This window comes from Pinus tabuliformis, chromosome J (assembly GCF_031772625.1).
Source record: "Pinus tabuliformis cultivar Carrire ecotype Pingquan chromosome J, CPIR1, whole genome shotgun sequence".
In the NCBI taxonomy this organism is placed as follows: Eukaryota; Viridiplantae; Streptophyta; class Pinopsida; order Pinales; family Pinaceae; genus Pinus; species Pinus tabuliformis.
In genome coordinates, this window is record NC_142295.1 from 1,291,391,327 (window position 1) to 1,291,463,415 (window position 72,089).

Consider the following 72,089-nt stretch of genomic DNA (forward strand, 5'->3'; position numbering starts at 1 on the left):
GGGGATATAATCGTCTATCTCCAAACCCAATCCTTTCGGCCTGAAGCTTCAAAGTCGAAACGTCGGAAAATTCGATTCCAGTCCCAACAATACAAAATTATTGGAGATACTCTTTATCGCCGTGGGGCAGACTTGGTTTTCCGACGTTTCTTAACTCACGAAGAGGCAGAAAGGGTTTTGAGTGACTGTCATTCTGGAGCGTGTGGCGGTCATATGTCTGGGTATGCCACAGCCCAGAAGGTGTTGCATGCTGGCTACTTCTGGCCGTCCATGTTTAAAGATTGTATCATTGCGGTCCAAAAATGCCACAACTGTCAAGTGTTTGATCGCAAGATGCGCGCACCACCTTCTCCTCTCCACCCTATAATTGCCGTTGGTCCTTTTTCCAAATGGGGTATCGATTTTATTACATGTAACCCTAACTCGGCCTGGGGGCATGCGTATATCATCCTTGCGGTTGACTATTTTACTAAGTGGGCCGAGGCGATGCCTACATTCGAGGCAGACGGCAAGACAGCTGCGATTTTCGTATTCAATCACATTATTGCTAGGTTTGGTGTCCCACAAGCGATAATCACTGACCATGGGCGCCATTTTCGAAACATTATGATGACAGAACTTACAGGCCAGCTTGGTTTGCGTCACGATAGCTCAACTCCTTATTATCCATAAGCCAATGGCCTGGTTGAGTCTATCAACAAAGTTTTAGTTATCATGATCTGACGAATCATTGGTATTCATCGGTCAAATTGGCACAACATGTTATTTTCCGCGCTTTGGGCGTACTGAACCTCAGTGAAAACATCAATAGGGTTCACTCTTTTTCAACTAGTTTATGGTTTGGAAGCAGTGCTGCCCATTGAATGCGAAATCCTGTCACTTCAAATGGCTGTCGAATTACTTCCAGCTACTTCCGAAGAGGAGAAGCATTTATTATACTTAGCTCAATTAGATGAGACTCGACGTGACGTTGCATTGGCAATCGAGACTCACACAAAACGGATGAAAGCTCAGTATGACCGTAACGTGACCCCTCGAATTTTTTTGGAAGGAGACCTAGTGCTATTATATGATCAAGCTAACGATAAATTAGGTGCTGGAAAATTCGTTCCTATGTGGCATGGACCCTACATTGTCAAGCGAAAGCTAGCAAAAGGGGACTATGAGCTGGTAGATTTTGATGGGGACTCTTTGGGTAAGCCCAGAAATGGACTTTACCTAAAGAGGTATTATGCTTAAATGATGGGTATGGAGATTTAGTTAGGTTATTTTTTCTTTCTAGCTGGTGTGTTTGTTAGTATAGACAGTGTGCTTAGCTTAGAGAGTGTGTTTTTCGTCGTTATTCTGGCTTATCTTGGTTTTACTCTTGATATTGCAGATGTCGACGCCTCTCCAAACGTACATTGGATTCGCTGATGGTGCTTGTCGTAGTACACGGAATATCTCTTCCGCAGCTTGGGTTATCTATTCGCCCTCTGACGAGTTAGTTTCTATGCATGGGGTGAGCCTCGGTCAAACAACAAACAACATTGTAGAATACAGTGCAGTGATTGAGTTATTGTCTGAATCTATTTCGTTTGGGATTCGGAGTTTGATAGTGAGGTTAGATTATGAACTCGTTGTATTACAGCTTAATAGAGTTTATGCCATTAGAAATCCAGTGTTATTAAGGTTATTTTTTAGAGTGCGCCTCTTAGAACGTGAATTTGATTACATTGAATATCAACATATTCCAAGGTCATTAAATATATTGGCAGATGCAATTGCTTCTCGAATGTTAGACAGACATTTGCGATAATCATGCATGTAAATTTAAAAACATTTCATCATACATGTTTAACAAGATAAGCCGGTAATAATGATATATATATAGATAGGAGTGTGTCAAAATATACATCGTCTTCGATCATAGGTTGAAAAACACCTTATGATCGGCAAAAATGATAAGTACAAAAAACCAAAATGTCACATGTGTCTACAAAAGTGATTAGCCAATCACTGGTGGTGCTCTCTATACGACACCACTGCACGCACTACCCTACACAAGAACCTCCTAAAAGGTCCTGGGACTGCGACCACATAGCGCTGAAGTCGGATAGGAATATCGTCTATAGTCGTCTCTGGTATGTCCGCCGTAAGACGCTCTAGGTCCTATTCCAACTCGGCTAAGGTCTCTGCGGCCACATCCTGTGGGGCCGGTGCTGGTGCAACTAGTACTCTTCTCTCAAAAGGCTGGAGATTGGCCAGACGCTGTGGACCTACATCTGCATTTTGAAAATTGTCACTGTCAGTTTTGAGATGATATAAAAAACAAAAAAAAGTAAATAATTTAAAAACTTGTGAAAAATGAAGTACCTCTGTTGTCCCATTGTTCTCCCTGTGGAAGAACCATGTCCGAATCACCACGAAAATCCACTCCGGCATAAGGAAAATCCTGGATCGCAAAGACCTGGTCCTCCAACCAATGAAAGTAACCCGCAGGAAATCGGACAACTCCCGCTCCCTCATCAGGATGTCGGGTCATCACCACAACCCATCGCATCAACTTTGGCTCCCGAGGAGGCCCAACCTCAACAGTGAGATGCTGCGGGATCAGCATCGGAACTCTCTCTAGGGCAAAGCTCACAACTAAAGGCCCATACCCAAAGGTCTTTAATTGCCCGTTCTTTGCCCTAGTCAGTTGGCCCTTCATATTGGCCAACACAGCGTCGCACCAGTTGAAAATGGTGCCTCGGAAGCAATCAATCGCCATCTACATTTGGGACCCGGTGGCAATGTGCAAAGCGGCTGCACCGCAGAGTCTGGTAACTGTAAAGGCAATTACCATAAGTTCAGGTCAGGATATGTATTTGATTTCTATCCCCTTATCCTGGTTCTGATTATTGCACCACTCTAGCCGGAGACTAGCAAGGGATTGGCCACCCGGCCTAGTCCCGAACAGAGACAGTTGCTCGAGCCTATTAGGCAAACCAGTGAGAAAGTATATGTCTGAGGGCTCTATCTCGAGCTGGTGCCCTCCGATGTAAAAGAATTGATCCTGAACGTTCCACCTTGCAACCAGCCACTCTAAGAATCGCACCTGGGCCCTCATGCCAGGTATGGCGCAGTATTTGTAGAGACCGCATGCCTTCAAAGCATCAATGGAAGGTTGATGATCTATTGCGGCCAAATCGACATCTTCGTGTTCTCTTTCGCGCCAATCAAGCATGGTGGGCAATCTACACACCAGAAGACATCCATTAGAATTCACTAAATCAAAAATTAATGGTTCAAATTTGAGATTTGGGGGTTTAAAAATGCTTTGCGCGGAGTATGCACCCCGCGTTCAGAAACAGAGCGTGGGTACGCAGCTGCTCTGAAGGTAGGTTGCGTACACCTACCATTTTTCCAATGGAGAAAATGTCAGGGTACGCAGGTCACCCATGGGGCACCTGCGTACCCCGAAAAGCGGATCTTGAAACCCCAAAGCCCCCAAAAAATCAAACTAGGGCCTAAAATGAAATTCTAAATGGATAAAAACAAAGAGGAGGATGTTGTGAAATACCTAAAAGAGACGGCGCTCGATTCCGACGGTCGGATTCTCCGCAAAGTCCACGGGAAGTTTCTTGCCAAAAGCCCTTTTCTCTCCCTCAACAGTAAAATAGTAAAAATGACATGGTAAAAGGTCTTTTTATAGGTTTTTTGGATAAATGAATGCTAAGTTTATTTATTTTTCACCATGGAAGGATATTTTTCAATGTATTTTTGCCAATCTTAAACAGGTATGAGTAATGTGTCGTTTTTGTGCAGGACAAAAGGACTTTCAGGGAAAATTATCATTTTTCACGAACCAAAACATCAGAGTCATCTTTTAAGCCCTTTTCTAACTCCTAAAACATGAAAAGATTGTCGAGCGTTTCTTTTACACTCGTTAAAATGGAATTAAAATACGGTCCCCTTATAGCCCTTTTCTGACTGTAAAAACAGGAAAAGATTGCCAGGTTTTTGTCGTTTCAAACTCGATACTGGAAATAAAACGACGTGTCCTTGATCGCTTTTTACTTTTCAGGTCAGAGGCACTAATCATGAAATTACTCCTTGGTCGCAAGATCAAGCGGTTCTCTCAAGTATTATTTTATACTTTTTCGGGCTTGGGAGACACAACTTTACAAAAAATTTCAACCTGGAGTCTTCTTAAGTTTTTTCAGACTCTCTAAAAATGAAAAAACACCAAGTTTCTCCTATACTGGACTCGTTAAAATTTCACAGTAAAGGACCTGTTCGATTACAAACAGGAACGAACCACTCCTTCTTAGGGTTCGAATCAAAACTAAGTTGGACTCATCCGAAGGATGAGCTTATAATCAAGCATATGTTATCCTCCTCAAGCTTGTAAAAAATAAAGAGGTACTTGCCAGAAATGGTGGGGGAAAAGAGAGAAAAATGAGCCTATTTGTTATCCTTTGTCTCAGAAGAAGCCTTATTACCACTCTTGAACACGACACTTTGCATTCACCTGGGTTGGGAAATCCTTTGCCTCACAGTTGATCAAACCACATTGAGAGTTTTCAGCCGGGTATTAACTTTGGGTCAAGTGTCACCAAACCATCTATTGTGTCGTTATGTGTTCAAGAGGTCTTTGCATATAAACCATTCATCTGCAAAATACCCGTCATCCATCTTTACCATCCCTGAGTCAGTCCTTACAGCTACATTTCTTCAACTTGATCTATGATTTCGTGTTGTGAGCTTGCCTGCAACGGGTCACTTTCTATCGACATCAGCACATAATCTAGAAAGATGACCTAGGAATCGTCAGTACCTTGAAATCTGCATGCATTAATGGCAGATTTCTCGCCTTTGACGACGGTTTACATCATTGACTTTCGATCGAAGGATTCCGTGAAATGTTCGACATCAACTCATTCATTCACATCTCATGTATTGTACTGGGTACTTTGAGAACCATTGACATCACTGGTGGTCTCTCTCACACTTGTTAACAGTTTACATCACTGACTGGTAATCAAGTGGTTTCTACCATGTTCGACATCAACTCATTTATTCGCATGGATAGAATCGTACATGTTCGGGAAGTAGAAATGAAGACCTTGGATCTAGTTTCCACCATCCAGGCTGTGAGGAGTTTTGTATTCATTGTATAAGTAGACCAACTATAAACAGATGGCTGCGTCCATACTGTGTCTACACAAGTCTATGATTATGATGTACTGCAAAATCATTCCTGTATCAGAGCAGTAGTTAGTTTTTTAGTTAAAGTTTTCAATCTGAGTATGGGAATGCCTACCTCAGCGATGATATGATCTTATATATGTATTTTGTGTTGAATACTTGCAGGTTCCGACTGGGCTCTCCACAAGATAATCCTTGAAATGATAAAGTACTTCACCCTTCCTAGATGATATGAAACCCTAATCTACTACAGGCTTTGCACTTTAGGGGGCAATCTGTTACACTAAAATTTTTCACCATGACTATTTGCAGTTAGTATGGCTCCATCAACTGTCATACTATCCTCCTTGGCAAGTCTTATACCTCTGCTCTTCATGTCAAACTCCAAGAAAGAGAGAAAGTCCTTAAAAATTCAAATAACTCTGGGTACGCAGTTTCTCTTAGCCTTACCTGCGTGTACGCACCTCAAGTTCACATTCCATGCGTACTTGTACGCTCTGTCTGTAAAGGGGTGGGTGCGTACTCCTGTAAAGGTCAAAAGGCGCAAGTTTCACTTCAAAAAAGTTACTTGTGGTCGATTCTAGAGCATTCTAGAAGTTTGTTTGACGTGTATTGAGCGCCTCCAGATGGTTCATGTATCAATATGAAAGAGGAACTTATCCCATCAAGAGGGGAGCTATCCCATTCAAAGAGGGGCTTATCCCATTGATGGTGGACCTAATTAACTTCCTCTAGAGCACTATAAATACAGGCATTGGGCCAGAGGGAGGGGAGGTTGAAAGCTGAACATTCCTAAGGGTAGATGCTGCTGGAATTAGGACTCCCTTGTAAAGCTTGAGAGGAGAGATTCCCATCCTTTCCTAGCCTTATTTGAGAGTGGGTGAGCTGATCAAAGTAAAGGAAAACTCTTGTTGGACCCTAGGAGGGACCTGCACAACACCAAGGCTCAGGTTGTAATGGTTTCTTTTGTTTCCACTTAATACAAATGAACTCATTTTTCTCAACAGATTGTTATTCATGATTTGTTTCATATACTCCTTGGTCTGTATGATGGATATGTATTGTTTTATGAGTTTATCAGGTGCTATTTAATCTTTTGGCTTGTTAGTGAATGCAGGTTTCGAAGAGAAGGAGGAGCTCATCCGGATCGGCAAGGCTGGACTACTACAAAGAGTTGGACTAAAGGTATGTTAAAATCACCTGATTACTTGTATTCTCAATGCATGTTTAGAGAAAGGTAGTGTTTATTTGTCTTGTTTGTCACTAGAAAGCATTTGCTTCTAGGGAGGTCGGTTTTGTCCGCATTATCGACTCTTTCCGCATGACACTGGCCCCACCCCGGTGGCCCGCTCGCCCGGTGGCTGGGCAATTCCGAGAATCACCCAGCCACCAGTCGGGCGGGTTGCTGGTGGCTAGGTGATTCTAGCTGCCTGGGTGATTCCCGGAATCACCCAGCCGCCAGTCGGGCAGGCGGGGGCGACTGGTGCCTGGGAGATTCCCGAAATCGCCCAGCCACCAACCAGCTAGGCAGGCAGGGTGGGGGGAATCACCAAGCCACCAGCCGGGCAGGCGGGCCACCCCAGCGGCTCGCCTGCCCGCCCGGCTAGTTGTTAAGCGATTCCGGGAATCACCCAACCACCAGCTAAGCGGGCGGCCCACCCCAGCGGCCCGCCTGCCCGCCCGGCTAGTTGCTTAGCGATTCCAGGAATCACCCAACCACCAGCTAAGTGGGCGGCCATGCCGCTGTGGTGGCACAACTTTGGTGGGCGGCCATGCCGCTGGGGTGGCACAGCTTTGGCTGGCGCCACCCCGACGGCCCGCCCGCCCACCCGACTGGTGGCTGAGCGATTCCGGGAATTGTCCAGCCACCAGCCGCCCACCCGGCTAGCGGATGGGCGATTCCAGAAATCACACAACCACCGGGCGAGCGGGCCGCCGGGGTGGCGCCACACCAGCTGCCCGCCCGCCTGCCCGGCTGGTCGCTGGCCGATTTCGGGAATCACCCAGTCACCAGTCGTGCCACCCCGGTGGCTTGCCTGCCCACCCAGCTAGTGGCTGATCGATTCCCAGAATTGCCCAGCTAGCACCCAAGTGGACAGGCTGGCCACCAGGGTGACGCGGCTTGGGCTGGCGCCACCCTGATGGCCTACCCGTCCACCCGGATTGTGGCGGGACAATTCCTGGAATCATTTTTCTTTTTTTTCTAGCATGTTATGGTTGAAAACATGTTGAATTTATACTTAGGAAAGAAAAATGATATCCTACCAAAAACATTAATGTGTTTTTTTCCTCATAAACAACTTTGTTTGGCACATAAAAATTTGGTTTTACTACCATTTTTTAAAAAGTTTGAAAATTGACCCTAAAAAAAAAATCATTGTTCCAGTATCATCACTTTCGTTTTGAAGCTATATTTTGCACGAAAATTTCGTAGTAAATTTCGTAGTCACTGCCATTTTTAAAACTTGTTCAAAATTGACCCCTAAAAAATAAAATCATCGTTCCAATATACACACTTTTCATTTTTAGCACTGTTTTTGATATTTTTTCGGGGTTTTTTGGCCAGAGTTCCCGTTTTGAGTTTATAGTTCCCGTTTCAAAGTTTACATTGTTGAATGCTGAAGTCTTGAAGAGGCATTCTTTTTTGCAACAGTTTCAGGATGTATTTCCAGCAAATATTTTTAAGTTACTGCGTCATAGGGAAGTGGACCTCTCTAATGATTTGGTACTAGGAGCAACAACAACATCAAAGGCTCCTTACAAAATGAGCACTCCAAAGTTGGTGTGATTGAAGTTGCAACTAAAAGAAGTGTTCGATAAAGGATACATAAGGCCAAGTGTGTCACCTTAGGGTGAACCATTGTTGTTCATGAAGAAGAAGATGGTACTCTCAGGTTGTGTATTGACTACAAGTAGTTTAACAAGATGACTATCAAGAATAGGGAACCTTTGCCATGGATTGATGACTTGTTTGATTAGTTGAAGGGAACAACAGTGCTCTCAAATATTGACTAGAGATCAGGATATCATTAGGTATGCATCAAAGAAGAAGATATTTACAAGACTATATTTTGTACCATGAAATCGGAATTATGAGTTTGTGGTGGTTCCTTTTGGTATTACTAATGTTCCATTTACTTTCATGTGTTTGATGAACAATGTGTTGCATCCTTATCTGGACAAGTTTGTGATAGTATTTATTTATGATATATTGATATATTCTAAGAATGTGGAAGATCATGTTAAGAACTTAGAAATAGTATTAAGATTGATGAGAGGCATTAATTGTATGCCAAGCTTAGCAAGTGTAGTTTCTTTCAGACTAAATGTAATTACTTGGGACACATTGTTTCCAAGGAAGGTATAGAAGTGGAGCCATAAAAGATTAGGGCTATCATGGAGTGGCCAACCCCTAGGAATGTAGATGAGGTTCAATTCACTCATGGGACTAGTAGGTTATTACAAGTGGTCCATCAAGAATTTCTCATAGATCACTTATCATATTACATCATTGCAAAGAAAAGGAAATAAGTTTGAATGGAATAAGGAGTGTGCAATTATTTTCAATCAGTTGAAGCATTTTCTTACAAATGCTCCAATCTTGAAGATTCTAGATCCCGATAAGGAGTTTGTGGTATGTACAAATTCTTGCAAAGGAGGACTTGGTGGAGTCTTGATGTAAGAAGGACAGATAGTATGCTATGAGTCAAGGAAGTTGAATGAGCACGATCAGGTATATGTGACTAATGATCTTGAGTTGGCAGCTATCATTTATGCCTTGAATATGTGAAGGTATTACCTTCTTGGCAAGAGGTTTATTCTGATGAGTGATCATAGTGAACTGAGGTACTTGTTTGACCAACCCAATCTGAATGTCAAGAAATCTATATGGTTGGCTACTCTCAATGAATTTGATTTCGAGATCAAGTATATCAAGGGTAAGGAGAACAAGGTTGCAAATTCTCTTATTAGGAGAGTACAGTTGAATCATATTGTAACAATGAGTTCTTATGGGATATATTTGCAGTGGCGGATCTTGTAGGTAGGACAACATGACGACAGGTACCAGCAATTGAGGCATAGGTTATAGCAGCGGGGTGAAGATGATAGGGATCAGGAGTATCATCTCACAGTAGATGGCTTGGTCAAATTTAGGAACAAGATTTATGTGCCTAATAATAGTGAACTCAAGAAGCTTATCTTGAGGGAGTTCCATGTTGAGCCATATTTAGGTCACCTGGGATATCATAAAAATTTGAAAACATTTAATAAGTTCTACCATTGGACAACATTGAAGAAGGAGGTAGTTGAGTTTGTCGCTAGATATTTGGACTATCAGTAGGTAAAATCATAGTGTAAGAATCCAGCTAGTTTGTTACAACTGATTTTGATTCCACAACAGAAATGGGAGGTCATTTCAATGGACTTCACTATAGGTTTTATGAGACATTGAAGCAGCATGATCCTGTTATGCTCCTATACCAATAGGTGTCATATTTCATGATTGACTGGTTAAAATCCCTAATATGTTCATCCTTTCCCTGCTGCAAAGGTTTTCCATATTTTGGAAAGATCAAAAAATTAAAAAATGAAAAGAGCGTATACCCTAAAAGAAAGATCAAAGGGTAAAAATAAGGAAATGGTCAAAAGAAAAAATGAAAGAAATGAACCCCAAATAAAAAAGACCAGGAAAGTGTGCAAGTCCAAATGCCACTACTATTTCATGTTTTGTAAATAAAAGTTTCATCTACAGTTTGTTGAACTTTATGCTGTGGCCAAACAGCTTAATCCTGGCCAGTTCATCTTTGAATTTCCTATTTTAGAGATAGAGAATAAAATCTGTCCAAACTGTTCAATCTTGGCAGATAAATAGATAGGTAGAGAAGCAAAGGAGCTCAACAACCAAATCTGAGCCCTTCGAAGAAATAAGGGCAGACTTAGATAGGATTCCCATGAAAAGAAAAGAAAATTTGTAAGGGTTTGCTAGTCCAAGTGCACCCATGGAAGAAAAAATGTTAGGTATAATAGGTTGGGTAGGCAGTTTTGGTGTTGCAGAAGTAGGCTTATGATCAATTTTGTCTCTCAAAGATGTTCATCTTATTGATATCATAAGTACCATGGCAGCTGTTTGGTTACAAATCAAGTGAGGCATGACTAACTTCCCTTCACGCTTCTTCTTAAAACAATTACTAATTTCCCCCAAGGCGTTGAGATCTGCTTAATATCCCTCTTAAGTCACTTCATCTCATTGCATAATGACCTAAAACCACATTTTTACTTAGACACTAAACCACATTTCTTGTGTAAAAATCCTTGTTTCACTGTTAAGCCTAAGTTGTTAAACATTATAACTTAGCGCTTATTTTTATATCAATTTTCATACTAACTTTAAATTTATTATATAATTCCCATATAAATTGTTCCCCCCCGTATTATGTAAATATATGAAGAATCCTGAAAAAATTAATATCTCGCCCCTGGTTAATCTATAACCATAGCACTATATAAATGAGCGTTTAATGGTTCATCTGGAATTTATTAAAAACCTCCGCCATGCAAAACGTGGTTAATTAACCATCTGGGTTAATTAACAAACACCCCGACAACTAATAATAATCACCCCGAGAAGTGTTAAACCATTGTTTATATTACATGGGCCCCGCGCTGTAACCCTCTGCCAGCTTCGCTAACCTTTGACCGTTGGATCCGAGCCCGTTCATCGGACGACCCATGATCATATCGCGAAGCCCTCCGCCGCCGATGTTTACCACCCGGGGAGCCGGCAGTATTGCCGCCGTACCTAGGACATGCATCCACCTCCCGCCATGCTCGCGACCCCTCCACCCGAAACCGCCTTAGCTCATAAGCAGTGCAGGCCGATACCGCTTACTGCCCTCCCACTAACCCTTCCTGTCGACATCATCAACATGTCACTGCCACATCAGCATCCGTACCCCCGCGTCACGACAAAACGTCACATCCCGATGACGTCATCTGACCAAAAAGCGCCAAAAAGCCCCGCGAAGTCAATTTTTGTTAAAAAACCCGTGAAAATGTCATTTTTGCCCATTCTCATTTGTTCTTCTCTGCGAAACTGTTTCATGCAAACTACATCCAAACAACTGCTCGAGGGTACAGTCTGCCACCCGGCCAAACAAAGACCAGCATCCTATTCCGCAGCTCATCAGTCAACCTGCAAATTGACCTGTTCGCCTCCAAAATATAGGTATTTACCCTGTCCCACCTCTCAAACCTCTATTTTCGGTTTTCCTCTGTAAATTATACCTATAACAGCCAAATTCAAGATGAAGCAGTCCATAATTTCCATACCAAGACATCCAGAACTGCTCTTTTGCCCGTTTTTCCTACATAAACTTGACCTCCCGTTTAAAAACATAGAGAACTCAACATGGAAGCCCCTGTGGCCCTCAATGTCGCACCCCTCAATGCACCTCACAAATACCAGGACTGTTTCCCTTGGCTGACAAAGATTTTCAAATTAAAGAGTTATCTGGGGATATGAACCATCTCCAGGCATTTTGCAGAATTAGAAATAGTCATCTGAGTAACTCTGATATCCTTAGAATATGGGAATCTAATCTCCCCAGATATTACCTTCCCTCAGTTAATGTGTTCCCAGATCTTATCCACCATTGCTGTGCAAACTATGACCCTATCAGTAAAGCAGTTATGACTCCATCACAAACTGTTCTTTTCTACATAACTGCTGAATCTATCAATGAAATGTTACACTTCCATCCAGCTCAGCCCCTTGCTCCTCTTTCCATGGGATTTTTTCTTGAGCAAAGCTCTCAATTGTCCAGTGCAGAAATAACCTGGATTGCTAAGTTATTTATGAAGCCAGATTGCCAGCCTAAAGGCCCACCTCCCTATGTACATGCCTGGTTTACTGAAATTGACAGGCTTATTCTTGACATGATATCTTATATCTTGGGATTCAAAACCAGTGAATATGTTGATGATACCATCTTTGTTATGTTGTCAATATTTACTCCAGGACAACCCCCTGCTGTCAAGTATGATTATGCCTCTTTCATTGCCAATAAAATCAATGAGCAATTCATAAATCTGGAAAGAGAAGGAGTCTTCAAGTACACTTCATTCATATATCACCTTCTACTATATTATCAAACAAACAGCTTTTCATTTCCCATCAGGAAATTGGATTCCAAAGGAGAGAGGAGGTTTGTAATCTTTTGGACCTTGGTCTTCCACAATGTTTGTAAATCCCCTTATACCTACTGTGAATTCATTGATGAATTTATACATCTAGCCTCCACTTTATCGATAGGAGCTCCTCCTCCTAGGCTCTATGGGGATATAAAGAAGATTTTACAGCTCTCCAAAAACTACAGAATAGGTGACTAGAACCTCTACCAGAATCACACTGAAATCAGGATATATGGCTGTGAACTATGCCTTTATAAGCTGCCCAAATATGTGCCTATGAGACTGTTTGCACTGGAGTATTTCAGGCAACTTATCAATGCAGATTTAACTCACTTTTGCAATGTAAAAAAAAAGGCTCAGCTAAGAATAAGAAACCAGTTAGGCCCTTTTATCATTAACAAGAGGGAAGCATGGGAAGATGCTGATAGGAAATTTGGGGGAAGAACTTAAATTGAAGAAATGTTTCTGGTGGGTACCATATGACCCAAATAGCTTTATAAGTGATAGAAAAGCACAAAACAGGCTATCGACCTATAAACATTTTAGGATCCCTGAAATAGAGCAATTTTCTAATCAGGATGAGTGGGTAGAGGGCACATTAATAAAAGAACTTACTCAGCAAGAAGTGATGGAACAAGCTATGAAAAATCTTGAAAAGAACCTTGACCTGGACTCTTTTGGACAGGTATCTTTCAAGTTGCCTCAGCGAACCGGAGTGGGTACATCTTTTGCTGGAACTTCACAGCAACCTGTACAGGGAACCAGTGCACCAGGTACAAGGTCTTCTAAGGGCAAGGAGGTGGCAAGCATGGAGCAGCAAGCAATGACTGATCAGCAGGGGCAAATTCCTCTGGTACAAACTAAAGCACCAGAGATACTAGCGTTACAAACTCCTCTAAATGAGGAAAAAGGAAAGAAAAGAGACAGAGAAGAGGCCACACCCATCAGTGGACCTGCAGAATAGCCAGGTGCAAAAAGGCAAACACTGAATCCTCTATCTGAAGAGGAAATCATTGAAGAAACAATAGAAAGTCTAAGAGGTGAGAGGGTAACTAGCCCACAGACCTCCCCAGTGGTAAACACATCAACCAACTCACACAGGCAGGAGCTAGAAAGGTAGCATAGTGTGGAAGTTTCATCCACTAAGCCACAAAGTAAGCAGACCTCTGATATCAAAAAAACATTCACAGAGATAAAAGCTAGAAATGATCCACTAAGACTGCAAATTTATAACCAATATCTTAAGATGACCGCCACAAAACAGCGAAGACTGATGTCTGCCTATGACATAAAGGAGGGCAAAATGATCATGAGTTATTTCAAGCCCAAGGTGTAGCAACCACAATCGGCAGCTGATTATATCAGGACAAATCTAGAAGTCTTGGCCAAGGACATTCATCCAATAGACCAGATTGAGCTGCACAAACAAATTGGAGAGATGGTGTATTCCACGCTAGCTGATAAAACAATGTTGGCTCATAAATTGCAAAATTCCTTAAATAATACCTCTGTGCAGCTAGACTTAGAGAAAGCTTCTTCTCTAGCAAAAGGCAACAGGATAAATCCTTGGAAGATATTATCATTGAACTGGGACAAGATCCCAAAGATGCCAAAGGCATAAAGCACTAATGAAGAAAAAGGAAGAGGACATTGCTGCCCTCAGAAAACAGCTCAAAATTCCTCCTTCTATGCATCCACAGACAACAGATGTTGTACAGCAGAAGTCTGAAGAGGACATGATGGACCTGCTCATGAGGTTGAATGAGAGATTAAGTGAGACAGAGCAGGCATTGGAGAAAGCACTACAAGAAAAACAGGGAGAGTCGACCTCCTAGTCACCTGAAGTAGCTCCAACAGTCACAACTTCCCCTTCCATAGTTATGACAGCAGCGTCTCCCACTGTCCCGGCATCAATAGCAGAAATCACCACAGGTACCTCAGCAACAGCAACAACACCAGGCAGCAGTACTACTATGACTACAGAGCAATTAATAAAAGCCATGGAGGAGTTGAAACTCCAAGTATCAGAGTTGAAGTAAGTCAAAGAAAAATTGGCAAAGGTTGAACAAAACTATGATAAATCCAAGATGAATGTGGCAGAGAAAACAAGGGAAGTCAAAGCATTGGAGAACAAGGTAAGAGCCTTAGAGAAGGATCTCTCTCTGGATAAGCCTCTAGCAGAAATCAGAGGAATTTTGTGGTCCAACATCACTCAATCCCTTAGTGATGTGTGGAGATCTATTCAAACCATTTATGAACAGATTGATTTAATAAGAGTGGCCCAAGTGGAAATTTAGAAAACAAGAGCCTTATTGGAACAGATGCCTGAGCAAGCTAACAGGCTAATACATTTTTTGAATACCAAAACCAGTGAAGAACTGGAAGCACTGGATATTAGAGACAGAACAGGAACCATTCTGGACATCAAAAGAGTTCTAACCATGAGAACTCTAATGCAAAATTTGGACAGAAGATGCCAGGACATGTAAGTAGAGATTGATTCTTTCATAGAAAAGTTTACAATCCTGCATCAAAAAGGTTTGCCAAGTCCTTTGGGAAATAATGATCGTCTGATGAAACACAAGGACTATATACATAAATTAAATACATATGCCATCAATCAAGCTAATGCATCTTCAAGCACTTCAGGAGAAAAAGCACTTCCATCTGGCCAGTCCCTTTATGACAGCCTAGAAAATCTATTCTACATGGAGCATGAGGTAAAGCATCTGTTCACCATCCCACCTAATTTCTTCAGGTACACAGAAACTGACGAGACTTTAAGGAAGCTGCAGAGACATAAATTACTAGGACCAGAGTGGTGGCAAAGCATGTTAGAGTTCTTATTAACTTATCTTTGGTCAATTCAAAATTTTGGACCATCTACATAATGGAGAAAAAAGGAATGAATCACACTCACACGGGTCAACGCGCATCACATCAGAGTTAAAGAAAGTTCAGCCAAGGCAGAATAATCAGCACAGAGGATCAATAGAAAACAGCTGGGAACCAACTTGCAGCACCTACCTCCAGTACATCTCATAAAGACGGATCAACTAGCGCACCATGAATTTATTGCATCTATTTATTGTTTCCCTGTTCTAGAGACTATCTGTCTCTATCTATGTAAAGGAAGCATTAATTGTCAATAGATATTCTTTATATCAAATATTTTGTATGATATCTTGACATTTTTGTATAAATACCCCCCAGACGAAGTATTTGGGGTTGGTTGGTGGTGGCTGTTCATAGTTTTGACTGTAATACTGAACAATTTTGGAAATAAAAAGTTGTTGGAACCATTTTTGTCGAGCTCACTGGATGAAGAATTGATGCTAAGGACCATGTTATAGAATTCGTGAATCGTTTTATGGATCAATATGTCCCTTCTAACTTGTGTCTTACAATTTCTGTGTTTACTATATCATATATGTTTCGTGATCCAAATAATAGAGAAAAAGAATAACTCAGAATTTGCTTGTTTGCACTCTATGTTCAGTCTTTGTTATTATTAATGTTTTCTTCAGAATTAGCATAAATAGTGAATTATTAATTGCTCATGTTTCCCCTGGTTCTTTCATCTTGAATATTAGCTAAGGAATTCTTAATTGCTCCTTAGGAGTAATCATCCGTTTCCCTTCTGTCAACATGATGAAGGATTCTTAATTGCCCTTCACCCATTGACTCCGTTCCATCTGATTCCAGCCTATAAATTGTTCCATATTTGAGTACCTTGCTCTGTGATAAATCTTTTGATAAGAAACCTAACCTAGGAAACCATCCTTCTTTGACTCCATCATGCCCAATGGACTGAAATGTTTCAGTTTTACCTCACTGTGCTATTGAGCCCCCATCCTTCCAACCAAACTCAAAACAAAACCCTTGTACTTCATAACTAGCCTAACACATACCAAAACAAAGCTAAATTATAAAGAGAGAGCCATCTCTGGATGCAGATTGGCTAGAACCTTTATATAAAGGATTGGTCTGTGGTTACCTCGACCGTATTCCCTTTCCTACAACCTTTGGGAACAACCTGAGTGATAACATCATTGGCGACTCCAATGGGGATCTGAATAATTGTTTGTTACTTCTATTTAATTTTCTAAAGCTACAGATGGAGCCTGAAGTTAGCCAGGTAGCCTTTGAAACTGCTTTTGCTATGCAATTGCAGGAGTAAATAAAAGCTGCTTCAGTCTATCTCCAGTCTAGTTTTAGGCTTGGAACAATTGTCTCAAATACTTGATCAGTTCCTTGTTTCAATAGATCTTTAGGAAAATTCAAAACTCCCATATTTTAAAACTTCCTACAAGACACTGTTAAAGTTGTATTGTTAAGATATTTCAAGAAAAAAAAAACATATTCAGAAGCTGGCTCCAAAGAAGAAGATTCGTTACACTAGATCAAATCCAGATCCAAATCCCCCACCTGTGTTTCAAAATCCTAATCTGATTCCTAAGAACCTTAGAAGCCAGCAGAACCTTATCCAATCTGAGCTTACTCCTGGAAAAGCACCAATCCTTTCTGCCATTACTGTTGCTTCTCCTAGTTCACCATCAGCACTTCAAACCATCTTTTCCACTCCCCCATCCACAACACATATTTCAACTGGTATCCCTGTTCTTCCAGCTGTTACACTTATCTCTGCAAATATGGAAAACCGATATGCTCCCCTACAATTACCGGCAAATCCAGGGGCTATGCCTCAAGATTATCAAAGCAAAATCACCTATTTTGATGGTACTGGCACTTACACAGCTCAACAACACACCAAGAAAATGATGGATTATTTTGAAAACTATGAGATTGATGATGATGATGTAAGAATGAAAGTCTTTGTCCAAAGCTTAACTGGAGATGTTAGAACTTGATTTAGAGCACTCCTTGCAAACACTATCAATGATCCAGAAGCCCTTTATCAGACCTTCTTGAACAGATGGGAAAAGAAAAAAGATCCTCTCCACATCCTATCAGAATATGAAAACTTGAAAAGAGGCCCACAAGAAACTGTTCAAGATTACTGTACCAGATTTAATAATGTATATAATGCTATTCCTCGGAATCTCAGACCTCCACCAGATTTGGCCTTGATCAAATTTCCTGATGCGTTTGACTCCGACATGGCATACCAGCTTAGGGAAAGAGCTCCTCGAAGCCTAGAAGACATGCAGAGTATAGTTGTCAGTGTTGAGGCCAACCTAATTTCTAAACGAGCTCAAGCTAGAGCTAAAAGGAGGATACCCATAAAAGAAGAACCTTCTGCCTTTGATACTATCATTAAAGGAATGGATAGACTTGGTGATAGAGTAGAAACAATTGAGAGGAAGGCCCCTTGGGATGGTCAACCGAGCAACACTGGAAGAAACCCAAATTTCAGAAAAAATCAGAATCCCAATACTGGAAAGGCTGGCCCTGACCAAAACATTAGACCTCCATTCCAAGAAAACTATGTTGAAGCTTAAACTTCTAGTGAATCAACAGAAGACACTCAAATTAACTTAATGGGTCTCAGTAGTGAACAACAGATTTTCTTAACCCAAGAAGACCAAGAGGCTCACACTCTTAATCAGTTCCAAATTCAATCAGGGGAATCATTTGATTTTAGGGAGGGATATGACACAGCCATCTATGAAGTTCACAAGCAATATAATCTGAGAAGTAGGAGAATAGATGTCCCTGATGACAATAAATAGAAAGAAACCAAGCAATCTAGTAGAGCTAAAATCAATGACCCTCCTATACAAACTCCTCCTAAAGCAATTCCTAACCCAAACAATCCAACAGTTGAAGATGTTTCAGATAATCAACTACCTAATAAACAGTCTTTGACTTCCATTCCTCTCAAAGGAAAGATGGAAGATCCTCCAGAAATGGACTTGGAAACAAATTCAGCTCATAACAACGCTCTTGAAAAAGAAAAAAAACACAGAAAATACAGCAGAAAAAGAAAATCTTACTGCCCGAAATGCAAAAATTCAAACAGAAAAACCTTTCAACCTTGAGACCAAAATAGGCAAACTAAAGATAGCCATTCCATTGTCAGAATTGGCCAAGCATGATGTCTATAGAGAACAAATCAGCAGATCACTTCAAATTTCAGAAAACAGAGATGCAGTAAATGTCCTTGAAGACCGACCAAAATTAATTTTTGGCCCTGAGGTCAACGGTAAATCAGTAGATGGAGGGGTTCCTCCTTTCTATGTAAGTTTGAACATTCATGATAAAGTACTTCATAATGCAATGTTTGATTCTGGCGCTTCTCATAATTTAATGCCTAAATCTGTGATGGAAAAATTGGACCTAGATATTACTAGGCCATACAAAGACTTGTTCTCTTTTGATTCAAGCCAGGTCAGATGTCTAGGATTGATCAAAGATTTATGTGTATCATTAGTTTAATACCCTACCAAGACAATTTTAATGGATGTAGTGGTAGCTGATATTCCACCAAAATATGGCATGTTGCTATCTAGGTCTTGGGGTGCAAAGCTCCAGGGATCATTACAGTTGGACATGTCCTATGCCACCATTTCAGTATTTGGCTAGCCAAAGAGATTGTACCGAGAAACTTTGATGAAATACGTGGTGAGAAGCCAGGAGAAACCCCAGAATTTTCCCATCTATTCCATGCATTCTGACATGGACTCCTTCATCCTATACAATGCTAAAATTTACCCTTCAACTGATGTCAAGACTTTAGCATTAGCACAAGAAAAAATCATAAATGTAAAATCTAGTGTTCAAATTCAAGAAATTTCTGTGAACAATGGTATATCAGACACACAAGGGAAACCACATGAAACTGAAAATCCAAATCTCCCTAGTAAGCAAATTTCTAAGACTCCTGATACCAAATATAAAAATAATATCCTTTTGTACTTGAAATTTGATGGATCAGTCAATAAACTAGGAGCAGGAGCAGGGATCTGGATACATAATATGGAAAATGATCATGCTAAAGGACATGCATACAGGTTGAATTTTAGATGCACTAATAACATGGCTGAATATGAAGCCCTCTTGCTAGGACTCAAATTGATCAAAAGCTTAGGGGCAGTTAGGGTATCAATTTTGGGAGACTCTAATTTAGTTATTCAACAAATAAAAGGAAACTTCCTCATAAATGATTTCAGATTAAGATCTTATAGAGGGGCAACAATTGAAATCCTCAATACCTTTCTAGAAACACAGCTCGCCAAAATTCCAAGGAAACACAATTTGCATGCTCACAGTTTGGCAACATTTGCCAGCACATGTAAACTACCATTTGAGCCTGATCATCATTTTACAGCTGAGATTAAACACGGGCCAACCATACCTGAAAATGTAAAAAACTGGCAAGTATTTGACAATGACACTTAGGTTAATAATTTCCTGACCTTAAAAAAAGAATTTTCCAGCACTAATATAGACACAGGCACTGTGGGAGAAGTTGACCAAATAGACAAAATTGAAACACACATTTCAGCAGAAACTGTAACACAGATACTACACCCAATAAAATTTACCAACAAAGAGTTGCAAGAGCTTAAAGAAATAGACGTTGATGAAATTATTGGAGGAGAATCTGAAGTTATTGATTTAAAGGACAATTATTTACCCACATGATTAACTCCTCTAGAAGACATTTTTGATTCTAATGATATCCCAAGGAAACCCAAAATGCAGCCTCTAAACACAGAGATTGAGGACTGTAATATAGGAACTGAACAAAATCCGAAAATGATAAAATTGTCCAAAACTTTGCCTCCTCACCAAAAGCTTAAATATGTTGAAATGTTCAAATAATTCCAGCATGTTTTTGCATGGGGCTATGAAGATCTCAAATCCTATGACACTTCTGTGATTCAGCATACAATACCCCTCAAAGAAAATCAGAAACCTTTCAAGAAAAAACTCAGAAGGGTCAACCCTATACTCCTCCCTCTAATTGAAAAAGAAGTCAAAAGAATGTATGAAGCTGGGATAATTGCACCTATTAGATTTTCAGAATGGGTCTCTAATTTAGTGCCCACTAGGAAGAAAACGGGAGAAATCAGACTATGTGTAGATTAGAGAAATCTAAATAAAGTCTCTTTGAAAGACCACTATCCCTTACCTAAGATGGACCACATTTTACAAAGGGTAGTAGGTGCCTCTAGAATTTCACTGTTGGATGGGTTTTCAGGGTTCAACCAGATTCTAGTTCACCGGGATGATCAAGAAAAAACTGCTTTTACAACTCCATGGGGAACCTTCAAATATGTTAAAATGCCATTTGGACTCAAGAATGCAGGGGCAACCTTCCAACATGCAATGGACATAGCTTTTGCTAAAGGAATTCATGATTTCCTGGTCATATACCTAGATGATCTCACTGTATTTCCCAAATCAGATCAGTAGCACCTAGATCATCTGAGACAAGTGTTTTTAACCTGCAGAAAATATGGTATATCACTAAATCCAAAGAAGTCATTATTTGGCCTAGAAGAGGGCAAATTTTTGGGTCACATAATCTCTAAATATGGCATTAAAATTGACCCTGACCGAATAAAAGCCATTTTACAAATTCCCCATCCCAGAAGTGTGAAAGAACTTCAAGCTTTCATAGGAAAAATAAATTTTTTAAGAAGATTCATACCTAACTTGGCTGAATTAATTAGATTTTTGAATAATATGCTGAAAAAGGATTCCAAGGTTAAATGGAAAGTAGAAGCTAAGCAAGCATTTGAAGAAATCAAGACAACTTTAACCAAAACACCAGTCCTTACAAGCCCAAAATTTGACAGAGACTTTATAATATTTTCATTTGCATCAGAACACACTATTGCTGCTATTTTTCTACAGAAAGATGATCAAGTATGTGAAAAACCCATAGCCTTCTTTAATAAAGCACTGAGGGATGCACCTCTAAAATACCCAATCATGGAAAAACAAGCTTATGCACTTGTGAAAGCCATCAAAGACTTCAGAGTCTACATATTATACTCTCATATAATAGCTTATGTGCCAAGCACTGTTGTCAAAGATATCCTAACCCAAGAGGGGATTGAAGGCAAAAGAGGTAAATGGATTGCTACTATATTAGAGTATGATATTGAAATAAAACCTACAAAGCTTATAAAAGGACAGGGATTGGCTAAACTCATGACTGAAACCAACTGCCAAGCCCTAGATATTAATGAACTGGATAATGAACAAGAGATGGCGACTCCATAAATTAGCCAAGCCTTCCTAGAATCACCTTGGTATGCTGATATATGTTATATATTATTAAACCTGCAGGCTCCTCCAGGGTTATCCAGAACAAAGAAAAGGTTTATAAAAATGAAAGCTTTAAAGTTTTGTATTTTAGATGGTGCTCTTTTTTGGAAAAATCATGAAGGTGTTCTATTAAATTGTCTAATAAAAGATGAAGCTGACAAGGTACTCAAAGAATTTCATGCAGGGGACTGTGGTGGACATTTGTACTGGAAATCAACGGCTGATAAAATCCTAAGGGCTGGATTTTACTAGCCAACCTTGTTTGCTGATGTCAAAAAGTTTGTCACTGCTTGTCATAAATGTCAAATCTTTGAAGGCAAGAGGAAACTTCTACCTTTACCCCTTAAACCAATTTCCACTGAAAGACCATTTCAACAATGGGGTTTAGACTTCATTGGGGAGATTCATCCTCCCTCCTCTGGCCAGCATAAATGGATTTTGACTGCCACAGATTATTTCACCAAGTGGATAGAGGCCATCCCTTGTAGACAAGCCAATGATTTAGTGATCATGCAATTCTTAGAAACCAACATCCTGTCTAGATTTGGTTGTCCTGAAAAGATTATAACTGACAATGCTGCTGCTTTCAAATCCAAGAGAATGATCAATTTCTGTCACAAATACCACATTACCTTAGGCCACTCCACAGCCTATTACCCTCAAGGTAATGGTCTAGCTGAGTCATCCAATAAAAGCCTGATCAATATCATTAAGAAAGTATTGGAAGAAAACAAGAAAAATTGGCATAAAAAGCTTATAAATGCATTATGGGCAGACAGATTGACTACCAAGAGATCCATTGGAACTAGTCCCTATGAGCTTGTCTATGGTATGGAGGCTATATTTCCCTCCTCCTTGGGAATACCTGTAATGAAATTATTGCAAGAATTCCAAGTACAGCGCAATGACATTCAAAGAATAATAAATCAGACTATACATTTACAGCAGACTAGAGAAGAGGTATATCAAAGATCTCAAGTACTACAAGAAAAACTCAAGAAGATATTTGATAAGAGGACTAAGGCAGAGGATTTTTTCATAGGAGACAAAGTTCTGAAATGGGACTCCAGAAGAGAAGATAAAGGAAAACATGGGAAGTTTGACTTCCTATGGAAGGGACCTTTTATTATTCAAGCCTCACAGGGAAACAATACCTACTTTTTGAAAAGCTTGGATGGTACAGAAGCAGACGATGGACCAGTTAATGGTCGGATGCTGAAACATTATTTTGATCCTATTTTTTGATATATCAGGACTCTAACTTGTACATAAGGATGTTAAGTTGTTGTAGCTTATTATAGCAATAAGAATGGGAAGGAATGTGTAGAATATTTTGAGCAGTCAAGGAATCTTACCACCCTTTTTGTGTTACCTTTTTTTAGTTTACCAGAAATTGTAAAAGACTTGGGAGCTAAAAATATGAGAACAAACATTCAGACAAACTATCCAAAATAGAGGTGTAATTGTTTGGATCAGCTCATGAGAGATGTGTATATTTTACATGGTCCTCTGTACAGTTTGTTCACTTACAGCAAAGGAAAATTTCAGAATGCAGCAAGAATTGTACATAAGGCCATCTGACCTGCTATTCTTGACTTTTCACCAGGAAAAGCCATCCCCAAGTGGAGCCAGTGTTATGCTCCTATACCAATAGGTGTCATATTTCATGATTGACTGGTTAAAATCCCTAATATGTTCATCCTTTCCCTGCTGCAAAGGTTTTCCATATTTTGAAAAGATCAAAAAATTAAAAAATGAAAAGAGAGTATAACCTAAAAGAAAGATCAAAGGGTAAAAAGAAGGAAATAGTCAAAAGAAAAAATGAAAGAAATGAACCCCAAATAAAAAAGACCAAGAAAGTGTGCAAGTCCAAATGCCACTACTATTTCATTTTTTGTAAATAAAAGTTTCATCTGCAGATTGTTAAACTTTATGTTGTGGCCAAACAGCTTAATCCTGGGCAGTTCATCTTTGAATTTCCTATTTTAGAGATAGAGAATAAAATCTGTCCAAATTGTTCAATCTTGGCAGATAAATAGATAGGTAGAGAAGCAAAGGAGCTCAACAGCCAAATCTGAGCCCTTCGAAGAAATAAGGGTAGACTTAAATAGGATTCCCATGAAAAGAAAAGAAAATTTTTAAGGGTTTGCTAGTCCAAGTGCACCCATGGAAGAAAAAATGTTAGGTATAATAGGTTGGGTAGGCAGTTTTGGTGTTGCAGAAGTAGGCTTATGATCAATTTTGTCTCTCAAAGATGTTCATCTTATTGATATCATAAGTACCCTGGCAGCTGTTTGGTTACAAATCAAGTGAGGCATGACTAATTTCCCTTCACACTTCTTCTTAAAACAATTACTAATTTCCCCCAGGGTGTTGAGATCTGCTTAATATCCCTCTTAAGTCACTTCATTTCATTGCATAATGACCTAAAACCACATTTTTACTTAGACACTAAACCACATTTCTTGTGTAAAAATCCTTGTTTTCCTGTTAAGCCTAAGTTGTTAAACATTATAACTTAGCGCTTATTTTTATATCAATTTTCATACTAACTTTAACTTTATTATATAATTCCAATATAAATTGTTCCCCCCTGTATTATGTAAATATATGAAAAAACCCCAAAAAATTAATATCCCGCCTCTGGTTAATCTATAACCATATCACTATATAAACGAGGGTTTAATGGTTCATCTGGAATTTATTAAAAACCTCCGCCGCGCAAAACGTGGTTAATTAACCATCTAGGTTAATTAACAAACACCCCGACAACCAATAATAATCACCCCGAGAAGTGTTAAACCATTGTTTATATTACATGGGCCCCGCGCCGTAACCCTCTGCCAACTTCGTTAACCGTCGACTGTTGGATCCGGGCCCGTTCATCGGACGGCCCACGATCATATCGCGAGGCCCTCTGCCGCCGATGTTTACCGCCTGGGGAGCCGGTGGTATTGCCGCCGTACTTGGGACACGTGTCCACCTCCCGCCATGCTCGCAGCCCCTCCGCCCGAAACCACCTTAGCTCATAAGCAATGCGGGCCGATACCGCTTACCACCCTCCCACTGACCCTGACCACTGACGTCATCTCCACGTCACCGCCACATCAGCATTTGTACCCCCGCATCACGACAAAACGTCACATCCTGATGATGTCATCCGACCAAAAAGTGCCAAAAAGCCCCGCGAAGTCAATTTTTGTTAAAAAACCTATGAAAATGTCATTTTCGCCCATTCTCATTTGTTCTTCTCTGCGAAACTATTGCATGCAAACTACGTCCAAACCACTGCTCGAGGGTACAGTCTGGCACCCGGCCAAACAAAGTCCAGCATCCTGTTCTGCAGCTCATCGGTCAACCTGCAAATTTCCCTGTTCGCCTCCAAAATACAGGTATTTACCCCGTCCCACCTCCCGAACTTGTATTTTCGGTTTTCCTCTGTAAATTATACCTATAACAGCCAAATTCAAGCTGAAGTAGTCCACAATTTCCATACCAAGACATCCAGAACTGCTCTTTTGCCCGTTTTTCCTACAGAAACTTGACCTCCCGTTTAAAAACACAGAAAACTAAACATGGAAGACCCTGTGGCCCTCAATATCGCACCCCTCAATGCACCTCATAAAGACCAGGATAGGTTGCCCTTGGCTGACAGATATTTTCAAATTAAAAAGTTATCTGGTGATATGAACCATCTCCAGGCATTTTGCAGAATTAGAAATAGTCATCTTAGTAACTCTGATATCCTTGGAATAAGGGAATCTAATCTCCCCAAATATTAACTTCCCTCGGTTAATGTGTTCCCGGATCTTATCCACCATTGTTGTGCAAACTATGACCCTATCAGTAAAGTAGTTATGACTCCATCACAAACTGTTCTTTTCTACATAACTACTGAATCTATCAATGAAATGTTACACTTCCATCTAGCTCGGCCCCTTGCTCCTCTTTCCATGGGATTTTTGCTTGAGCAAAGCTCTCAACTGTCTAGTGTAGAAATAACCCATATTGCTAAGTTATTTATGAAGCCAGATTGCCAACCTAAAGGCACACCTCCCTATGTACATGCCTGGTTTACTGAAACTAGCAGGCTTATTCTTGACATGATATCCTATATCTTGGGATTCAAAACCAGTGAATATGTTGATGAGACCAGCTTTGTTATGTTGTCAATAATTACCCCAAGACAGCCCCCTGCTGTCAAGTATGATTATGCCTCTTTCATTACCAATAAAATCAATGACCAATTCATAAATCTAGAAAGAGAAGGAGTCTTCAAGTACACTTCATTCATATATCACCTTCTGCTATATTATTAGACATACATCTTTTCATTTCCCATCAGGAAATTGGATTCCAAAGGAGAGAGGAGGTCTGTAATCTTTTGGACCTCGGTCTTCCACAATGTTTTTGAATCCCATTATACCTACTGTGAATTCATTGATGAATTTATACATCCAACCTCCACTTTATTGATAGGAGCTCCTCCTCCTAGGCTCTCTGGGGATATAAATAAGATTTTATAGCTCTCCAAAAACTACAGAATAGGTGACTGGTACCTCTACCAGAATCACACTGAAATCAGGATATATGGTTGTGAACTGTGCCCTTATAAGCTGCCCAAATATGTGCCTATGAGACTGTTTGCACTGGAGTATTTCAAGCAACTTATCAATGTAGATTTAACTCACTTTTGCAATGTAAAGAAAAAGGCTCAGCTGAGAATAAGAAACCAGTTAGGCCCTTTTATCATTAACAAGAGGGAAGCATGGGAAGATGCTGATAGGATATTGGGGGAACAACTTAAATTGAAAAAACGTTTCTGGTGGGCACCATATGACCCAAATAGCTTTATAAGTGATAAAAAAGTAAAAAACAGGATATCGGCCTATAAACATTTTAGGATCCCTAAAATAGAGCAATTTGCTAATCAGGATGAGTGGGTAGAGGGTACATTAGAGAATAACTTACTTAGCAAGAAGTGATGGAACAAGCAATGAAAAATCTTGAAAAGACCCTTGACTTGGACTCTTTTGGACAGGTATCTTTCAAGCTGCCTCAGCAAACCGGAGTGGGTACATCTTCTGCTGGAACTTCACAGCAACCTGTACAGGGAACCAGAGCACCAGGTACAGGGTCTTCTAAGGGCAAGGAGGTGGCAGGCACGGAGCAGCAAGCAATGACTAATCAGCAGGGGAAAATTCCTCTGGTACAAACTAAAGCACCAGAGATACCATTGTTACAGACTCCTCTAAATGAGGAAAAAGGCAAGAAAAGAGATAGAGAAGAGGCCACACCCATCAGTGGACCTGCAAAACAGCCAGGTGCAAAAAGGCAAAGACTGAATCCTCTATCTGAAGAGGAAATCATTGAAGAAACAATAGAAAGTCTAAGAGGTGAGAGGGTAACTAGCCCATAGACCTCCCCAATGGTAGACACATCAACCAACTCACACAAGCAAGAGCTAGAAAGGCAGCATAGTGTGGAAGTTTCATCCACTAGGCCACCAAGTAAGCAGACCTCTGATATCAAAAAAACATTCACAGAGATAAAGGCTAGAAATGATCCATTGAGGCTGCAAATTTATAACCAATATCTTAAGATGGCCCCCACAAAACAGCAAAGATTGATGTCTGCCTATGACATAAAGGAGGGAAAAATGATCATGAGTTATTTCAAGCCCAAGGTGCAGCAACCACAATCAGCAGTTGATTATATCAGGACAAATCTAGAAGTCTTGGCCAAGGACATTCATCCAATAGACCAGATTGAGCTGCACAAACAGACTGGAGAGATGGTGTATTCCACGCTAGCTGATAAAGAAATGTTGGCTCATAAATTGCAAAATTCTTTAAATAATACCTCTGCTCAGCTAGACTTAGAGAAATCTTCTTCTCTAGCAAAAGACAATAGGATAAAATCCTTGGAAGATATTATCATTGAACTGGGACTTGATCCCAAAGATGCCAAAGGCATAAAAGCACTAATGAAGAAAAAGGAAGAGGACATTGCTGCCCTCAGAAAACAGCTCAAAATTCCTCTTTCTATGCATCCACAGACAACAGATGTTGTACAGCAGAAGTCTGAAGAGGACATGATGGACCTGCTCATGAGGTTGAATGAGAGATTAAGTGAGACAGAGCAAGCATTGGAGAAAGCACTACAAGAAATGTAGGGAGAGTCGACCTCCAAGCCACCTGAAGTAGCTCCAACAGCCACAACTGCCCCTTCCACAGTTATGACAGCAGTGTCTCCCACTGTCCCGGCATCAATAGCAGAAATCACCACAGGTACCTCAGCAACAACGACAGCACCAGGCAGCAATACTACTATGACTACAGAGCAATTAATAAAAGCCATGGAGGAGTTGAAACTCCAAGTTTCAGAGCTAAAGCAAGTTAAAGAAAAATTGGCAAGGGTTGAACAAAACTATGATAAATCCATGATGAATGTGGCAGAGAAAACAAGGGAAGTCAAAGCATTGGAGAACAAGGTAAGAGCCTTATAGAAGGATCTCTCTCTGGATAAGCCTCTAGCAGAAATCAGAGGAATTTTGTGGTCCAACATCACTCAATCCCTTAGTGATGTGTGGAGATATATTCAAAACATTTATGAACAGATTGATTTAATAAGAGTGGCCCAAGTGGAAATTCAAAAAACAAGAGCCTTATTGGGACAGATGCCTGAGCAAGCTAACAGGCTAATACGTTTTTTGAATACCAAGACCAGTGAAGAACTGGAAGCACTGGATATTAGAGACAGAACAGGAACCATTATGGACATCAAAAGAGTTCTAACCATGAGAACTCTAATGCAAAATTTGGACAGAAGATGCTAGGACATGCAAGTAGAGATTGATTCTTTCATAGAAAAGTTTACAGTCCTGCATCAAAAAGGTTTGCCAAGTCCTTTGGGAAATAATGATCGTCTAATGAAACACAAGGACTATGCACATAAATTAAATACATATGTTGTCAATCAAGATAATGCATCTTCAAGCACTTCAGGAGAAAAAGCACTTCCATCTGGCCAGTCCCTTTATGACAGCCTAGAAAATCTATTCTACATAGAGCATGAGGTAAAGCATTTGTTCACCATCCCACCTAATTTCTTCAGGTACACAGAGACTGACGAGACTTTAAAGAAGCTGCAGAGACATAAATTACCAGGACCAGAGTAGTGGCAAAGCATGTTAGAGTTCTTATAAACTTATCTTTGGTCAATTCAAAATTTTGGACCATCTACTATAATGTCGAAAAAAGGAATGAATCACACTTACACAAGTCAAAGCACATCACATCAGAGTTAAATAAAGTTCAGCCAAGGCAGAATAATCACCACAGAGGATCAATAGAAAATAGCTAGGAACCGACTTGCAACACCTACCTCCAGTACATCTCATAAAGACGGATCAACCAGTGCATCATGAATTTATTGCATCTATTTATTGTCTCCCTGTTCTCGAGACTGTCTGTCTCTATCTATGTAAAGGAAGCATTAATTGTCAGTAGATATTATTTCTATCAGGTATTTTGTATGATATCTTGACATTTTTGTATAAATACCCCCCAGACAAAGTATTTGGGGTTGGTTGGTGGTGGTTGTTCATAGTTTTGACTGTAATACTGAACAATTTTGGAAATAAAAAGTTGTGGGAACCATTTTTGTCGAGCTCACTGGATGAAGAATCGATGCTAAGTACCATGTTACAGAATTATTGAATCATTTTATGGATCAATAAGTCCCTTCTAACTTGTGTCTTACAATTTCTGTGTTTACTATATCATATATGTTTCATGATCTAAATAATAGAGAAAAAGAATAACTCAGAATTTGCTTGTTTGCACTCTGTGTTCAGTCTTTGTTATTATTAATGTTTTCTTCAGAATTAGCATAAACAGTGAATTCTTAATTGCTCCTGTTTCCCCTGGTTCTTTCATCTTGAATATTAGCTAAGGAATTCTTAATTGCTCCTTAGCAGTAATCATCCATTTTCCCTCTGTCAACATGATGAAGGATTCTTAATTTCCCTTCACCCATTGACTCCATTCCATCTGATTCCAGCCTATAAATTGTTCCATATTTGAGTACCTTACTCTGTGATAAATCTTCTGATAATAAACCTAACCCAGGAAGCCATCCTTCTTTGGCTCCATCATGCCCAATGGACTGAAATGTTTCAGTTTTACCTCACTGTGCTATTGAGCCCCCATCCTTCCAACCAAACTCAAAACAAAACCCTTTTACTTCATAACTAGCCTAACACATACCAAAACAAAGCTAAATTATAAAGAGAGAGCCCTCTCTAGATGCAGATTGGCTAGAACCTGTATCTAAAAGATTGTTCTGTGGTTACCTCAACCGTATTCCCTTTCCTACAACTTTGGGGAACAACCTGAGTGATAACAGATCCCATCATGGTTGTGGTTGATAGGTTAAGTAAGGTAGCTCACTTCATTGCAGTTAAGTCTACTAATTCAACTAGTGAGCTAGCTCAAATATTTATTAGGTAGATAATGATGTTGAATGATATTTACAAGAATATTATATTAGACAGATATGTTAAGTTCACTTCCAAGTTTTGGAAGGAGTTTTTTGTAGGCTTGGGGATAGAGTTGGCTTTCATTATATATTATCATCCACGGACATATGGACAAAAAAAGAGGGACAACAAGATTCTTGAGTACATGTTGATGATGGACATTATGCATCAGTAGTGTAAGTGGGAGGAGTATCTTCCACTAGTGAGGTTTGTATATAACAATGGGTATCGGGAGTCCTTGAGGATGAGTCCATTTGAGGTTCTTTATGGGAGGAGTTGTAATAGTCCTATCAGTTGGATTTATCCAGTGAACAGGTTGTTGATTGGACTAGATATGTTGGATGAGATGGAATAAGAGATGTAGGTAATTAAGAGGAATTTGAAGGCATCACAGGACAATGAGAAGATTTATTTAGATCAACACAGGGAATTCAAGGAGTTACAGGTTGGGGAGAATGTATACTTGTGCATCAAGCCCAAGATGAGTTCCTTGACGATTGGGTCATGTGCTAAGTTGGCACCTTGGTATTGCAGAGCTTTTGAGATCCTTGAGAGGATTGGACCAGTAGCCTACCAATTTTCACTGTCGTTGACTGTGAAAGTCCATGATGTTTTCCATGATTCATTGCTTAAGAGATATGTCCAGGATTTTGATCATGTGATTGATTTCTCTATATTATAGGTGGAACCAGAGGGAGAATTCCATCTAGAGCCTTAGTGCATATTGCAATGCAAACAACTTGTTAGCGCTCAAAGCGCTCAAATCTGCCTCAGGCTGAGGGAAGAAAAACTCGAGGCCACATCAAACCAAGCTCAGCCTCGTAGCTAGCCTTACGAGGACAGGAGAGGGCTCTCTCTGGGTCTATCTCGGCAAAAGGTCTACAAAAGGGCTGAGATAACTTAAAATTAATATTAATTTTAGGCTAGTAAACACGTAGGAAAGTTTGATTTAGATTTTTGAGTTTTTTGTTGGAGAAACAGGAAAACCAATTTTGGGTCCGGGGATTAAGGTCAGATCTTTGCAGCATTCGAGTTGGGGCGAGGTAGGTAGTAGTCTTGATGCCTTTGATCAGGTGTATGGATAGATCAGAACGAAAAGGAGCTGAAGAGGGAAAAGGAGAACATGGATCCTCTTCAAACTGGCGAAAACATTTAAAACTAAACCAATTTAAAGGCAGAGCACTGTAAACAATGGATTCAACCTCATTTACTCATTCATTTAGTTTCAGAAGCATAAGAAGGGTATGGCATACATTAAACATGAATGAAATTACAATAAACTGATAAATAACACCATCAATAACTGAAAGCCACAAGAATCCCAACAGGTGCTGCAAAACCTCTAATCTTTCCTTAGCCAAAATATGAAAAATACGTACAATAGTGTACCAAAATCTTCCCAAGAGTCCAACCCTTGCTACTAACTAAAAATTTACATCATATAGACCAAGCTAACCCATTCCCTAACCTCTAAGGGTCGAGCTCCTCCTTCTAGGAGTAGTTTGAACCAATTCTAAACAAGGAACTGAAATCTAGGTAGTCAAACAACTAACCCCTATATGCTAGGAAACTGATTCATTACATTAAATTTTTGCTATTTTGTGAATGAATCATCTAGAATAAGGTAAATAAGTGCCAATTTACCTCATACACATCAAATTACATCAATCTGGGTCAAAAATTACATCAAGAAGTGAAACTGGTGAAAACTGGCCGAATTTCTGAGCTGGAGGATGAAAATTTGACCAAAAACCTCTATGCTTAGCGCCCTAATCTCTATGCATAGCGCACCTTTCAGCTTATTTTTGGGGCACTTCTTGTCATCAAAATCAAGCTTGCAATAGCTGGTTGGAAAGCCCTGGATGTCTACTATCCAGCCCAAGTGGAATTTCCCAATTTGGAGTTCATTTGCCCCCTCAAAATTGCATTCTCCCAGAAGTACTTCCTGTTGTTGCAAAAGGTGGCAGCAAGGTGGTTTTCATGGTGTTTTTGGGCCTTTTGATCATCCAGAACTTGATGAAATGATTCGGAAATAACTTAGCATGCATAACTTACCATGAAAAACCCAAAAATATAAAGTTTTCCTCCAGCAAGTGTCCCAATCATAAGCGAGCGCATCGACGTGCTACTCGTATAGCTGAAAAATCTGTTTTGGGACCAAAAAATTTCAAAATGACAAAAATTTCTCTGAATTTGCTCAAATTTGGAGCGAAGACCCTCCATCATGTATCATGCCTAGCCAGTGAAGCCTTGGCCAAAATCCGGAATGGATCAGGTGTTTCACGGCGCTTCAGTGTCCTCCTGGTGTATGCAGTTCAGTGGTGCAATCTCTGTCTTGGTTGTATGATGTGTTGTTGTCCGCCTCCATGATGTTGCAAAATCTGTGTTGGCTTAAATGAGATGAAGAATGAGGATTTGGTGCTTTTGTTTCAAATGCCAAATGTGGGAGGAACTGTGGGAAATAGGGCCGTGTGAATAGTGGACTGCAAGAGAGTAGGGTTTGTGTTTTTCAACATTCATACTCTTACAACCGATCTTCAAACAACTCCAAACACTGACCAAAGATAATAGCAAGATGATTTAAACTTACAGGAGGCAAAGGAGACTGAGAGAATTTGAATTTTGAAGAGCAGTGGCAAAAAATTTTGTGTTCTGGCCCAATGCGTAGCGCTCCTTATATGCGTAGCGCCAGTGTTATTTTACAAAGGCAGGGGAAGCTATATGCGTAGCGCTCCTTATATGCATAGCGCCATTTTGTAGGAGGATTTTGGAGGCCTTCCTGATGTAAAAATCAGACGCAGGATAGCTCGTTGGAAAGGTATTTGAGTATAATTTCCAAACCAATTGGAATTTTTCAATTTGGAGTTCATTTGTTTTGTCAAAAATCAAATCTCCCAATACTAGTCAAAATGTGCCAAATGAGGCTGCCTCAAGGCAGAGTTCTGTTGCAGTCAACTTTTGAATGCCTTCCTCAACTCCAAATTGAGCTCATAATAGCTCATTGTAAATATATTTTTGTCTAGTTATCCTCTGACTCATCATGAAATTTATTTGGCCAACCAAGCTAGGAGCAAAATTGATTTTCCCAAGGTCACTTCAGAGGTGCATAATTCTCCCGAGGCGATTGTATTTTTGACATTTCTCCAAAACCATTATACCTGTGTAAAAAGTGAAGGAGGTTTTTCTTCCTTGGTATGTTGTGAAAACAAACCTCTCTCAAGTTTCCAAAATTCATCTTTTATTGCTCTGAAACATCATTTGAGTGAAACCTATCCCGATGTGTGAAACAAGGGATTTTGTCGAAATGAAGTGAAATGAAGGGGATAAGGGGCTTCTAAATTCTTGGGGAAATTTTTGGAAGTAGGGGGGGATGTTAGGAAGCAGGAGAAAGTGGAATCTTAGAGATCGAGTGAGGGGAAGGGATCCAAGAGGGCAAAACACAGGCCTAGCCTAGAAAATTGCCAAGTTGTGGCAAGAAACTAGGGTTTGTGGGAAAATGAGGAATTTGGGGAATCTCAGTGATGGGAAGTGTTTAATAAGGTACATTAATGATAGGGGAAGGTGTATGAACATCAGGATACAAATTTTGCCGATGATTTGACCATCCAAGAGAAATTACCTCCAAAACCCGAGGAGAGGGAAATGGACCTTACCAAGGCACAATTGAAGCATGAACAAAGTGTAACATGACCCAATGGAACCTGATATGATGATAACAACCATATAAATGATGATAGACTCAGCTGAATAGTGACATAGACTGAAATTTGGGCAACTTTGAAAAGAGTGAAAGCAAACCCTAGACCTAATGCCTAGTGACCAAATTTTGCTTGAAGACTCTTTGAAATGAAAAAATTGACCTTGACACCTTAAAATCACTTTGTCAGAGCATATTTGATCACTGGAGGAAGGCTACAAAGGCTGACACTAACATTGGCTCCAATGGGGATGGTAGCTCCTTGGAGGTGCCATGAACGGCAGATCTTTGGGAGAGCAGACCAGTGCCTTCATCCATTGGGCAATGGAGTCAAAAACTCAAGCTGAAATGCATGACTGAAAACCGAGACAAACTAACTTAACAACAAGACTGAAAATTGATTCACAAATGACTCATGACTCAACTAAAAACTGACGCGATACTTAAACACAACTGACAAACTGAAAATGATGCTCAAAGGGGAGCTTATTCATCACAACCTACTCTAACAGTTTCATTCATCACCTAATCAAGTGAAATGAAACAACCAGTGCAACCAAGTAAGTATTCCATCTGTTGTTCGAATTTTCCACAAGTGGTCACTTATGAACAACAAGAGAGAACTACTGAAAGGCAACTCCCATGATAACTTAGAAACAGATCCGTTGAATGATATGAATTCTCTATCCGCCTCCAAAAACACTGCATAAGGATCTTGAAATTCAAGCACACTGGAACTTAGATCATCCAATGGATTACTTCTCTTTTCCTCATTCCATGAATGCAAACTTTGATCTGAGCCTTGTGACGAGACCTCTGCTGAAAATGACAAAGAAACCGGCTGTCGGATCAAGTTTGTATCAATACACATTTCAAGCTCACATATAGTCAATGGAGAAAGACTTTGACTGCAAACCTCATCCAAAACATCAGCTATTGGATCATGAAAAACTTGAAAAGACTGCTGCAACCCATTTTCTATTGGTTCCAATGTGATTACATGATTGCCTACATGCTGCTCATTCTTCACTGAAGATGTACTATGCAAATTTCCCTTCAAAAGCTGAAATGATTCAAAACAGAAAGGTAGGGAACCTTCTTGTATCATTTGATCATATGTGTCAGCTTCCATGCCTTCATCTGTAACTTGACAATCAATGGCATTCGGGGGCTGCAAAGCTGAATATGAGAAGTCTTGAACAAGGTTTTTATTGCTCTCAAGATGGTCCAAATCAAGACTTGTTGACAGCTGATTTCTGATTGCATGGAAGTTGTCTCTGATGAACTGACATGAATCAAAACAAAAAGGCAAAGATCCTTCACTTACTTCAAAATTTGCTGCACTTTCCTCGTCACTGTCATAGCTGATATGTGATGGCTGAACATTGTATTCAAGCTGCTGAAAATGAACTTCTTCCTCCCACAAACTAGCTGCTTGTTTGATTGCAAGATTAGCTTCTGTTTGGAGAACATAATCATCATCATACTGATCAAACTGAGGCAAATCATCGGTATAAAACATATCATCAAGCATGCAGGTCATATCAACAGTTCTTTCTTCGCCAAGGTGATCTACAAAACAATCATTATCAGATCTATGACAACTAGGATAAGAAACAAAATGTTTTGGAGTGGCCATTTGTTCTTCTTCAATCAACAAGCCATGGGCTTGAACATCATAATCATTCCTTGGGGTGATCCTTTGCATCATCTCTTCTACTGCACTTACCAAAATGTCAAGCTTCACCTCTAGAGATGTTGATTTGGCCGGATCTATGTTTTTCATCTCTTCTTCTTTCAACCTTGCCCGTCAGATCAGTGGATGCGCCTCTACATTTACTGCATTGTTTTGCATCTCGTGAAGTGTTGCAATATCCCTTTCTCTCAGCTGAAACTCCATCTCCGGATCAAAGGCACCCGGATAGTGCAAGAGAGCAGATCTAGGAGTAGGCCTTATCTCAACTGGCATTAAATAATAAACTTGATTAAATCTGGACGAAAACTATTGTACTGTCTCCCCTGGTAGTCTTTTCAGCTGGTTATACTCTTCTACAATCAAGAAAAGGTTTTTCCCAATCATCCACCTGTCAAGAAAAACTTTGACGAACTGCCGGAAATCTGAGATGCTTGCATCAGGCAGGGTTTTGAAGCAACTCTTCACTTTAGCTTGCAAAGAAAGAGCAAAAAGCCTTATACTGACATCTTCTGCATCAACTTAAAAAAGGTCAAGAAAGGACTCAAAATTCTACACATGTTGCTCAGCATTGACATTCTTACTTTCACCATCGAACCTCGGCAAGTATAGATCATAGTTTTTGGGGAAAGCATGGAGAACAGAAGGTAAAACAAGAGGTTTATACCGATCTGGAATTTTACAAGGTGTAGGGGTATGTACAGCAGGTATAGAATCAGTCTTGGTCTCTTGAGGTTCATCAATTTGAAGATGGTCATCACAAAATTCGGAAAAGGGATCCTGATCAAGCTCAAAAGCATGCAAATCTTTGGTATTTACAATCTTCAAAGGGAAAGAATCAACTGCAGGCCGAGGATCTCTTCTCAAATACAATATACTTTGCAAAGCCTTCTTGATATTCTTGGGAAAAGAGAAGAAATAATTTATGACAAAGAACAAAATGTCTTGGATGAAATTCCAACTTGAATACCTGAACTGTCCATGTTGTCCTTTCATGTTTTTGCTGGTCAGGATCATCCCCCAGTGGAGTCTTTGGATCTGATCGCGAAACTGATTTAGAGTCGCCAGGTGAATGATTTCAGCCTTGCCAATGTCTGATCGTTTTCCACCATCAACAATCAGATCTGAACTTGATACATGTACTGGGGTAATTAACAAGTTAAATGTCACGTTTACAAGCTAGACCAGAGATTAACTGAAGCAGCGTTTATCTACTTCCGCTAATGCAAAGCAAAAGCGTTTTGAAGGCTACCTGGCATAACTTCAGGCTCCGTCTATAGCTATAAAACAAATGACATCAACAAGCAAACCATTTTCTTCCCCAGTATCGTCACCACTATGTTAGCGCTCAAATCTACCTCAGGCTGAGGGAAGTAAAACTCGAGGCCACATCAAACCAAGCTCAGCCTCGTAGCTAGCCCTACGAGGACAGGAGAGGGCTCTCTCTGGGTCTATCTCAGCAAAAGGTCTACAAAATGGCTGAGATAACTTAAAATTAATACTGATTTTAGGCTAGTAAACAGATAGGAAAGTTTGATTTAGATTTTTTAGTTTTTTGTTGGAGAAATAGGAAAACCAATTTTGGGTCCAGGGATTAAGGTCAGATCTTTGCAGAATTCGAGTTGGGGCGAGGTAGGCAGTAGTCTTGATGCCTTTGATCAGGTGTATGGATAGATCAGAACTACAAGGAGCTAAAGAGGGCAAAGGAGAACATGGATCTTCTTCAAACTGGCGAAAACATGTAAAACTAAACCAATTTAAAGGCAGAGCACTGTAAACAATGGATTCAACATCATTTACTCATTCATTTAGTTTCAGAAGCATAAGAAGGGAATGGCATACATTAAACATGAATGAACTTGCAATAAACTGAGAGATAACACCATCAAGAACTGAAAGCTACAAGAATCCCAACAGGTGCTGCAAAACCTCTGATCTTTCCTTAGCCAAAATATGAAAAATATGTACAATAGTGTGCCAAAATCTTCCCAAGAGTCCAACCTTTGCTACTGACTGAAAATTTACATCATATAGACCAAGCTAACCCATTCCCTAACTTCTAGGGGTCGAGCTCATCCTTCTAGGAGCAGTTTGAACCAATTCTAAACAAGGAACTGAAATCTAGGTAGTCAAACAACTAACCCCTATATGCTAGGAAACTGATTCATTACATTAAATTTTTGCTATTTTGTGAATGAATCATCTAGAATAAGGTAAATAAGTGCCAAGTTACCTCATACACAACAAATTACATCAAGCTGGGTCAAAAATCACATCAAGAAGTGAAACTGGTGAAAACTGGCCGAATTCCTGAGCTCAAGGATAAAATTTGACCAAAAACCTCTACGCGTAGCAACCTGATCTCTATGCATAGCGCACCTTTCAGCCTGTTTTTTTGGCACTTAACGACATCAAAATCAAGCTCACAATATCTGGTTGGAAAGCCCTGGATGGATGCTATCCAACCCAAGTGGAATTTCCCAATTTGGAGCTCATTTGCCCCCTCAAAATTGCATTCTCCCAGAAGTACTTCCTACTGTTGCAAAAGGTGGCAGCAAGGTGGTTTTCATGGTGTTTTTGGGCCTTTTGATCATCCAGAACTTGATGAAATACTTCGGAAATAACTAAGCATGCATAACTTACCATGAAAAACCCAAAAATATAAAGTTTTCCTCCAGCAAGTGTCCCAATCATAAGCGAGCGCGTCGGCGCGCTACTCGTATAGCTGAAAAATCTGTTTTGGGACCAAAAAATTTCAAAATGACAAAAATTTCTCCAAATTTGCTCAAATTTGGAGCGAAGACCCTCCATCACGTATCATTCCCAGCCAGTTAAGCCTTGGCCAAAATCTGAAATGGATCAGGTGTTTCACGACGCTTCAATGTCCTCCTGGTGTATGCAGTTCAGTGGTGCAATCTCTGTCTTGGTTGTATGATGTGTTGTTGTCCGCCTCCATGATGTTGCAAAATCTGTGTTGGCTTAAATGATATGAAGAATGAGGATTTGGTGCTTTTGTTTCAAATGCCAAATTTGGGAGGAACTGTGGGAAATAGGGCCGTGTGAATAGTGGACTGCAAGAGAGTAGGGTTTGTGTTTTTCAACATTCATACTCTTACAACCGATCTTCAAACAACTCTAAACACTGACCAAAGATAATAGCAAGATGATTTAAACTTACAGGAGGCCAAGGAGACTAAGAGAATTTGAATTTTGAAGAGCAGTGGAAAAAAAATTTGTGTTCTGGCCCAATGCATAGCGCTCCTTATATGCGTAGCGCCAGTCTTATTTTACAAAGGCAGGGGAAGCTATATGTGTACCGCTCCTTATATGCATAGCGCCATTTTGCAGGAGGTTTTTGGAGGCCTTCCCGGTGTCCAAATTAGGTTCCGAATCGCTTTTTGGAAAGGCATTCGAGTCTACTTTCCAAAACAATTGGAAATTTTCAATTTGGAGTTCATTTGCCTTGTCAAAAATGAAATCTCCCAATACTGGTCAAAATGTGCCAAATGAGGCTGCCTCAAGGCAGAGTGTTGTTGTAGTCAACTTTTGAATGCCTTCCTCAACTCCAAATTGAGCTCATAATAGTTCATTGGAAAGATACTTTTGTCTAGTTATCCTTTGACTCATCAAGAAAGTTATTTGGGTAACCAAGCTAGGAGAAAAATGGATTTTCCCAAGGTCACTTCAGAGGTGCATCAATTCTCCCGAGGCGATTGTATTTTTTACATTTCTCCAAAACCATTATACCTGTGTAAAAAGTGATCATTGGCATGTTTTGAACAAAAATCTCTCTCAATTTTCCAAAGTTCATCTTTTATTGCTCTGAAAAATCATTTGAGTGAAACCTATCCCGATGTGTGAAACAAGGGATTTTGTCGAAATGAAGCGAAATGAAGGGGATAAGGGGCTTCTAAATTCTTGGGGAAATTTTTGGAAGGAGGGAGGGATGTTAGGAAGCAGGAGAAAGTGGAATCTCATATATCGAGTGAGGGGAAGGGGTCCAAAAGGGAAAAACACAGGCCTAGCCTAGAAAATTGCCAAGTTGTGGCAAGAAACTAGGGTTTGTGGAAAAATGAGGAATTTGGGGAATCTCAGTGATGGGAAGTGTTTAAGAAGGTACATTAATGATAGGGGAATGTGTATGAACATCAGGATGCAAATTTTACTGATGATTTGACCATCCAAGAGAAATTACCTCCAAAACCCGAGGAGAGGGAAACGAACCTTACCAAGGCACAACTGAAGCATGAACAAGGTGTAACATGACCCAATGGAACCTGATATGATGATAACAACCATATAAATGATGATAGACTCAGCTGAATAGTGACATAGACTGACATTTGAGCAACTTTGAAAAGAGTGAAAGCAAACCCTAGACCTAATGCCTAGTGACCAAATTTTGCTTGAAGACTCTTTGAAATGGAAAAATTGACCTTGACACCTTAAAATCACTTTGTAAGAGCATATTTGATCACTGGAGGAAGGCTACAAAGGCTGACACTAACACAACTCATGATCCAGAATTGAGAAATAAAGCAAGTTAAAGTGTAGTGGAATCACTTTGGACCTAATGAAGCTACATGGGAGATGGATAATTAGATGTGGAATTGTTGAATTGAGGCTTCTGTGATCCATAACAATTATAAGAAGAATTTCGGCGTAAATCACATGTAGAAAATCTTTTTCGACGCGTTTCGAACCAACTAGTGTGGTTCATCGTCAGGACAAGTTGGTTCGAAACGCGTCGACAAAGATTTTCTACATGTGATTTACACCGAAATTATTCTTATAATAGATGTGGGATTTTCATCCTTCATTATTTGTTGGTTGAGAAAATGTGTTTGGTATATGTGTTTTGGTTTATATCATGCATATATGTATATGGTTTTAAATAAACTTGTCTAGATAAAGTTTCCGGAAGTTTCTTGTGGAGGAAAGGGCATGTCCTCGACCCCCCTATGCATGCATTTTGTTCCAAATGATAATGAAGGGTGTTTTTTGTTTGGTCTTGGGTTTGTAATTGAGATAGTGAAGTTAGAACTCTCTGGCTCATGAAGGTGTTGATGACAGCAGAGGAGTTTCGTTAGAGTCTTGGTATTTGTCTAGTTGCTTGGAACCCTGGAGTTTGGTAGGCTAGTGTGGGTGTCATTCACAAATCCCTCAATGAATCTCAAGTCGATTAATTTTTTTGTCTAGAAATTTATTTCAATTTAGTCGTATGGTTTAGTTTGAGGTGATAGGTCTACTTTTTTGAGTTGGGAGGCTCTGTTTCCTTCTTCTTGGTGGGGTCAGGGTGGCTTGGAAGCTTTTTCACATCCATTTTTTCGAGGCTCACTTGAATTTGTAATGTCTATATCAGTGGCTATAGCCAGTGTCAATGAAGGTGTGTTTTGTTATGTGAAATTTATAGGGTTGAAGGGATCATTTGGGTTGTTTTTCCTAGATTCCTAAGAGTCTAATGTGTCAAGGGTTCACTATTTGGGGTATGTTTGTGCATGTTTTAATGGTGTCAGAGAATGGGTCTTTCGCATAGGCTATAATGATCCTTATTCAGCACATAGGTGCTTCAATTGAGTCTATGTTCTGTGTATTGAGATTTGGGGATGATCTAATGGGTTGGAGATATGGTTCTATGGTGGACGTATTTGGTTTTATCTCTTTTTTTTGTAGGCAGAGGAAATTATAGTAGTTGCTCTAGGTGTTCCCTCCCAGTCTCAGTCACGATGCCAAGACAAAAAATTCACTGTAGGCAGGAGGGAGGGGGATGTGCTCTATAGGGGCAAAGAGGAATGAGACTCTTTTCTCACGACTCAGTTGCCACTTACTTCAATGTTGTTCCACTGAAAACAAGGAAGGAGATACATAAGCTAGAGACTCAAGTAGGGGTGGAGAGACAATATCATTCTGATTCTAAAATCTTGGAGGATGTGTCGACTCGAGCTCCTAGCCCTCGGAACATCAGGCACGGGAATAAGAAATATCTGAATTTTGTGGTTTTTCACTGGCAAATGAAGACGTTGTTGGGGCTTGTCTTAAAATATAAGCAAGTGGAGTGGTATAATGTCTTTTCCACCTTAGAATACATTAAAAGGATGCTCATAAATCAATTCTTATTCCTGGACATGATTGAATCTAACCTTTCTCATGTGAAGGGGCATATTTCATGTGAATCTGATAGTGGGAATATACCAAATCCATTAGGTTTGAGCGCAAGTGTGTCGGGACAATTTCATCTTCAAATAATGATTAATGTTCCTGTTGGTTATATTTGCAGTTCTAGGTCCTTTGTGCTTTGGCTTTTCTCAAATGGAAGGGATTATGATTTATCATATATTTAGTTTGTATTAGTCTATGTGCTAGTTATGGATTGATGTAGTGCTTTGTAAATTTTGTATCCAGTGTTGTGTTGATAAAAATAGATCTGCTAGCATTAGGAGTAATGGATTAATAAGGATTAAAATCCTTATAGCATAATCAAGAAATATATGTAATCCTGCTTTTTGGTAATACAAAGCATTAATTTACAAAAAAAAAACTTTATTATTAGCTATACATTTTTTGAAAATAAAATTACTCACAAAAAAATTAAGTTAACAAAACAATATGTTTATTAAAAAAAAATGTTAACACAATACCATGTATATTGTAGGGCGATTTAATGGTATGATAAATCCCTTGTCATTTTAATTTGTCAATCTGGGGATTTTGTAAACTTAGAAGAAAACCAAAATATATGGGACCTATGAAACTGTTGTAGAAAGTTTGTTTAGGATGGAAAGAGAGAAAGGAAATGCATATTACAAATATAATTAAAGAAAACTACAAAAGAAATCTCATGCAAGAAAACTAAATTAAATTCTACATCTAGAATGAATGAATTAATGCCATGGCCTTTCTAAACTATTCAAAAGCAAACTAATCTATGAACAACTATAAGAAGAAAACTATGATCATCTAGAAAGCAGTGAATTAATCCAGAAAGAAATAAATAGCAACTAGTGATTTAGTTGTCAAGCAAGCAAACTAAGATAGCCAGTGAGCAAACAGTTTAATGACAATCAAATCAAATGTAAGAAAGTAAATCAAACTTGTAGAAAGAAAATCACACTTATAGAAAGTAAAGCACACTTGCATGAAAGGAAATAACATAAATCAAACTATGTTACAGTTGTATGTAGATTGTGGTTGATGGGGATCCTTCCATTCCTCAATGAGCACACAAGAACAACTATCACACTCTAAGAATCAAACAACACTCATAACTCATGACTTGGAGAAAATGATATTATTCATGTTGAATGAAAAATCATAAATCTGATGCTAATGAATAAAATGACAATTATTAGCTTCCTTTGAAGGATGCTCCTCCTATTTATACATGAATTAGGGGTATCTACTCAATAAATGTAGATCCCTTAAATATCTACTAGATCCATACTTGTCTCATCTTATCCCTAAATACTATATACAAATCCCATGACTCATCAAGATATCCATGATATTTCTCCTTGGAATATGGTCCACCTCTTGAGTTGAAATTCGAATTTGATCTTGGGAGGCCACATAAGGGTTCCTTGGAAGCTTCCAAATGATCTATACATGTCACACACACACACACACACACACAGATATATATATATATATATATATATATATATATATATATATATATATATATATATATATATATATATATATATATATATATCTGTGTGTGTGTGTGTGAAACCATGTTAATTTGCTAGTTTTTAATCATGAATTCACTATAAATACATAAAATAAATAACTTTGGAAAACACGGATCCTAACCCATATAATCATGAAGATGGTTACTTGATGTAGGGCTTTAGGCTAGATAATTATGAAATGAGGGCTAAATGGATTGTGAAAGGATGGAAATATGGATGAATATGGAAGACAATTTTGAGACTCAACATAGCCCCCAACTGAAGTTGTTGCATGTCCTCATGCAACTATTGCATTGACTCATTTATCCATAAGTTGATTTTTTTTTTAAATGCTTTGCTTCTTTATGAGATTTTTCTTGTATGAATTCTATGCAAACTTTGCGTCATCATTTTTTTCTTTTGCAAAGTGTAATACATTTGATTGCAACATATATTTTTGATAGTTGGTTCTTGTGTGACAAACAAAATTTTGAGTATTGGTTCTTGTCTAACAATGCTTTTAATTTTTTGTTGCATCAAAGTTCATAAAAACATTGAGAATTTTCTTTTCAAGTCCTGTGATAACTATCAATGAATTGATAATTTGCAAAGCATATAATCTTTTGGAATCATACTACAAGAATAATTGATTGGAAAGAATATGCGAGTTGGAATGAAATAAAAATGTGTGATGGTGTATGAAATGTGAATATGAATTGATGTCCCTTCCTCCCAACTAAAGGTGTTTTACAGTTTATGACAATATGAGAAAGAGAGTGTAAATGAGGAATTTTTCAAAATAACAATTTTAGCATTTTAAGGAATTGCATGACTAAAAATTAGAAAACTGCATACCTTCACTTACCCTCAATGTACATGAGTTTTGGAAGCTGAAGAGTGTGGCTGCTGATGTTGTCAGATCATGGAATATGTAAACAAAGGAATTTGGATCTGCTTTTGTGTTCTCTTTATTGATGACAAGGTTTGAATCTTTATTGTTGTTATAACAAATTGATCTGTTGCAAACTGCTGAAATGATGTAGTCTTCAATCGTTACAAAACTGATAGTACAATTCTAGTCATGCGAATAAATGTGTCGATGTCAAGCATGAAGAGAATTCATTGGATTACTGACCATTGATGAATGTCATTAACCAATGCGAGGCAACTCACCATTAATTTCAATGAGTGCCAAGATACCTAAGTACATCTTGCGAAGGGCGAATAGATGAGTTGATGTCAAGCCACTTTCAAGATCCAACGATCAAGGTACATTGGTGTATTCCCATGATTGCTGTTGAGAGAGCCTATCATTAAGGCATACAAGCCTCAAGGTATTACTAAGGACTCTATCCTTGAACCTAGATGATGTGTTGATGTCGATAGGCCAAGACTTGTTAGAAGGGAGGCCTTAATTAATCCTCTGTCATCTAACGCGAGCATGAAACAATGATTTTGAAGAACTATGAATGAAATTTTTTTGTAGTGGATCAAGGTTTATTTGAAAAATGGAAAGTAAATGTAATGAATCGGCTTTGTAGAGGAGTTAAATGTTTTATTGTTGGGTTACAGGTTAGTGAAAGAGAGGCAAGAAAGTATAATGATTGTGAAGGAAAATGAATAGTGAATCAAGATTTTATTTGAAAACGTGAAAAGGAAAATGGAATGAAGATTTTATTGACTGAAGAAGTGGGAATGCAATGAAGGTTTTTTTTACTGAAAAAGTATGAATGCAATGGTGAGACTGGCATCTGAAATATTTCAAGTGATGAATCTAATCTGACATCATGTGCTCATGCATTGATGTTTCATCTTTGTTGATGTTTTGATCATTTTCTTTTGAAAGAAATGTGGTCCCTCAGAGACATTGTTTGTTTGTGTCCATCTATTTATCTTCCCGGAACCTGCAAAAACTTAGTACTTTTTCTGTAATGAAATGTAAGATTATCAAAAGAGGGAGATGATTAATCTCTCTATTTATGACATTTACAAAAAAACTAAGAATTGGTACTAATAAAACAAATTCACGAAAGAAAATCAAATGAATTTTTAACTGTTTTGAAACTAGCGCCTTGGATTACCTCTTGTGTCTTTTCAATAATTTCTTCATTCTTTATTGTTTCAAACTCTTATTATAGATTTCTCATTGTGTATATCTCGTTGATATCTTTCCAACAATGCTTGAATGGTCAAAATCTGATGTCGTATGAGAAAGTTAGGATGATTTGAAATTTGGGTGAAATAGTGAAAATTGTCATGCTTAAGTGTGGCATGGGAACATGATGCTCATGTGAAGGATGAAGTAGGAAAATTAGATGGCATGCTACTCATGAATTTTTATTAGAATGCATTGTCATAAAATAAATCATTGAATTAAATATAGAGCTGAAGAATTGTTGTTCAGCTGCAAAATTGTGCAATTTCTATAGCTAAAATCCTTCAGATGTCGATGCCATAGTCTTATTTGATGCTTTGTCTGCAATACTCAAAGAAATATGATTATTCTGTATAAAAACACTTTATGAAACAAAGAAAAACATTAACATAAATCTCTCAAATCAAGCAGGAGACAATTAATTTATCCAGAGAATTGTCATCGACTAATCAAAAACCTGATTGAGTATTAATATCCTTAAGTGTTCTTCCATTTCTATGTAATAATCATTATCTTAAAATGCATAAAACTTTAAATAATGCAATTTATAAAATCTTCTTCCTCAAAATTAAAGCGTTAATGGACAGCTACCTCATCCACTTCAATTGATTCAAAGTCAAATAAATTAGCAGATCAAATGGAAAAGTCAACAAATTTTTCAGTGACACGTTCATCGCTCCCTTTTCACACGTAGAACACCATTGGTCAAATGGAAAATTAGCATGTAATTTTCATAATATTTGACCTCGCCTCTTTTCCGATCTTTATCCAATCTTCAATGAAAGTCGTCCCAAAAATCTGGATCAAAATAAGTTGCAACAAGACAACAAAGGCTAAATTAATATGGGTTCTAAACCCCTAGGGAACCACGAAGAGGACCAATTAATCTCTCGCATAAGCCTTGTGAACTTAGCAAGAGAGGAAGATGGCAAGGGTAACTTCGCTCATTGTTAGATTATTCATAATGATCTAAATTGTCCATGAGCATGCCCAAACAAAGCACCATGTGGATGTATACTTGCATCCATATTTTTCACTACATCGAGCATTAATGTGCAAATAGGGAGGGTTGTTAAGTGAAAAGTCCATGCTGAGATAGCTGGCTGATTCCATTACTGCGGAAACCACGTTTTATTGATTTCACAAATTGGTCAAGTAAACTTTCTTATCTCCAACACTTGAAATATGGTCTATTATATCTTTGATGGTTATCTTGGTGTGAATTTCTTCCTCGAGAAGATCATGGAAATTGGATCCTTTCCTTCCATCATGGCCACAACTGTCTATCCAGTAAATTCTAAATTTGTTTTTCTCACGCAATCTGGCAAATAAGGCTCCATAGAACCCCAAAATTCTCTCAAACAATTATGAATTTGAGAAAATGGCTTTTGAGGTATATATAATTAAATCTCTCCTGAGAAAAGCCCATGTTTTAGATTTTTGAGATTCATTTTAGTTGGGTCACAGAAGGCGTTTAAAAATGACTGGTAAAACCTGTTACGTTTTCTGGAATATTATTTGTTTGTGCAGTGCGTCTCAGCAGCTTCATACAGCTAAATTGATGTGCATGAAATGGTGGTCCTATTTGGCTCTTGGCTACGGTGGTCTGGAGCGATGACCTGTATGACATCGTTTAAAATTTAAAATTTTCTTTTCCCAGTTTTAGAATCAGAAACTTCCCCTTCTGATTTTTTTATTTTGTCTAGATGTTGTTAGCTTTTTGACATATCCTGCTACTGATTTGGTACTCAAAATACCATTTCGGTTTTCCTTGTTCTCAATCAATCCTTTGACAGAAGAAATTTGTGTGACCGTATTGTTATTTTCCTTTAAATTGCTTTCTTGGTTTCTTGAGGCTAATTGCTTCATGTTTCTTTCATTTGATTTCTTCTGAACAATCAAATTTGCTTCTTCTCATTTTTGTTTTTTTGTGTTTTTATTTTTATTATTATTATTATTATTTTTTAATGTTGTTTTGGTTTTGTGTTTTTTTTTATTATATATGAGCTATTTATTTTATTTTTTTATTTTGTTTTATGATTTGTATTTTAAATTGATTTTTTATTTTTTTTTCAAATTTGTTTAAATAGCAAATTTCTTTGTAAAAAAAGTTTATATTAATTTTTTTTAATATGTTTAAAAAAACAAATCTATTTTTTTTACATGTTTTATTTTTTTAAATATATACATATATAAATTTAAAAAGAAACACTTTATTGAAAAAAATTATACATGTCTCCCGATTGAGATGAGGAAACGTGGAGGTGATAAAGGCAGGTGCATTTATCATAAGGACACGATAGTTGGACGAGACCATAGAGATCAAGTTACCTTCCCAACAAAAGAAATGAGTATTCGGTCAGATCAAGTTTCAAATGGCAGGAGTGGGAATGGAGGAGTGCAGATGATTAGGAAAAATTGTGGTGATAATGGAAGGGAGAGAAGGATGATGAGAAGGCATAATATGAAGGTGGCGGAGGGCAAAGGAAAGGATAATGCAGACAGAGTGAAGGAGGAACGAATCGAGGAGCAGGATGGAAACATTACCAGGGAGATTTGCGAGCTTGGGTATGTGCATACCGCTTTCTCCACCTTACTTGTTTCCATTATTATAAGTAGAATGGACAATCGTCAGCCTTGGGAGGATTTGGAGGTAGAAAAAAGTCTAAGAAAGCTGGTCAGATCCCATGTTTCTCATTGCGAGGGTCATCGGAGGGGTCCCAGGGTGGGTACCCTAAAGAGAAACGAAATTGCAGTCGAGGGCAAAGTCTTAGGAGCAATGAGGGAAACCAAAGTGCGACACCCATGGCTGAAACAAAGGGGAAGATAGGGAGCGGAGAGCTGATGATGGATCCTTTAACTCTGTATCCGACCCGCATGACTGAGGGAGTTCTTCACCTCTTGAATTCGGGGAAGGGTTATCAGGACCAGAGTAAAAAAACGGAAGGGGAGTGCAGTAGTGTTTTCGGGAAAATGTATATTCAGAATGACCCTATCCCACAGGGTTGTGACAGTGACCTCAGAAACAAACAAAGAAAACTACTCTTGTATTCTTCTTTATGAACTATAAACGAAGATGATTAAGATGAACCGACCTGTGTCTTGCGTTGGTTGTTCGATCCAATCTATCCTCTCTTTGCCAGCTTCCACCGATCTGCTCCCTCACTTACCCAGCGTCACCAAGTTCCTGCAAGTTCACAGAAGAGAGAAACTACACAAAGACATAGATTTATGTTCATAAAAAGCTTAGGATCAGATTTAAGCTAAACATACAAATATAACACACATCATATATACAAGCATGTAGGAGAAACTCAAGTAGTTTTATTGATAAAACAAGAAGATCCAGGAGGAGTTACAACCGATGAGTCCTGATCCAGAATCAGCCTCCCAACATAGAATCCCTTCTTCACCTCCAACAAAGCATAAATCACCCAATACTCTGATATCAATCACCAAACCAACAGCAATTCTCTGCAATGTACAAAATTCCAGCCTCCGGATCTCTTGGTGATGGATCCATATATAGATGTATGCAAAGAGGATGAGTCATCCCATGAGTTGATTAGTGGCTTCTCTCTGTCAGTTCTTGCTTCCACTTGGAGACTGAGAGCCTCTTACTCATCACTGGTCGAATTCAGTGAGGCAAGTGTCATTGGAGAAGATTCTGGAAGCTTCCATTGTCTCTCCACCTCGTTGAATGACTCTGCCACTTGTCATTTCCCGCTCAACGCACCTGGGTAGTGCATTCAAGTGCGTTGCAATGCACCTAGCCAGTGTATTTGGGTTCTTTGCAACGCAGCCAACTAGTGGAGCATCTGAATTGATCCTGATTTGACTAATTTTGAGCAGTTTCTGGTGGAGAACTTATGGGAGAAGCTGTAATTTGTTGACCTTGTTTCTTTAGGAGCTGGAACAACATCTTTAGGGACTTAGGATCCCTTGGTTTATGGAAATTTCATGCTTATAGCTGTAAGGCACAAAAATGTCTATAACAGTTGCCCCCTAAAGTATGAGGCCGTTTATCGGGTGAAATGCTTTATTAGGAGGATCCGAAGTTCTTCTAATGCTGGAGAGGAGACATGTAATGAGATACAATACAGTACATTATTTTCATACTGTTTTCATGATCTAGCTGAGGCGGGCATTCCCATGCTCAGCTTTATAAATTCATTTTCATGTACATAGGACAGAAAATCGTCTGATGGTAGACTGATGATTCTGGTGAAGTCATCATCCTTTTGGTAGGATGATTATCTGTGTTGCAATGCTGTACATTTCAATGTCTTTATTTTTCCTGAATATATATCGCAGCCCGGATGGATGAAACTAGATCCGGGGTCTTCAATCTCGTCCGATCTTCGCTTGAAGTACAAGTCGATCCATGTGAGAATGTTTTGAAGTCGAACATGGAAAGACATCGCTTGATTACCAGTCAATGATGTAAACTGTTAACAAGCGCGAGAGGAATCACCGATAATGATAATGACCCTCAAGGTACTATAGTACAATTCATGTGGTGTGAATAAAGGGCTTGGCATCGAACACCACACAAAATCTTTCGGTCGAAGGTCATTGATGTATACCTGTCGCCGGAAGTGAGAAACTTGCCATTGAGGCATGCAAGCTTCAAAGTACTGAAGGGGTGTTCCTAGATCAACTTCTTGGATAATGAGCTGATGTCGACAAGAAGCGATCCGTCAAAGGAGGGCCTTAATGAATCCCACATCAATGACACGGAACGGAGCAAATGATTTTGATGGAAGTGAAAACGATCTGGTGATATATGGTTCAAGGTGGCGGTCATGAAAGAATGAAGTATAATGTATGGTAGTGGATGGGACACGGGTGACTTCTCTGGATGACTTCTCTTGAACATGTCGGCGACACTTATGTGATGGATCGGTAGCATTTACCCCAAATGTGGATGGTATGGCGTGACCATGGTGATGTGACCGGTGAATGAAACAACCCAACCCGACTCTGGCACGGAGTGGAAGTGTCATGTTCAAGAGCGACTTGCTACCAACAAAGTTTCTTTGAGTTTTCTTCCCAATTTTTCCCCAGTCATTTCTGACCAGTACCTCTTTATTTTTTTCAAGCTTGAGGAGGATAACATATGCTTGTTCTATAATTTTCCCTTCGGGCAAACCCATCGCTATGTTTTAACGAGCCTAGCGATAGTGAAACTCGTTCTCGTCTAAAGACAAGTTTGTCGCTATTAATCTTTTTAACAAGTCTAACGACAAAGATAACTCGGTCCTTTTCCTTTTTAGGGAGTCTGAAAAGGTACGTAAAGATAACTCCGGAATTCCTTTTTCGTCATCTAATCCCTTAAGTCTGAAAAAGTATAAAACAATACAGAAGGAATGAATTTTCGATAATTTTAATGAGCCGAATAAGACAAGCGCTCGATCTTTTTGTGCAATAATCCCTCAGGTCCAAAAAGATTAAAATCTAGAGGAGGGATAGCACTTCCGGTCGCTTTAACGAGCTGGAAGGCCAAAACTCGGAAATCTTTTCATATTTTACGAGTCAGATGAAAAGAGCTTAAAGAAGACTCGTCTTTTGAGGAACGAGTGATAAAATGGGTAGCAGCTGATTCCAGGTAAGGTTTGGAATTTTCCAATCACGGCAGTGTCACAAGGATGGCTAGTGAAATCACTCTTCGCAGCTGTTCCTCAAAATGGGCAAACAATCAAATGGAGGTGAATGATCGGCCAATGGAAAAGTGGAGGTGACGGTGCAAACATGACCAAGGCTTTAATGGCTGAAAATGTTTCATTCACGATGGTTATTTACTGGAGGATATTTCATTTTTTAACGAGCTTAAACACGGGTGGAAACATTTGCTCGATCTTATGTTTATTTTTTAACGAGCTTGAACTATGCGCTAAAACTGCTTGATAATCCAGTCATATGATAAGAATGTCTCATATAAGATGCCATTTTTTATGGAGCTTGCACCTTACAAAGCTTTTCCCCGCATCCTTTCGTTATGCAAGTTCGGAAATGACTAATCCTACGAGTTTAAAGGGTTAGCCTACAGGTTTAAAGGGAGGACCTAAAAATTTAAAAAATAAATAGTCGCCCCTTGCTTGCATGCCAAAAGGTTTGCATGCCCCCAGGTATAAAACAGAGTTTCAAGGTTACCTCTACTTCTGTCTGCCAAAACAATTGTTTTACCGAGAGAGGCCTACCTCTTACAGGTCACCCAAAGATTGTTCTATTAATCTTTCAAACAAAACACTTCTTCGGCGATGTCTACCGAGATAAACAAGGGTGAGTGGCGAGATCAACCAACTCACATAACTTTGACAAAATAATTTTATTCTAGAACAACCCCTCTTCCAATCACGGACGAGGTACGGACTAGTCACATTCTCCCGCGGAAACCTACTCTATATCCGAAGTTTTTCTGCCGAAGCAGACCAGGATGCATGCCCCCTGGGTTTCAGTCATATCCTTCCGGATTACTCGCGCTCATCGGGAGGATGGACTGGGACTTGAGACATTTCTTGCGTGAAGAGACCATTTAGGGATGGTATATGACTATTTGCTATGTGTGATCTGGGAAATGAAAGCTGGTCCACGAGCTTGACCACTCTTCCTTCGTGTGGAAAACACATTACTCTAAAGACTGAGGAGACGATGGCTCCCATGCAATAAATATAGTCTTGTCCAAGGAGTAGGTTATAATCCAAGGGTCCTTGAACGACCATGACGTTCAGGTGAACTGTCTTCCCTCTCAATGTTATAGGCACATCGGGAAGGATCCCTAAAGGTCGACTGGTTCCTTTATCAAAGCCTGTCAGATTTCTCATTTCAGGCAACAGCGATGGTGAACCAAGCGCTTTCCAAGAAATAGAGGAAAGGATACTCACAGATGCCCCCTCATCTATGGTGGTGCCAGCCATGACCATTCTGTATATTTGAATGATAATTCGGAATGGTATGCTTGCTGGCAAATGGGGTCTGCCTAGTTGATTCCAGTCGAAGGAGACAACTAGGTTGCTTGGAGGTGGGACCGAATAGACGGCCGGGTATGGCTCTGACGAACTTCCTTCCTGCGGTAAAGGAATGGGTAGATTGCCCCCGTGTTCGTCGGAGTCTGTGTTGATGAAGAGAATTTGGACAGTGTCATCCTTATCCTCTTCAGTGACTGTATCATTCGAAGATAAAACCTCTGAAGGCAAGACCGGGTCAACTGCCGCCTCGACCTTTTAACTTTCATCTGGTATGGATTCAGTTGGTGTATCTTTAATGATAGACGCTTCAGCTGACCACTTGAGTGGGCCAGCTGGGTTCTCAACTGGTGACGGACTCGGCAAGAGTTTTTTATATCCAGGAGGAAGTCGTAATGGTGAAACCGGACGATCATCCAAAACTCTTTTAGCCTCGTCTAAGAAGGGACAACGGTGGAGGGCATGGTCGCCTTCGCACAGTCTACAGGGAAATCTGGCTTTCCCTTTTTGTCCTGGGGCTTCACTTTCACTAGTTGACGGTGTGCTTTCAACATGATCTCCAGAGGTTGATGACACCGGATTGTGCAAATGAGGAGACCAGTCCCTTAGTATCCGGGGGATGCAAGGACAATCTCTGTGAAAGTGGTCTCCTTTGCAAATGACACATGGCGATTTAGGCCTGGTCGGTGCTGTGTGTGGATTTTCATTAGACGACACTCGTTTTCCCTTATTCGCCTTTGGCTCCTTCTTCTTTTTCTCTTTCTTCTTCTTTTCCTTCTTCTCCTTCGGAACTTGGTTTTTAGCTTTACCAGCCCCGTCAAGCGAAGAGGAAGGAAGAGAGGAAGAATTAGAGGAAGTAGAAGGTTGGTGGGTAACTATGGACTTGTCTAACTGCTGATTCGACTGTTCAGGAATAGTGGTGTTCTGAACGACATTGGTTGAGAAGCGCCAAACTGGCAAGCCAATTGTCAGTCCTGGAAGCGACAATGTGGCCATATGGTGCGCACCAACATCTCCCCAAGAGGAGAAGGGACTAGGATTTCCACCAAGGGGAATTCCTTGGTTGGTAGGCTCCATTTTCTCAACCTAAAGATCAACGCAGGGAAAAGGGTATGAATATTCCGTTTAAAATAAATTTTAACACGCTTTGACACAACTTGTTTTTTCAGTTTTAAAGAGTCGAGAAAAAACAAAAGATGACTCTAGTCTCCTTCGATTTTTAACAGAGCCTGAAGTGACAAGTGCTCAGATGGACCTTTTCCGTTAAGGAGTCTGAAAAGGAACGAAAGGGACTGCTCTGGAGGTCTAGGTAGAGGGAGTGCCAAACCAATCGCAAAACCGCAGAATAATTTTTAGGGTACGGGCGGTCAATCTTCCCGAATGCTGTGTTCAGTGCATTGCGATCAGTAGGGCGGTCGACACGGCTTCCTATGGATAAAGGTTTTATGCCTATAGGGGTCCCCCAATATATACTCGACGGTACGTGGGAGCACAAGTCCGTACTGGCACTTATCGTCTCAAAGTGGAGGAATAACCCAACCAACAGTGAGGACAACAGTTACCAGGCTTTACGACGCCAGAATACGTCTCTAGCCTAGACCTCTAGATGTTGTGCGTTAAGTTACAAAGCGTTGTTAAGTTCATTGAATTTATTTTAGGTTGATCTTTCTTATGAAGTTTTCCTTTTGGGTTCAGCACGAGATGTAGATGTAATTCCTAAAATGCAGTCTAAAGATGGTAAGCAAGCTTTTTATCTCTTTTCAGCAATGAAAATCCTAGCTACAAGGGGAAAAGAAAGACACATTCTTTTCTCAAAGAGCAAAGAGCACACTGTAAATGAACTTTTCCTAAATCAAGCCATACAAACTGTCAATATGCAAATGCACTTGTGCATGTATTTGTTTTTCACTTTCTTAATATTGATGCCTAAAAAGAAAGTTGTTGTATAAATTTGAATTCGATTTCAAGTGAAAAACACAAACAAGCTTCTTTTCGAAATCAAAAGGTAAAGACGATTACGACACTTTATGATTTTGAAGTAAACACTTGTTTCGACACTAGAAATTCACAAATTCAAGCCAAAGGAAAAAGTAAAAGCGTAATCAACTGTCAACAGCAAATATACTTTCTCCTAAGATCAAAACGGCATTTACGACAGATCTAGATCTAAGGGCGACAGTATGACCAGTTTACTTTTGCAATGGGAAACTGTAAATGATGTAACAAATACACAAAAACAAATACAGTTTCTTTTATACAACTGAGGCGGAATTAAGGCAAAGAAAAGGGGCTTTTAGACAGAAAAACACACTGATCACAGGCTGCAAAAATCAGAGGCAAAACTGGAAAAAATGAGCAAAGAACCTCAGCTAGGCAGGGTTAGGCTGTTCAACGCACCTGCTACACAGAGAAACTGAATTGCAACGCAAGTAGCCCTCTCGGGAACTGCGCTGAAATGCAGAGTCTCTTCACAGAGCCTGCGCTGAAGCAGAAACGAGAATTGTCTCCGGGTTCTGGGTCACGGTTTGCAGTTTAATCTATGGTTTTTGGCCGAGTAAAAGCAATCAATTGTGTACAATCAGAGGGTTGATTTACAAGAGGTTTGGGAGCTATCACAAAGGGTAATCAGATCAGTTGTGAGTCAACTGTTCAGATCATAAACAGGCCCAGTGAATGGACTAGAGTAGCAGATGTCTACTTTGCATTTGTAAATGGCAAATGCAGTTCGATTCGCCACTCCTAAGTTTATGAGATGAACAACAATAGAAACACAAATAAACTAACTAGACACGATCCCCAGTGGAGTCGCCATTTTTTTTTCGGGAAAAGTGTCTATTCAGAACGACCCTATCCCACAGGTTTGTGACAGTGACCTCAGAAATAAACAAGGAAAACTACTCTTGTATTCTTCTTTATGAACTATAAACGAAGATGATTAAGATGAACCGACCTGTGTCTTGCGCTGGTTGTTCGATCCAATCTATCCTCTCTTTGCCAGCTTCCACCAATCTGCTCCCTCACTTGCACAGCGTCACCAAGTTCCTGCAAGTTCACAGAAGAGAGAAACTACACAAAGACATAGATTTATGTTCATAAAAAGCTTAGGATCAGATTTAAGCTAAACATACAAATATAACACACATTAGATATACAAGCATGTAGGAGAAACTCAAGTAGTTTTATTGATAAAACAAGAAGATCCAGGAGGAGTTACAACCGATGAGTCCTGATCCAGCATCAGCCTCCCAGCATAGAATCCCTTCTTCACCTCCAACAAAGCATAAATCACCCAATACTATGATATTAATCACCAAACCAACAGCAATTCTCTGCAATGTACAAAATTCCAGCCTCCAGATCTCTTGGTGGGGGATCCCTATATAGCTGTATGCAAAGAGGATGAGTCATCCCATGAGTTGATTAGTGGCTTCTCTCTGTCAGTTCTTGCTTCCACTTGGAGACTGAGAGCCTCTTACTCATTACTGGTCGAATTCAGTGAGGCAAGTGTCATTGGAGAAGATTCTGGAAGCTTCCATTGTCTCTCCACCTCGTTGAATGACTCTGCCACTTGTCATTTCCCGCTCAACGCACCTGGGTAGTGCATTCAAGTGCGTTGCAACGCACCTAGCCAGTGTATTTGGGTGCTTTGCAACGCAGCCAGCTAGTGGAGCATCTGAATTGATCCTGATTTGACTAGTTTTGAGCAGTTTCTGGTGGAGAACTTCTGGGAGAAGCTGTAATTTGTTGACCTTGTTTCTTTAGGAGCTGGAACAACATATTTAGGGACTTAGGATCCCTTGGTTTATGGACATTTCATTCTTATAGCTGTAAGGCACAAAAATGTCTATAACAAGTAGGAGTAGCGAAGTCTCCAGAGGTCAAGTGGTTAGCGAAGACGGGGATGAAAATGTTGACAAACTAACACCTGTGATTGATACCTGTGAACAGGAAAAGATAGAAGACAGGATGGCTCGGCAGGGCCGGAGGCGTGGTCGCGGAGGCAGAGGTCGTCCGAGGCAAAGTAACCAGGGTGATAGGCCTGTGGAGGAACCAGGGAACCAACGCAGAGGGAGGCGGTCCACCCAGACTGCTGCCCAAGAGGCAGCCCGCGCTTATCAGGAAGATACTGACGAAGACATCCGTCGTATAATCCAAAATCTGGAGTCCAGAGTCTTGGAAGAACAGTCGGGTTCGGAAACTGAAGAGTGGGCTGCTATGTTAAGTGACCCAGGTTACACAAGGGGTAGACAGACTCTCTATCAAAGGTCTCTGCACATTTATTGGACCCTGAAGAGTCTTTTGGCAAAGGCCCTGGAACAAGTTGCAAAAGAAATGGCTGACATTGCCAATGGTCTGCCAAACTTACAAAAGGAAATGAAAAATTTCCAAGTGATTATGATCAACCAGAACAATAAGCTGGAGGAGATGTCCCAGACTTTATCCAAGATGGCAGGCTTGCACCCAAGACAGGAAGATCATGCGAATTTCCCCATGGAGACAGACAAGGATAATGGAACCAGAAAGGCCTGATGCTGTGGATGAAATGCTGGAGGTTTTTTGTTTTTCTACTTTTACAGTCTTATGTTGAATAGAAGCTTAATGGGTATTTTTAGTTGTTTGGTATATATAGCCAGTATGGACAGAATTATCAAATTTTGGTTTTGGAATGCCTACAGTAAACTTAGGTGGCCAACAGACCTGGTTTCCCTTCGGGGCAGGTTGAGGCCACCATAACTGTGTATCTGGTCTTTATGTTTAGTTTGAATAGAAAGAATGGAACTACCTTACTTACAAAAAAAAGAAAAAAATTATACATGTGTTCCATTTATATATATATACATATATATATATATACATACATATATATATATATATATATATATATATATATATATATATATATATATATATATATATATATAAAAAGAAACTATAGAGAAACATTTTTTTTAATATATACTAACATGAAAATTCCTTTTCTGATCCTCTAGGTCACACAAAGCGTAGGAGGAGAGCATACTTGAGATTTCATTAATCATTTTTTTTTTTTTTTATTTGGATGCACAAAATAAAATGAAAAGAATCTATCTCACACCTGAAATTATCACTCTTTAATCATCGTTTGTGTCCTTTTTTCACAACCATTTGTTTTATTGCAATTTCCCTACCAAGGGTTAGTAAATGGGTGGCTCTTACTGCACCACAAAATTGCAAATTTATCCTAAAAATCGCAAAACTTGTTTTATTTGTTAGTCCTATTCTATTGAAAAGGAAATAAAACATTATCTTAAGTATAAGAGAATTTCCAATGCATCCATTTGCGTTACAGAATCATCAGTAAACTCATATTGATGTTTAAGATATACTCTTTGATATGTATTGGTATATGAGAGACCAACTGCCTTGATTTGAATAATGTCAGAAGATACTGAAGAATGGAATCCTGAGATCCGATAACTGTCTTAAACCAAGATTCAATGTAATCTTGTCTTCCTTGGTTTTCTGATATCATGCCATGCAAGTCTTCAGAGATGTGATCTTCATTCATAGAATCGGGTGATAGACCTGCATGACACTCAAGTTTCAACAACTTCTCTTCTTTAACATGCATCCATGATTCTTGGAAGTTACTTGAATATTTTTCTTCTTCTGATTATTGTTCTTCAATGGAAATTGGTGCTTTATTTTGCAGTACCTCAACATTATGAGTGGATTGAGGTGTTTTATTGTTGGGGATTCCAAATGGTTGTGCAGGTAGTGGAGTGGAAATGGATCTTTGGGGTACTTGTGTGGATGGTAATGGTTGAATTGAGGTCAATTGAGCGTGAAATGGATGTTGTGGTGGAGGTGAATAGTATGAATAGCATTGAGCTTGGCATTGAGCTTGGCATTGAGGATAGTGAGGAAAAGATTGAGGATACGGTGGATTTCTTCTGTGAGGCCCTTGCCAACCTTGTTTCCAAGATTGGTTTTGAGGTTGGGATTGAGATGGCCAAGGTTGCCAAGGCAAGGGTGTTTTCCAATTACTTTGAGATTGTTGTGCATAACCTTGAAATTGAGAAGTAAGATCTTGCATCATACCAGGTTGATGAGGTTGTCATGATCTTTTTGGAGCCCCATAACAAGATTGTTCCAACGTTTGATTTGCTCCTTGGTAAACTGCCTTTAACCCTGGTAATGATGGACAACTTTAGCAGTATGTGATCCTGCACAAATTTCATACATTTTAATGTTATCAAGTGGACATTCATGCAAATCATGTTTCTTTTTTCATTTAGGGCAAAACGTAAATGAAGCAACATTCTCAACTGTTTGCTTGTTTTCCATTCTTATCATATCAATTTGTTCTTTTAAATTACCAAAAATGTCTAGCAGATTGTTAACTTCAATTTGACTTACCAATACTGATGTCGACTTGCCTATTCTTTCCATAACAAGATCCTGAGTGGATATTGCATACTTTGCTTTTCCTCTTGATATGTTCTTACATAATTCACAAATCTTTTGAAATGATAATTGTGAAACATCTCCTTTTCCCACCAGGTTAATAAGATCAATCCATTCATCCCTTATAGCATTTAGTAGGAGAGTTTTTAATGTGTCTGGTCCTAAATTATGCAATTTAGCTCTTTTGACATGATAGTTAAATATCTCCACTAAATCTTCTAATCTTTCATCCTCTTTTTGGTTCATCTTAAATACTTAATTTCTAAGGTCATGGTTTATACAATAATCTTTGTATTTTTCCAAAAATACTCTTTTCATATCATCCCATGTCCTTATAGAATTTGTTCCTAAAGTCATGAACCATTTAAGAGCTCTATCCTTCAATGTTGCCGAAAACAAATTCAACTTTTCTATTTCAAATTCAAATAGAAAAGTTTCTGGGTCTTCTGATCTCACACCATTGAAGATAGGAAGTACAGATGGAGACATGTTCTTCATATGAACATTGATATCAGTTTCTTGAATGGAAAATCCAAAACGATCTTCCTCATCTTCACCATCTCCATCCATTTCTTCTACCTGCAAAACTAGGAATTCATGATATGGATGGTTTTTTTTTTTTATGTTTCTTTTTAGTGAATCGGGGTTTTGTTTTATTAATGTTTTATATTTTCTAATTTTTTTCTAAATGCAGATAACCCTAATGAAAATTCTTTCTAAATAATCTTCCTAACTAGTTAAATCTAAGTATGCTTCCCCGACAACGGCGCCAAAAATGTAGGGTGATTTAATGGTATGTTAAATCCCTTGTCATTTTAATATGTCAACCTGAGGGTTGCTTAAACATAGAAGAAAACGAAAATATATTGGACCTGAGATGAAACTGTTGTAGAAAGTTTGTTTAGTATGGAAAGAGAGAAAGGAAATTCATATTACAAATATAACTAAAGAAAACAACAAAAGAAATCTCATGCAACAAAACTAAATTAAATTCTAAAGCTAGAATGAATGAATTAACGCCATGGCCTTTCTAAACTATTCAAAAGCAAACTAATCTATGAAAAACTATAAGAATAAAACTATGATAATCTAGAAAGCAATAAATTAATCCAAAAAGCAGTAAATAGCAACTAGTGATTTAGTTGTCAAGCGAGAAAACTAAGATAGCTAGTAAGCAAGCAGTTTAATGACAATCAAATCAAATGTAAGAAAGTAAATCAAACTTGCAGAAAGCAAATCACACTTATAGAAAGTAAAGTACACTTGCATGAAAGGAAATAACAGAAATCAAACTATGTTACAGTTGTATGCAGATTGTGGTTGATGGGGATCCTTCCATTCCTCAATGAGCACACAAGAACAGTTATCACATCTTAAGAATCAAACAACACTCATAACTCATGATTTGGAGAAAATGGTATTTTTCATGCTGAATGAAAAATCATAAATCTGATGCTAATGAATAAAATGACAACTATTAGCTTCCTTTGCAGGATGCTCCTCCTATTTATACATGAATTATGGATATCTACTCAATAAATGCAGATCCATTAAATATCTACTAGATCCATACTTGTCTCAACTTATCCCTAAATGCTAGATACAAATCTCATGACTCATAAAGATCTCCATGATATTTCTCCTTGGAATATGGTCCACCTCTTGAGTTGAAATTCGAATTTGATCGTGGGAGGCCACATAAGGGTGCCTTGGAAGATTCCAAATTATCTACACGTCACAAAAATCAACACACACACACACACACACACACACATATATATATATATAAATGAAACCATGTTAATATCCTATTTTTTAATCACGAATTCACTTTAAATACATAAAATAAATAACTTTGGAAAACATGGATCCTAACCTAAACCCATATAATCATGAAGATGGTTACTTGATGTAGGGTTTTAGGCTAGATAGTTATGAAATGAGGGCTAAATGGTTTATGAAAGGATGGAAATATGGATGAATATGGAAGACAATTTTGAGACTCAGCATATATGTAGTTGAGAAAAAGCCCCAAAGGTTAGCTCAATTGGTCGAGTTTTAGTCATTAAAGTGCCTTGCTAATGGGAGGTCATGGGTCAATGCTTCTCGACGCTCTTGGGGTTAGGATCTAATGAGCCAGTGGGAAATGATCGATTCAAGTTGATCTTCCTAGATACATTTTGCAGATGTAGTGGCCATTGATATTCATTGTCCATGAACCACACAAAAAATATATATTTGAGAACGCGTTATTTGTATATTGTGTGTTTGTGTTGATGGTAAGGTTACCCAATATTCAAGGAATATAAATTTCTAAAAAATAGCTAAAATAAATTAGTAACATGTTTACAAGAAATATATGAGCAAACCATACAGTCTTTATTTACATACATTTGATAATAAATATGTTTTAAGATCTCGACAATCACATTGTAAAGACATCCAACATCCTACATAAATAAATTGTGTAACTAGATGAACCAATCCAACTCAAACCTCTTAGCTCAAGTTTAGCATAGTGTTATATTTATTGACATTATATTACTTGCCTCGTCTATTGGTTGTTGGTTCCTCACAATTTAACTCTATAAATTGCATTATATATGCCTATAATTATAACATCTCTCATCATAAATTTAATTTTTTAATTGATTTTATTTTTCAAAATTACATTTCTTTTAAGTGAATTTTGTATTTTATAATAATAATAATAATAAGAATAATAAAATTTATATTTATGAAACCTCAAGCCATCTACCACTTGCATTGATCCTACTAGGTTTTGAATGTCACATGTTTTAAAAATCTTCTATCTTCCTTAGCCTTATTTTTACAATAAAACATCCATCAAAACAAGGGGAAATTTACATAAACATTGTTAAGCAAAATGGCCAGGTGCTCAACATACTGCTAGAAGGTAGATGGCAAGGTGTATAACATACCACCTGTTATCACCCTAAAATCTTTGTCTCTAAGCTTTGGTAAGTTGCCTTGTTTCTAATCATAGTCTTATAAGTTTTGAGTCAGCTCATCACAATAAGTGTCATTCTCATTTACAAACCCTTCTTTTAGTCATGGTGTTAAAGGGTCTCTAGGTCATTTCATGCTTTAAGAGTTAGGTCAGAAGGTTAGAAGTCTTTCAAGGTCATATCTCTTTTCCATCAAAGTTTGACAGCCTCATTCCATGTCCTAGAAGCCTCACCATGAGTTTGGAAGTCATATCTCACATTAATTTGGAGAAATTTTCAAACTAGCTTCGAAATCACTGAACTAGGCGTTTTCGTAGCGCGCTACGAAACCCCTGTAGTAGCCTGTTTTAGCAGAAAAACTTTGTTTTCTGCTTTTACTAGTCAATTTCCAAAAGCTTTCCTGAGCAGCTGAGAACTTAATTTTTCAAACTGAAAGAGGCTTTTCTTCCCAACATTCTGCACTACAAAAACCTCTTTCAGTTTCTTCAAATTCGTTCTGAGGTGGGAGGAATTTATGGTTAAACTTGCGCTACGAAACTGCTGAAAGTCAAGCTTTGTCTACTGGTTTTAGCAGTCTTTTTCAAGATCAGTTTCTGGTCCCATGAAAGGGTATTTTGGAATTCTGAAGGAGGTTTATCTTACTCAACTCTCCTACTACAATAACCTATCTCAAGTTCTTCATAAGTGTTTTCAGTTGGGAGATAATAAGCTTTCTTTGAAACCCTAATTTCAGAAAACGGATTTTTCCTGTTTGCCACGTGTTTTTCAAGGACAGTTTTTGGACAGCTGGAGAAATATTTTCAAAAACCAGGAGAGGTTTTTGTTCTGGACAACATGGATGAAGAGATAAAGGCTCTGCAATTTTCAAGGATCTAAACCTAAAAACAGGGAAACATGTTCCCTAATTTCTAGGGTTTGTCATCAGCAGTTGGGTGACCACGTGGGAGGCTTCATCAAATTCGACTTCATGGAGTTTTAGGTGTCAAATAATGCTTTAAATGCTTAGATAAGGTTGTTGAATCATGATAAGGAGTTACACTCCTAGTTGTATTAGGTCTCTAGGACTGCTAGTTAGGTGTCATTTGCATTTAATAGTTAGTTTTGAGTATCAATAGGTGTCATAGTAGGATGAATTTGAATTTCCCTCATGCTGGAGGAGGAATCTAAGTTGTGTAAAGAGCTCTATATATAGCAAAAGAGCTGATGTACAAAGGGTTGGAAATTTTTATGGAAAAACTTGTATTTGGCATATGTATGACTCATTTTCAATAATACATGCTTGACTTTGCTTCTCAGGATTCATGAAGGGTTTTTCATGTTCAGAATATGTGATGTTGTCCTTTTTCTTAATTCTTACAGTGGTATGAATGTATAATCACTCAAAATTCACTGAATGTGCTCTGACTTCCTGTGTACATGCATAAACTGTGTGTCCCATATGAGTTTATGTTTTGAATATTTAAACGCTGAATGCCCTGACTTCCATGTAAGGTTGAGTTCATTATTATATTGAGGTGTTGTTGACTCCATAAGCCCAATGGATTTTTACTGATCATGTTCAACCATTCATATTTTTCATACTTGTTTCATAGAGTTAGCCATCTAATCTTTATCAAAATCATTAACCTTTGAGAGAGCCCTCTCAGGTTGAGGAGGCTAAGCCTCAGCCAAAAGTTGGTTTGAAATAGTTACACTGAGATAGTCTAATCAGCAGCCTATCAGGGTCCTATTTTGGTGATAACATTTTGGTGCGTCTGCCGGGAGCCTGAAGTCTATTCATTCCCGAAATCAAGAGGTTGAACTTCTGAAGGTAGCAGGAGCTCAGACATCATTTTGAGGCTGCAAAACTACCTTGGCGACTCCACACATCGAATAAGAAATTGGAAGGTGACTCCACTGCTAGAAGATCAGTAGCTTGATGAAGTTTCAAGATGAGTTCCACTGCAAGAATGAATGCCAGGTATGCTCCTATGAATCGGTCTCATATCCCTGGTTTTCCAAATCCTATGCCAAAGGTTGATTGGTTAGATGATCTTCCAATATTCAAAGATGAAAAGAAGGACAATGCTGCTCTTCATTTGGTTAGGTTCCATATGCATGTACGCAGTCTTAAGGTTCATTTCCCTGAAGATTGTCTCATGAAGATGTTTATGACCACTTTAGAAGGAAAAGCATGGTCTTGGTATAAAGGTTTGGAAAATGGTTCAATATATTCACTTGCTAATTTTCATGATGAATTCTATGAGATGTATAAAGAATGTCATCCTTCCTTATTGTTGCTCAAAGATTGCTGTAGACATTCTTTAAGTCTTATTCAATACTTGGAGGATTGTTATGATGATGATGAATTTATGGATGAAGAAATTTTAGAGGCTCTTCATAACAATGCATTTCAACACCAAGAAGAAAGTATAACATCTCATGAAACGCAGCATGAAGAACAGTAGGGGTTTACTTGTGAAAACCATGTTTCATCTTTTGATATGAATGAAGAGATACAGCAGTATTCTCAGTCTTCGAATCATAATGAAGATAAAAATGATTACACACAACAAGAAGAAATACTGGAAGAAATTTTTTATAATCCTCAGGCAGAGGAAAAGGTTGTTCATTTTTGTAATTCCCTGCAGCAGCTTACTTCAAATAATGATCACAATAGTGAGGAAAATTACATTGTCTATGGGAATCATTCAGAAAGGCAGTTGGATAGCATATCAAATAAATTTGGTGTGGCTGAGGATAAGTTGTTTGAAGATATAGAATGTTATGAGAATCATCAAACTAACCATGTGTTTTTTGATCCTATAGCTGACTACATGGAAAAGATTTACTGTTCAGGCTTCAAATTATATGTTCATCTTGAAGAACAGTTACACCTCATGCTTCCTTGGTTATTTCAGTATCTGGTTTATTTATGCTTCAAGCACAGTAAGGAGATCCAAGTTTCAGATCAGATTGATGATTGGCTTCATTGGAAGTTTCATGTTCCTTGAGCTACAATTGGAGAATGCAGCTGATAGGGTAGGTAGGAATGTGCAAATAAGCTCAGGGTAGGTTGACTGAGCATCTATTTCAGTAGGTGCAGTTTGAATTCTTCGTTCAGAAAACATAAAGGCTTGAGGAGAAAATTGGGCAGAGGTTCAGAGTTTTATTCTAAAGGATGGATAGCGGCACTGGAGCTGCAAGTTCTTAGTATACCACAAGGGCACACTATCCCTAGTGGAGCCACTGTTATCACCCTAAAATCTTTGTCTCTAAGCTTTGGTAAGTTGCCTTGTTTCTAATCATAGTCTTATAAGTTTTGAGTCAGCTCATCACAATAAGTGTCATTCTCATTTACAAACCCTTCTTTTAGTCATGGTGTTAAAGGGTCTCTAGGTCATTTCATGCTTTAAGAGTTAGGTCAGAAGGTTAGAAGTCTTTCAAGGTCATATCTCTTTTCCATCAAAGTTTGACAGCCTCATTCCATGTCCTAGAAGCCTCACCATGAGTTTGGAAGTCATATCTCACATTACTTTGGAGAAATTTTCAAACTAGCTTCGAAATCACTGAACTAGGCGTTTTCGTAGCGCGCTACGAAACCCTTGTAGCAGCCTATTTTAGCAGAAAAACTCTGTTTTCTGCTTTTACTAGTCAATTTCCAAAAGCTTTCCTGAGCAGCTGAGAACTTAATTTTTCAACCTGAAAGAGGCTTTTCTTCCTATCATGCTGCACTACAAAAACCTCTTTCAGTTTCTTCAAATTCGTTCTGAGGTGGGAGGAATTTATGGTTACACTTGCGCTACGAAACTGCTGAAAGTCAAGCTTTGTCTACTGGTTTTAGCAGTCTTTTTCAAGATCATTTTCTGGTCACATGAAAGGGTATTTTGGAATTATGAAGGAGTTTTATCTTCATAAACTCTCCTACTACAATAACCTATCTCAATTTCTTCATAAGTGTTTTCAGTTGGGAGATAATAAGCTTTCTTTGAAACCCTAATTTCAGAAAACGGATTTTTCCTGTTTGCCACGTGTTTTTCAAGGACAGTTTCTGGACAGCTGGAGAAATATTTTCAAAAACCAGGAGAGGTTTTTGTTCTGGACAACATGGGCTACAAAAACCTCCTTCAGTTTCGTAAAATGTGTCATGGATGAAGAGATAAAGGCTCTGCAATTTTCAAGGATCTAAACCTAAAAACAGGGAAACATGTTCCCTAATTTCTAGGGTTTGTCATCAGCAGTTGGGTGACCACGTGGGAGGCTTCATCAAATTCGACTTCATGGAGTTTTAGGTGTCAAATAATGCTTTAAATGCTTAGATAAGGTTGTTGAATCATGATAAGGAGTTACACTCCTAGTTGTATTAGGTCTCTAGGACTGCTAGTTAGGTGTCATTTGCATTTAATAGTTAGTTTTGAGTATCAATAGGTGTCATAGTAGGATGAATTCGAATTTCCCTCATGCTGGAGGAGGAATCTAAGTTTTGTAAAGAGCTCTATATATAGTAGAAGAGCTGATGTACAAAGGGTTGGAAATTTTTATGGAAAAACTTGTATTTGGCATATGTATGACTCATTTTCAATAATACATGCTTGACTTTGCTTCTCAGGATTCATGAAGGGTTTTTCATGTTCAGAATATGTGATGTTTTCTTTTTTCTTAATTCTTACAGTGGTATGAATGTATAATCACTCAGAATTCACTAAATGTGCTCTGACTTCCTGTGTACATGCATAAACTGTGTGTCCCATATGAGTTTATGTTCTGAATATTTAAACGCTGAATGCCCTGACTTCCATGTAAGGTTGAGTTCATTATTATATTGAGGTGTTGTTGACTCCATAAGCCCAATGGATTTTTACTGATCATGTTCAACCATTCATATTTTTCATACTTGTTTCATAGAGTTAGCCATCTAATCTTTATCAAAATCATTAACCTTTGAGAGAGCCCTCTCAGGTTGAGGAGGCTAAGCCTCAGCCAAAAGTTGGTTTGAAATAGTTACACTGAGATAGTCTGATCAGCAGCCTATCAGGGTCCTATTTTGGTGATAACACCACCAAAATCTAAAACATCCCAAATTCGAGAAATAGGAACATATGCATTGAAATCTTATCTATTAATGATGAATTCTATAAGATATTCATGTATATCTCAATGGTCCCTTGATTCATATTGTACAAGGAATGAAATGAAAGGAAGGAAAGAAAATGGAACACACACACAAAAGTATAGCATAAAGCATAGTAATATAGTGAAAACCCAACTTTTGTTGTTTAAACACAAATTGGCTATAATGGTGGTGGTTATATCTAAGGGGACACAGATGGAGGCTACATGCATTTGCTAAATATATCACAAGGGGATGAAGGAATGAATTTTTAACATAAAGAAATAACCCTAAAGGTCCAAAACCCTAACCTTTGAAGATTATGCATCAAAAGGTTTGCGGGCCTAAAGGTGGTTAGATGGTACATCAATGTTATTTGGGCACAAAATTTGTATACAATGTTAGTTTGGCACACATAGTAGCCCATTAGAAAGAAATTTCTGAGGATTACAAATTTTGGTTAGGGATAAGGTATGCCATGGTAACTGTTGACCCCCTGAATCACCAAGATACATCATTTAGCTCCCTAAAATGGACTCATATGTTTGAGTACCAAAAAAACATAGAGAAACCCCCATGAAGATAGAGAAGGGTGATTTCATGAAGATGGCTTACACTTTTGGTCCAAATGTGACGATGAAATTTCAAAAATTTTCTCTTTTATCGAATTGATGCCCTCAAAATTCATATAAGCATTGTGATTTTTTATTCAGAGTAAAAATACAATTTGTGGAGAATTATGTTGTTGTCCTAATTATATTTTTTTCACAAAAATTTAGTTTCGTATGATATGTCAGTTTTCTATTAAGTGAAATTCTTGTCCTTGCAAATTTTCACACATATTGAGAGGTATGTGTAGAGCTATAAAAAGGGTCTCTTTCACCTCTAATTACCTCACATTAATATGTCAATCCGGGAGCGTTTTGTTATTTCAAAGAGTGTCTCAGTCTGAGGCTATCACTTGTCAGAGTAATGCTAGTAGTACAGCATTCAAAATACAAGAGTAAAGGGATGCTTGTCTATAACTGAGTTACTTCAAAAGAATAAATCACACACTCAGAAAACTAGGCAACTTATCAGTCAAGGGTTAGGCAGCGATAACCCATCCCTTTGGAAACTGATGGAAAGGAAATTAGAGCATGGACCATGGGTCTGGGAGCTAGAAAATAAATGTCGAGGCTCACTACAGCCTTAGATCGTCTCTCACACCAAAACAACAAATGCTGGTAAATGGAACGGCAGATAGAAAAATGGAACAGCAAATAAGAAATCGAACAGATGGAACAACAATTCTAAAATGGAACAGCAATTCTGAAATGGAACAGCAACTAAACAACTAAGTCTCGTGAGCAGTAATCAAACTTAATCTACTAACTCAAATGCACTCATCGTAATCAAACAGCAATCTTTCACTCTTAAGGCAAATCAAGCAGAACATACTAATAGAACAACACTAATTACTGATAAGTTATGGAACAGAGCTTGGAACTCGTATACGCACACAACACGCTTGAATAGTAATCTGATCTAGCATCAATCTTAATTAACAGGAATACGACTACGTTTCAAAATAGAACAACATTACTTCTGAATCCAACAATCGTAAAGAACACAACTTCCAGATGAATTCTATAACATGAATGTACAACACAAAAGCTCTGTAACAAAATAGTAACAATATTCGGTCAAGACTAATAATATTCAATCAACTCTGAAAGGATCAGTAATATAATGCAGAGTCAATATAACAGTTCTGTCTGTAAAAACCTTAATGAATTAATCTTAACAGAGCATGTGATGTAAACTTATAAAGCATATCATATTACCAAATAACAACAATAAGCAAATCACGCAGAAATCAAATTGTAGTAATACAGAAGCAAGTGTCCTTCGGGGTCGGGCCCTTAGCCTCCAAGGGTACACCGCTTTAGGTTAATCCAGACGCAGAGATAAGATAATCGCCAAGTTTGTATTAATGCATGAAACAAAAGTACAATGAACCAGTTCTTATCGAGACTCGATGATCAAAGTTTTGATCTTAATAGAAATTACATAAAAGCATAATCCCCTAAAGCTAACAGTGCTTTCCCTTTATATAAGGGTGACGGCAGAGATGTCTAAGTAACAAGATAGATAAAGTAGCGATCCCTCAGGATCAAGGATCCTGAGGGATTCGCCAAACCGTTAATTCTTAATCATCTCTTTTCGCATGCGCCGACCTGGTGTCCTCTCCTCCTTTTCAGGGCCGATTTGCTTTGATCTGTTTAGCCTTGTTTGCACTCGGTCTCCCGTCAAAGGGACAGCAGTTACCTTGTCCTTGTCTTTTTCTTTGGAACAACAACTCCTCGTTTTCACCCTTTCCTGCACGGGAGAATGACAATTATTAGCGGTTAAGTCTTGCATATTAATCTCACATGTTTTGTTATAATTCTTTATTTTTTTCCAAGTTCATGGTGCAAAAAGGTTTACAAGTTCTACTGAAAAGCCACTGAAATGATCATCAAAAACATACCTTTTTAGTACTCCACACACCCCCCTGCTTACCCTATTTCATGCCCTCATGAAAACGTTGTAGTTGACATGCAAGGCAGTGAGAGAATAGGCTGGAGAAGGAATCTCATGCGGAGGTCTACAACCGTGATGAGTAACTAGGTAGTCAAAGAACTGGCCTGTTTGACCCTCAGGAATCTCATACAGGGCTTGATATCCGGGTGCAGGGTGCCAAATAATTGGACTGTGGAATCTATATCCTAACCAGGATGGCCCTGCTCTCAAAATGCTTTCGCCATAGAGGTTCAAACAGTTCGCAGCTAATTCAAAATTCTCATACTTAAACAGTTCCCTGAGCTGGATATTTGGATTAGAGATTTGGTACCAAAATTTGGCTGCATCAATGGCAAGGTCTTTGATAGCAAGAAAATATTCTAAACCTTGTCGAATGAGTGCCTCATGCATGGGTCCTAATGTTTCAATGACACCCAGAGTCCTCATGAGGTTTCTATGTGCTTTCCATAACTGCACTGGGTTCCTATGCTCAGCCCTTACCCACAAATCTAGGCCATTTTCCTACCTCTGGAAAGTATTATAGGCTTTGAGCCATTTAATCTAATTAACCACGAATGAGATGAATGCTTGCAATTGGATGTCTCCAACAAAAGGGCCAGGGTTCAGCTCAGTCTCCTGATCTAGCACAAGGTTATGCAAATAGAATTCGCACAGCAATCTCTGGACCTTCACCCCATAGTGTTTACAGCAGTCTATAAAGTCATTGACAGTGTTAATTCGTATGGGGGCACCTGCTTTAACAGCTTTTATTTTTAATTGTAAATATCGTTCCAATAAAAATAGAGCATAATTTTTGGCAGGGGCCCTTCATGCTAAAACGTCATTGTATAAAGAACACAAGGTATCCATCTACTTGATAACAGTATCTGGTCTACGAGTTACCTTTGCAACTTTCTCTTGTTCCTTCCGCCAACCTTCAAAGGCCTGGCTTTCGGATTGATTGACGTTCCTAAGTTGTTGCTGTAGTTCTTCATACTTCTCATGAGGGACCGTTTGCTCTCTAAGCTTTTCTGCTTCTTGTTGAGCCTGTTTCAACCCCTTGCGCAAGGTTACTGTCTTTGGATCTCTTCTCCATGCAGCAGCGGAGTCCGGGAGTTTTACCTGAAATTTCTTATTGCGTTGCTTTGAGTTCAGAACCCTTATCACCCCTAAGGGTGGTGCCTCTGTCTGGATTTCCTTGTTATCCATTTCTTTTTTAACATGAATATTAGTTTTCTGTTGTTCCTTTTCAAATGGAACAGCAGTCTGTTCTTCAGCATCATTTGGAACAGCAGCTGGATTTTCAGCAGGGTTTTGAACAGCAGGGCGATTTTTGGTCCTCCACCTTTTTTCCTTGCGGGATTTTACTGAAGTGACCACCTTTTTCTTCCGTGCGGTCTTTCTTACCCTCTGCCTTGCTTTCAGAATCCTGATCTGCTGGTGGAGCTAGGCTATTATGCTCAATAATCTCTGTTGTTCCTTTCGCAATTCTTTAATTTCCAAGGTTTCATTAGAAGGAACAGCAGGCTATCTGCTGCAGTTTGGGCCGTGACTATTCCCTGGATCTTCCTCCTGGGGTGTTTCTTCATTGTTTTGCTCTAGTTGTTCTGTGGTAGGAACCTTAACTGGTTCTTTCACTTCCTGGGCAACTTCTTTTTCTGCCCTTACTTCCTCCAGAATTTCCTCTGGTGCTTTAGGAATGGATTGTTCCTGTTCAGTATCTCTTATCTCTTCTTCATCATGAATAAGCAGATTTCCTTCTTCTGCCTCTTATGTATGTGGTTTTTCAGATGCATTTTCCTATTGGGGTTTGTCGTGGAGGTCTATTGGACTGGAAGGTTGGCCATACTCACCCATATTGGCCAAAACTTCGGCCAATTCGTCTTCTCCCACTGGGTCCTGTGGTGGGCTACCTTCCTGCTGTCCCATTTCCTCCTCCTGCTTGGATTGTTCAGCTTCTGCCTCAGAATGCTCAGCTTCTGTTTCAGAATGCTCAGCTTCTTCCTCATTTTCTTCTTCGGATTGCTCGGCCTCCTCTTTAGATTGCTCAGCCTCCTCTTCAGATTGCTCGGCCTCTTCTTTCTCTTCTCCTTCAGCTTGCTCTGCTTCTTCTTCTGGCTGTGAGGATTGCTCGTCCTCAATTTCTACTGGTTGGCTGGTGCTTTCCTGAAGCTTTTCCAGCCTTCCTCGTATCCGAGCTAACTGGACCGATTTTCTACGTTTCTCTGGCTGTTTGGGTGTACCGGTGGCATGCTTACGCTTTGCCAATTCCTGACGTGTTTCTGGACGTTTAGATGTACTAGTGACATGTTTTTATTTTACTAATTCTCTGCGTTTTTCTGGACGTTCTGGTGTGCTTGTAGTATGCTTACGTTTTGGGGATGGTGTTGTCGCCCTTCCCTCAATTATTGCAATTAGCTCTTCCCAGCTGCTTTGCTGCTGGGTGAGGCTATGACTAACAATTAATCGAATTAACCCGTGGTGACTGACAACTAACTCTACATGTTGTGCCTTTTTTAAGCTTCATGCAACATCATGAAGTAATGAATTCAAAAGTGCAGGAAGATTTACAGAGCATTTCTGCTTTAAAACAGCTAAGAGTTTAAGATGTCGTGGTCTTACCACGTCTTTTCTACCCTCGCAGGTGATGTAGCTTTGCACGGTTCTTGCTAATTCTACCCAGGGCTCTCCTAGCGTTGCTGGCAGAACTCC